The 72,089-nt window shown below is 44.4% G+C and overlaps 2 protein-coding genes across 2 annotated transcripts; both read right to left on the reverse strand.

The window, feature by feature from the left end:
- Positions 1–31,413: 31,413 nt before the first annotated feature.
- On the reverse strand, positions 31,414–42,084 carry TMED3 (transmembrane p24 trafficking protein 3). The gene is made up of 3 exons (XM_065871775.1): positions 41,431–42,084; positions 39,494–39,742; positions 31,414–31,650 (listed from the first exon to the last, which is right to left on the reverse strand). The coding sequence occupies exons 1-3, from the start codon at positions 42,082–42,084 to the stop codon at positions 31,414–31,416; spliced, it is 1,140 nt and encodes a 379-aa protein (XP_065727847.1).
- A 12,663-nt stretch (positions 42,085–54,747) lies between these two features.
- ANKRD34C (ankyrin repeat domain 34C) lies at positions 54,748–56,355 on the reverse strand. The gene has a single exon (XM_065872704.1). It carries the CDS (start codon positions 56,353–56,355, stop codon positions 54,748–54,750), a length of 1,608 nt encoding a protein of 535 aa, XP_065728776.1.
- Between the last annotated feature and the right edge of the window lie 15,734 nt (positions 56,356–72,089).

The raw sequence follows: 72,089 nt of genomic DNA on the forward strand, positions 1-72,089 counted from the left end.
TTAAGAGCATGTTTAAATCATGTATCAATCATGTTTAAAAAGGAAATTATAAGAATATACTCTGCTTGAAATAGAGACACAGACATAGAGAAAAAACATATGGATACCAAGGGGGGGGGGGTGGGATGAATTGGGAGATTAGGATTGACATATATACACTACTATGTATAAAATAGATAACTAATGAGAACCTGCTGTATAGCACAAGGAACTCTACTCAGTGCTCTGTGGTGACCTAAATGGGAAGGAAATCCAAAAAAAGGGGATATATGTATACGTAGAGCTGATTCACTTTGCTGTACAGCAGAAACTGACACAACATTGTAAAGCAATTATACTCCATTAAAAATTAATTTAAAAGAGTGAAAACTATGAAACCATAAAGATTCTAGAAGAAAGAAAAAGAATATACTCTGCTTTAAGATCTGAAAATTCATGTATCCTCGACTGAGTGAAATATATACACATATTTTTTTATTAATGCATTGTCTGTCTTATGCAGGAATTAAGAGGTTGTAATTTATTGGCAATTACCTTCAATAGTTTTAGTTGTGTGTTAAGGTGAGGAGGCTTAATGAGTTCAAATTTATATGTAAAAGGAACATTCAAGTCTCTCAGAACTGATTTCTAAGACTGAAGTCTCCTTAAGGATGCCTTAGTCACCCTTGGCCTATATAATTGATCTCTAAGTTATAAAATGAGATTTTCTCTTATTTTAGAAAAAGTGGGGGAGGAGGAGGAGGAGGGATATTTGGAGGAAAGGGGGAGGGGGAGGGGAGGGGGAGGAGAGACTCGGCAAGGATCCCCCTTGCTTAGAGAGTTAAAAGGGGATCAATTTCTAGATGCCTCAACTCCCATTCCTAAAATCTGCCTGAGAACAGGTCGGAATGACCATGGAGATTTTTCCTTCCCCAGCTTCCCTTTCACAGTGGCTTTTTTGACAAAAAGAAAGGAACGCCTTCGCCCATCCTTAATCTTACTACTGTACATTGCACCGGGCTGTAAAAAACTGCGGATGTAAAAGAGACAATTTAAAATACTGCCTTGGGAACAGCTCCTTTAATCAAAGCACAGTGGGCTTGTCTATGGCCCAGTCTCTGTCTGCAGGTCTCGGAGGCGTTTTTATGAGGGTGAAGTAAAGCATTAGAACCCAGATGCGTCAGCCTGTGTTAGGATGCTCTGAAGTGGGATATATTGCAGAGTGAGGCAGTGAGAGGGGTTTCACCTCTTCCATCTCCCAAATACTGTCCAATAAAGGATCACTCTTGAGGGAGAATCCCCTGAGAACAGAGCAAAGAGCCCCAGAAAATGTGTTTCCTCCCGGTATTTAATGGTAAATGATTATTTTCGGATATATTTATGTCTGAAGGACAGGGGCAGCTTAGTGATGCTGATTCTTTTAGGCATGACTAGAATGCTTTCTGAGCTACCAGAATTTTTCAATATCCATTAACGCCACCCTGCAGATAAAAACGTTCTGTGATTTTTCAGATTTGGTACGCTTCATTCTATAAGGTAGTGAAAGCCTATTCTAACACATCATATCACAAAATGTGTTATTTCATTTCATAAAGTGTTTAATATTTTTCTATCTCCTTTTAACAAAAAACAAAATTATGTGCCAGTTGTCAGGTTGATTTATGCTCACATTTTCCTTTTTTTTTTTTTTGTATGCTCACATTTTCATTACATACATAAAAAAGTTTGCTTGTGACACCTAACATAATTAATCATTTCTGATTTTTATACATGATTCTTATTTAATTATTTCAAAAAGCTCGACACCAGTGTTCAATATACAAGCACATACTTTGCAAATACCATGCTTCATATACCTTGCTTCAAAAATAACAATATTTTAACTATACTTTACATTGCATATTAGTAAATAAAGAGTAATAATTATATTATATATATGTATCACTTTGTTATTGATTGCTTTTGGTAATATATCCCACTAGATGTGCTGTTTAAGTTCTTTCTCAATTGTTCTTTTAAAAATAATGTTCTTTAAAACACATCGAAAAATGAAGTTGGTGTTCTCTAACTTTATTAAATGAAGAAAGTAAGCTTGAGTTGACTAACTGGTTTGCCAACAAGGACTGACTTTGCTATTTTGGTTATATGGCAAATATTCTCCATCCACTTAATGCACTAAATCTGAAGTCCCAAGATTTCCACCGAAATTAGAATATTTATAAAGCAGGTAACAATCCAAAAATGGGCAGAAGACCTAAACAGACATTTCTCCAAAGAAGATATACAGATTGCCAACAAACACATGACACAATGCTCAACATCACTAATCATTAGAGAAATGGAAATCAAAACTACAATGAGGTGTCACCTCACACCGGTCAGAATGGCCATCATCAAAAAATCTACAAACAATAAATGCTGGAGAGGGTGTGGAGAAAAGGGAACCCTCTTGCACTGTTGGTGGGAACGTAAATTGATACAGCCACTATGGAGAACAGTATGGAGGTTCCTTAAAAAACTAAAAATAGAGCTACCAATACGACCCAGCAATCCGACTACTGGGCATATACCCTGAGAAAACCATAATTCAAAAAGAGTCATGTACCACAATGTTCACTGCAGCTCTATTTACAATAGCCAGGACGTGGAAACAACCTAAGTGTCCATCAACAGATGAATGGATAAAGAAGATGTGGCACATATATACAATGGAATATTACTCAGCCATAAAAAGAAATGAAATTGAGTTATTTGTAGTGAGGTGGATGGACCTAGAGTCTATCATACAGAGTGAAGTAAGTCAGAAAGAGAAAAACAAATACCATATGCTAATACATATATATGGAATCTAAAAAAAAAAAAAGGTTCTGATGAACCTAGGGGCAGGACAGGAATAAAGACACAGATGCAGAGAATGGACTTGAGGACACAGGGAGGGGGAAGGGTAAGCTGGGACAAAGTGACAGAGTAGCATTGACATATATACACTACCAAATGTAAAATAGCTAGCTAGTGGGAAGCAGCTGCACAGCACAGGGAGACCAGCTTGGTGCTTTGTGACCACCTAGAGGGGTGGGATAGGGAGGGTGGGAGGGAGATGCAAGAGGGAGGGGATATATGTATGCATATAGCTGATTCAGTTTGTTATACAGCAGAAACTAACACAACATTGTAAAGCAATTATACTCCAATAAAGATGTTAAACAAATAAAGTAAAATAAAGCAGGTAAAATAGTAAGGACATTTTATAAACTAATATTGTGTTGACAAAATTATATTGAAATTAAAATTTCAATTTTCCCAGTCCTTTCAGACTAAATAAGGTGCCTGTAAGTGAAGGGGTGACATCATCGCTTAATACAAATTGAGAAAGCTTTTTAGTTATTCCTCCCAGAAATTTAAATAAGGAATAACTTTGATGAAAGGGTAACATGCATTTACAAAAAGGTAGTTCTATTTTTAATTTTTTGAGGAACTTCCATACTGTTTTCCATACTGGCTGCACCAACTTACATTCCCAACAGTGAACAAGGTTCCTTTTCTTCCACATCGTCACCAACGCTTGTCATTTCTTGTCTTTTTAATAATAACCATTCTAGGTTAATATTTACAAATATTTTCTCCCATTCTGTAGATTGACTTTGCACTTTGTGGATTGTTCCCTTTGCTGTACAGAGCTTTTTAATGTGATGTAGTCCCACTTGTTTATTTTTGCTTTTTTTTTTTTTAACCTGTGCTTTTAGTGTCATGCCAAAAAAATCATTGCCAAACCAAAGTCAAGGAACATTTTCCCTATGGAAAAAGGAGTTTTATGATTTCAGGTCTTATATTTAAGTCTTTATTTATTATTATTAATTTTTAAAATTTATTTTTGGCTGCGTTGCGTCTTCGTTGCTGCGTGAGGGCTTCCTCTAGTTGCGGTGAACGAGAGCTACACTTTGTTGCGGTGTGCGGGCTTGTCACTGCAGTGGCTTCTCTTGTTGCGGAGCACCGGCTCTAGGCATGCAGGCTTCAGTAGTTGTGGCTCGTGGGCTCTAGAGCACAGGCTCAGTAGTTGCTCCGCGGCTGCGATCTTCCTGGACCAGGGCTCGAACCCATGTCCCCTGCATTGGCAGGCGGATTCTTAACCACTGCACCACCAGAGAAGCCCATATTTAAGTCTTTAATCCATTTGGAGTTGCTATTTGAATACCTCAGATGGCACATCCACTCCACCTCACAAAATGGGCCTGTGTAAACAAGAAAATGGCCCAACTCAAAATCGTAAAGAAAAGAGTTATCATGTTTATCGAGACATTCTGTACTTTTTAATGGCAGCTGTGATCTTTACTCTGTAATATCTCTCTAAGTCTCCCCAAAGTGGCTCTGCCAATGGCCACTCCCAGGCTTTCTCAGCCTCATGAAGACCCACCAGTAGCTGGATGTACAGCTCCCATCTCAACTTCCATTGATCAAAGGAGCCACTGAATACAATTCATACTTGGACTGGCCACGGGACCTGAGGCTTTTCTGAATGGCAATTCTGAAGTTCTGCAAAAACTATAACAGTGATCCCATCTAGGCCAGTTGGCTGAAGCCAGGAAGGGGGAACAACGTCTGCACATACCCTAAAAACTAATGAAAATAAATAAATAACAACAACCATAAAAATGGTAAACAAAAGATATTCTGAGGTTATGGTTACATGTCAACACTTCAGTGAGACCACAAAAAGGTTAATGCTATTTTAGAGACATCCATGGAAACCTTGGTTCCAGAACAAAGGAGGGATTGTTTGGGATCTCTCTGTGCTGGTCAGATCACCACTGCACCACTGCTTTAATCTGGGTGCCTCAGTCTGTAAGCAGCCCTGACAAACTGAAGTTTCCTGATAAATTCCCTCCACCACTGCCATTCAAACACATGGGTCATTGCAGGGTCAAACTGGGGTGAGAAAGAAGTGGGTTGGACTGGGGCGTTATTGCAATTCTGGAATTTACAAAATCTTTGACACTGTATAACTTCCTTGAGCTGTAATAAGCAAAATGACCAATAAAATCTATCTCCAAATGGCCTCTGTCTCTGCTATTGTTAAAATTACCCAAGAGCTCCAGAAGTGATCAAATAGAGGTCCTGATGGACAGAAATTACAGGGTGCTCTACTTTAATTTAATGGAAGAAACATTTTCTGTTAAGTAAATAGACTAAGTGTTAAGACTGTGAGTCCCTGAACTTGGAAGTGACCGTCAGAAGAGGTCTGGTAGAAGGGCAACTAATTGAATGAGATAACCCTAACTCTAACCTGGTTTGCCCTGGCTGCCATATTTCTACTTTTTACCTTGGGTGTGGGGGTGAGAACAGAATGGGTCTGGCAATCAGCCACCGACCTTCCTTCTCTGCATGGCTTCTGACGCCACCTAAAAGCATGTCCCCTCCGTTCTCCTGTGGTGGTGGCTTTGGCCCAACACACTACCCTCTTTTCCCAAGCAGCGCACACAGAGGGATCACCCAAGAAGAGAGCAGTGGAGACACAGGGAATGTCTGCTCTTATCTAAGCAGGGAGAGACTGAGCAGAGGTGGGACATTGTGCTACTTGGTGGCCTGGAGAATGAGGGACAAACAGCCTCTCTCCCTCTCCCTCCTCAGGGCCCAGCACCAAAGGACTAGGGAATTGCATCTGACTTGACAAGGATGAAAAGGCCAGAGTGATGTCAGCCTACCTGGTGTTTACTAGGCTCCTAATATGGGCCCTTTACGTGAGGCCCTTGATACTCTGAGGATTAGATACTTTTATAGGGCTATATGGAATTCTGAAGGCCATGAAAAGCCATGGGTGAATCCAGCATGGGGGTGACATCGGACTAGCAATTTAGGGCCGGCTCTGGTGTGAAGGTTTAAGGAAGGAGAAAAAGAGACCTTCATATGTCTGCCTGGTCGCCCTGCCCAGCAACCGGGGCAGGGAGAAGGGCAGGGCTTTGGAGATGATGCTCTCTCCAGGAACAAAGAGCTTTGGTCAGTTTGAAACATCCCCTAGACCCTGTTTCTCGGGGCTCAGTATCTGGGAGGCAACTTGATAAAGGAGGTATGGCCCAAAGCGGGGTTGGTCTGATCCACCTGTTGACCTTGGTTCATTTGCAAATCAGCCTAAATTAGAAGACCCTCAAAATTAGCCATGCTTCATCCAGAAATATCCCTAAACCCCCAACTCCTTGTTAATCAGGCGGGTACTTGGACAGGCATATGGCCGAGAGAGAGGTTGGGGATAGGAGAGAAAGTATTTGCATTTCATCAGTTTCCATCTTGGTTCTACTCAATTTTCTGTGTGGGAATTTTTAACTGAATCCACCTAAGCTTCGAGCGATTTCTAGCTGCCTAACAGATCCTAAAAGGTCATCTTACGTCAGGCAGGAAAGACCTCAAACCAACTATAGAGCCCATGAACCCCAGAGGCAGAGCAGCTCAAAGAGGCTGCCTAACCTTGCTTTGTATGCTGAGTTTGTCCTCACACCAGTACTTCATCTTCTGTTGTTTTGCCACAGTAAAAGGGACAGATGATTAAGTACTCTTGGGAGGCATGGGGAATTCATGGGAAGGTGGGCTTGCTCGCATTAAACTGTATTTATAACCTTTTGCAGTTGAAGACAACTGAGCAGCCAAAGAAAATAGCCCAAGAGGGAAACCAAAGAGATTTAAGATGTCTTGATGGACAATTCTTGTCAAAGCTCCCAGACTAGTATAATCTGGTATAATCTCGTTGAAAATGCAGCCCTTTCCATCCTTTACTGGAAGGTAAAAGAGAAAACAGTCCATGACTGGTCTTATCTGCATGATTAGTGGTGTTTACAAAACACAGATTCATTGTGTAGCAAGAGATAACTAGTAGGAGCTTGTTTGCAGGTGTAAGATTTAAAAAGAATCTGCAGAGACTTCTCTGGTGGTCCAGTGTTTAAGACTTTGCCTTTTAATGCAGGGGCTGCGGGTTCAATCCCTGGCCAAGGAGCTAAGATCCCACATACCTCGGGACCAAAAAACCAAAACACAAAATAGAAGAAATATTGTAACAAATTCAATAAAGACTTTGAAATTGGTCCACATCAAAAAAAAAAGAAAAAAGAAAAATCTTAAAAACAATCTGCAAACATCAGAAACACAAGGGCTCCATTCCCTCCCACCACCACTCATTAGATTGGTCTAAGGCAGGCTGTGAGCTGGGTCTGAAGAATCCCATATAGATAAATCAAGAAACAGTGGATACGCCCTTTCAAGCTGATCAGACAAACAAGGGAAAAGCTCATTTTTTGGACATAACCTGAAAGTCCACTTGAAAAGGCTTGAGCACATTATGGGTACAGTAGGGGCACGGAAAAGAAAGGAGAATTCTGGGCTTCCCTGGTGACGCAGTGGTTGAGAGTCCGCCTGCCGATGCAGGGGACACGGGTTCGTGCCCCAGTCCGGGGGGATCCCACATGCCGCGGAACGGCTGGGCCCGTGAGCCATGGCCGCTGAGCCTGCGTGTCCAGAGCCTGTGCTCCGCAACGGGAGAGGCCACAACGGTGAGAGGCCTGCATACCACAAAAAAAAAAAAAAAAAAAAGAAAGGAGAATTCTAAAGGATTCTTACTCAACTCTAATTAACCAGCTCAGGATTGAAGAGCAGTTGGAGTGAGGGAGGGAAGGGACAGAAAACCCAGAGGTGTGGAGGATTACAGAAAGCTCTGCAGAGAAGGTGAGAACCTCCAGAACAAAGAGTCTATTTCATTCAATTCCACACACCTGTCCTTCACCCTCTCTCAGTGACTCACTCCCATGTCACAAATTCTCCACCCCAACAGGGGTTTCCACCCCAGGCTGCCTCCATGCTTTCCTCCTGGTCAATATGCCTCCTATTGCCCTCATAATTTCCCTAATCACCTGAGGCTGCATCTTCACCACTTCTGTCACCCAAAGTCACCAGCCCCTAACCGACATCATCAGAAAGCATGTTATATAGATTTCTTCAACATAACCGTGTCTCTAAAGGTTTAGACTTAAAATGCATCTGTATACATCACATCATCTTCTAAACCTACTTAGAAAGCTCATTTTTAAAATCTGCAGCCTAATGAATCTCTTTAAGAATACACATTTCTGGGCTTCCCTAGTGGCGCAGTGGTGAGAGTCCGCCTGCCGATGCAGGGACACGGGTTCGTGCCCCGGTCCGCGAAGATCCCACATGCCGCAGAGCGGCTGGGCCCGTGAGCCGTGGCCGCTGAGCCTGCGCGTCTGGAGCCTGTGCTTCGCAACAGGAGAGGCCACAACAGTGAGAGACCCACGTACCCCCCCCCCAAAAAAAGAATACACATTTCTCTGTGTATTTGGTTTTCCTGAAGTGGGACCTATCTGGCACATCTTTTAAAGATACAGTCTCAAATGTTTTAGAGTTTAAAACGTAAGGCAGTTTCAAGAGAACCCAACGCATATAGTTTCGGCTCGATTACCAGCAGACTATTAATAGCTTGTCTGCCTGTCTGCAGAAACTGGCTGGGAAGACTCTGCAATCAGATGCCTTTCACACCCCCTGTGACTGAGTTCTGACCAGTGCAGGGCTGCTTGTACTTTCAGGTGATAGAAAACATCCCAAAGAGAAAAGCCAGACCTGTGTCCACACCAAAGCAAGCCACACAGGCAGAAGGCGTTCACGAAGCTGACGGTTTTCTTCAGAGAGCCACCCTGAGCCAAAGGGCTCCCCCAACCTTCCTCCCATTTCAGAACTCCCAGTCTCAAGATGCTTGTGGATTCCTCAGGATCCACGGCCTCTGTTTGAAAAATACTTCGTTAATCATTAAATCCTGTCACTTAGGAGGTGAGAAAAGCAGAGGTAGACATCTGACACTGAAGAGCAGCCCTGCTTATAAAGGGACATTTATCAACCAGTGTTCAGGTAGGAAAACTGGAACCACTCTAGCAATTTCAGAGGGTCGGAAGGGAAGGAGTAGCAGAGAGAGAAAGCTGAGTCCGCTCGCCCGTGGAAGCTACAGGCAACTCGGAGCCTACAGTTACCAGATGTCACTCATGCTGGAGCGGAGCCCAGGCTCTGTGCCGCTGCTTGAGCAGAACCCAGGAGCCCGCGCTGCCTGGGGGCTGCTGGTGCCACTCGCTGGTGGTGACTTCAGATGCAGGGGGGGAAAAAGGCATCTCCCTTCCTCCTGAGACAGAGACCAGTAGCCCCTGGCAGCCAGGAGCGGGCCTCGGAGTTCTCCTGTGAACATGAACCCTTTCACAGAACATCCACGTCAGACAAGGCCATCACTCTGGCCAAGCTGAGGCGAGACACAAACACGACCGCTCCACCATCATGGGTGAACTTGGCCAACACGGGACTACTGTTCAAACGACAAAATGAGCAAACATCCCCATTCTGGCTGACGTGAGCATCTGCTGCTTCTTTACCAAGGACAATTTGGGCCTCACACTGCTCGTCCATCCTTCTAGATCAGATTTGTTAAGACACCCAGTCACGGAATTACCCCACTTCCTGACAGCATCTAACTCAGAGCAAGCTCCTCTCCCTAAACTCTCCCCCAGATCACCTGCCACAAGCCCAAACCCTATAATCGACTCTTTCTTACACTCTCAACTGAGACACCCCCAGTTCCCTTGTAGTCACCAGGTAGTCTAGGCAATTAAACAAGCATTGGCTAAGAACCAAGGTTGATAGCTTATTGATGTGTTACCACCACACTACAAAAAAGAGGTAGGTGTATGGGATGAATTACACAACGCTAGTTTCGAATCACCTGGAACTGTCCTCTTATCTCTCCTCTTATTTCTCAACAGTTTTCCTTGTTTTTAATATCCTTTATCCATTCCATCTTAGTGCTGAAATCATGTCCACCTCACTAACTCAATTCTCTATCGTATCTAGTCAACTGCTGACTAGCTCTATTCTCGTACCATACTTGCATAATATTGGACTATGTCGGGTACCAGATGAGGTGCATCCAGTTAAAGATGGCTCTAGGTCTCCACCCAAATCCTCCACCCAGAAGGAAGAATGGAACTTGTAATTTTGCATGACTAATCCAGGACCTAGCAGCCTGGGTCAGTTAAAAATGGAGCTTGGGCTGCAATCAGCTCTAGCTGAACCACACAGAGTGGGAAACGGAAAAGGGTGATTCCCAAGAAAAGCTAGAGAAGCTCTGACCAGAATTAGGGAAAATGGAGCCGAGCAGGGAAAAACCATGCATGTCCACTACAGCACCCTTAACTATTATTGCTGTTCACCTACCTATTCTGAGTGAAAACCTGTGCATTTTGGGTCTTCTTTCCTAATACCAGAGAAAAACACTCCAATGCCACTTTTTTTCCTTGTCATTGTCACCAACAGCAGCACTGAGCCAGGTCTGTCATGGTCACCTCATGGTTTTTGGAGCTAACAGATTCTCAAAACTGCTGGTTTTGGTGCAACACCAGCCCCTCCAGTGTAACACGGGGTCTGGCTCTACATATTTATATATTTTATTTTTGAATGTTTAGTATTTGGGCTTATAATTCAGAATAAGGTAAAGAACTCCAGAACACCAGGATAACCCTGGAAAGTTGAGGACCAATGAGGAATTTGTTTTTCCTAGACATATTGCGATATTGAAATACCCTCTCAGCTCTCCAGACCAGGTAGTTGGAGCCAAGAGGCTCTACCAAACGACTCGTTTAGGAACTTGACAGCCTGGAAGGTTTTATTTTTATCCACTTACCCAACAAACACAGCAATGAAAGCAATAACAGGTCAATCGATCATTACCAAAAATCATTAATATGCATGAAGACACTCCCTATTTCTTTCTCTAGGACCGAGGGCTAATCGTGGCTTTTAACAACCACTATCTCTGTGAACTAAAAGATGCGAATCACCCAAGTATTAAGTCCATTCTGAATGCCCAGGGTGCTGAGGCCTACTTTGGAATGAATTAAACCGACTTAAAGAAGGTCCATTCATGTGGAGACAGGTGAGGCCGAAGGCCACCTTATACATGAATGGGTGTAAGGAACGGGTTTTATTGGGGAAACATACAAGCTAGTACAATGAGACATACAGTCCCCTGCTCTGTCCTCATCCATGGAGAAATATAAAGGGGCAGAGCACATCGGGCAAACCATGGTATGCTCCAAGGGTAGGCCCTGCCTTGGCTACGTCATCTGCACATTGCCAGCATGAAAGCAGCCTGGCATGCAGAGAGAGGAAACGTCAGTGCACGGGTGCCATGCTGTCCGAGTTTACACACCAGATGCTAGAACTTGGTGACTTTGTAAGAAGTGGCGTTCTAGCTTCAGGGACACAGGAGCCTGGGAAACACATGGGAAACTAAGTGTGTGCCCAGCCTCTCTCAGCTGACAGCAGGTGACCTTCAGTCCCAGGTAGCCCACTTCCAGACAACCTGAGGAGGGCTCTGGGGGTGATCAGTGAACAATTCTACCTGTCTCTACACAATTTACAAGGCACAGATTCATCTCCAACTTCTTCTTAGTGGAGGTATTGAAGAATCCGTTCATCTTGAGGGAGCATAGAAAACGGAATTGAAACTATTCTGGGCCTTTTGAAAACGATAATGCAGCCATCGTTAATCTCTGCCACTGACTTGGAAGTTAGCATCCTCTGAGTTCAAACCCCGTCACTTGGCAATCAGTGAAAGAAAAAAATTCATCTTAAAGTACATCCTGTTAAATACACAGAGGGATGCTGGATTGCTCAGTGCCAGGGGTCCTGTGACTCCTTCCTCAAAGTCACACAGCCAATGGGACATTGACCATCCCCCTGGAGAATTAGATTTGCAAGTCAGCCCCAGGCTATGTGCCTAACATTCAAGTAGCTTTGGGATCTCAGTGACTAGGCTTCCCAAAGACATGCATGATGGAAAGGTGCTCACAGGACAAAAAGAGTCAAATGTGCTTTTGCTTTACATTACAACTGAAGAAAATTGAGAATTTGCTTTTTAAATTATTGTTTTTGCTGCCCAGTTGTAAACTATCCTATTCTTTTAGTATGAATATATATTGTTAGAGAGGGTGAAATCGTTTTCATATATTTATTGACCATTTGTAGTTTGTGAATGATTTTTTTTCCTGCCTTTGGCTGTCATTTTCCACTTGGAGTTCTAAAAAGGAAATCGTAAGCATTCCTTACATATTAAAGTTATTGGCCATTTCTTTGTGATACAGTTTGCAAGGATTTTTCCTAGCTTGTTATTTGTCATATTTGGTATCTGACACACAAAAGTTGAACGAGTTATTAGCTGGGTCTATCAACCTTTTCTTTTATAATTTCTACCTTTGTTTTATGAGTAAAAAGTCCTTTTAAAATAAAAGGACTTTTAAAATAAAAGTTATGTAAGTAATTATATTATAGTGATTTTGAGGGTTTGTTTGAGGGGCTTTTTACATTTAAATCCACCTGAAATTTATGTTAATGTATGGGAGGAGATCACAAAATCTATTTTTTCAAATAGTTATCTGGTTATTCCTAATCTGTTTATTGACAAGTTCTTCCTCTTCAACATAAAATGCTACTTTTGTCATCTAATGAATTTTTATATATACCTGATCTGGATCTGGAATATTCTATTTCATTGATTAATCTGAACCTGATCACATAATTTTCATACTATAACTTTGAAATACTATATTGTCTGGTGATACGCATTATCTTCCCCCCCCCTTTTTTTAAAGAATGCTGTGTTTTTATTTAATTTTAATGTGTTTTTTTTTGGCTGCGAGGAGTGGCATGTGGGATCTTAGTTCCCCCACCAGGGATCGAACCCGTGCCCCCTGCACTGGAAGCTTGGTGTCTTAACCACTGGACTGCCAGGGAAGTCCCACATCCTTCCCCCTTTTTAATTTTTACAACCATTTATATGCATAAATAAATATTTTATATCAGCTTTAAATACTTTGGTAAATTTCCCTCCCCAAAAATCCCCCTGAAATGGGAATTGGAATTACAGTAAATGTATTAGCTAATTCTGATAAATGGACTGGTTTTGCAATCCAGGACCTATAAAATAACGTCGTTCTACTTCTGTTAAGTCATTGTTCATGACCTTGTTTTCCTTCTCATAGACCCTAGAATGCTTTATTATTCTCACAGACCCTAGAATGTTTAATTCCTATGGTATCTATTTTTCAATAATTAATGAGATCTTTTATTCTTTATATTATCCAAGTTATTAATGCTCTTATAAAGGAAAATAATTAGGTTTGGTATATTTATTTTATCACAGGACACATTTTGAAATCTCCTTTTAGTTCTAAGTGCTTCACTTGATGCTCTTGAGATAACTTGGGGTCATCAGTTTAATAGCTATTAAGGCCAAATATGTAAAAATTAAAACTATAATTGAAAGTTTAAATAGTTTTATGATTTAAAATTAAATACTTTCACCTGGATTACCTCACTTAATTCTCACAAAACTTAATATGAGATAAAATTTAGTGTCCTTATTTCACAGATGAAGGAACGCAGGCTGAATCTACACCACTGGCAAATGACAGAATTGGAACCTGAACGCAGAGAAGTGGTTAAAAATCTCAATTACGTATATTTATACGGAGTATTATACATTTATTGTACGTGATTCTGTAGAATACTGTCTAAATTAGTGTTTCTGTACTGTTTTTCACTTCCCAGCACACATAGAAAATGAAAATATTGTATAATATTGTATGGGGCTAAGTGGACAACCAGCTTGCAGCTCTGGCCCTCTAGACACCTATGTCTCAGGACATCTATAGCCCATTTAAAGCACTGCATTTGGGATGCTCTGAATTACTGATGTGCAAAGACACCCATGTTGCAGTGTTACACCACAGTATGTCCCTGTGAGGAATAAATGAATAAAAACATGTAAAGCCCTTACTATGATGCCTGGGATATCAAATGCCCTCAGTAGTAGCTGTCATTGTCCCTTTTCTTCTGCCCTTAAGTCTGTACAGAGCAGGCCTCTTTCTTATGTTTCAGGAACGGCCTTTATCAAAAAAAATGTAAAAGTAACTGTGTGCACCAGAAGATTCTGTTTACCCACCTAAACAGTCCTGGTTCTTCAGACAGCATGATCAAGTACATGCCACGCAAACCTGGACCCTCTACTTTATTTATTTATTTTTTGTAATGCTCATAGAATATTTATTTGTAATATCCCCAAACTGGAAACAAACCAAATGTCAATCAACACTTAAAGGAATAGATAATGGTATATTTATAAAACAGAAAAGTTACTGCAATGAAAAGGAGTAAACTAGTGACACATACAGCCACGTGGATATATCATAAAATAAGTAGGCTGTGTGAAGGAAACCAGATAAAAAAGAATAAATACTGTATTATTAATTTTTTAATAAAATTCCTAAAAATACAACCTAATCTCTAGTGGTAAAATTCAGAACAGTGGTTGTCTGGGATAAGAGGGCAAAAGAGGTGGGAAATACTCAAAAGGAACACGAAGAAGTTTTGAGGTGATTTTATGTGCATTTGCTTGATTATGGTGATAGTTTTATGGATGTATACATATGTCACAACTCATTAAGATGTACACTTTAAATATTGGACCCTCTACTTTAGCATCCATGTTGGACCCTCTACTGTATCATCCATATTGGACCCTCTACTTTGGCATCCATATTGGACCCCCTACTGCAGCATCCATATTGGACCCTCTACTGTAGCATCCATATTGGACCCTCTACTTTGGCATCCATATTGGACCCTCTACTGTAGCATCCATATTGGACCCTCTACTGTAGCATCCATATTGGACCCTCTACTGTAGCATCCATATTGGACCCTCTACTGTAGCATCCATATAAGATGCCTCAAATCCCAACCCGTGTTCTGTGTGGATCCCGCCCAGCGTGGCCCCACCCCAAAGGTCCCAGGCATTTCCAAGTGAATTCAGTACTCCGGTTGGTCCTACTTGCAGCCTGTTGTTTTCTCTGGACACTTGTTCTCAGATTCTGGGGCTACCTTCCTCTCTCCCCACTCGCCGCCCCCTACCCTGGCCCCAGCTCCTAACTCCATTTTCATGCAGTCTCACTAACCATCACTGGTTGGCTTTACCAGATTTTGCTAAAGGTTTGGAGTAATGGAGGGAGATTACAGCAAAGTACAGGCAACAGATTAAATCTAACACTAGACTTTAATGTCCTAAAAATGTATCGACTATTCCTCTGATGGGCCTTCCTGAATCATAAGGAAGAGACCTTCTGTATGCACCTAAGGGGAAATAACAGCCACTCCTGAGGGCTCCTGGCCTTCCAGGTATTATAATAAGGTCTTTACATGTATGTACTCATGTATTTCTCTTGCTGGGTATGATCAGCTGACTGTCACCTTTTTGACACACGCGTCTTCTCATTTCCCCTTCTCTCTCTTTTCTGTGCTTGAGATCCCCTCAGTCATTCCAGCTGCCAGAAAACAGCTCCCAAACCCTGCATCCTTTATTTAGGGAGCCGTTTATTCCTCTTTTCTTTCCCCTCACGCCCAGTGGAAGGGAAGCCTCCTCTTCAACTCAGAGGTCCATTAGGTGATTTTTCTGTATAAGGATCCATCGCCTTTAAATAAAGTATGTCACTTCTAAGTGTACAGATGCAGATACAGTGCTTTGCTTCTGAATTGCTTTCTTTTCCTTGTGGCTACATAAGCCTCCTGCCCCACATTGTATCTCCCTCCTGGGCAAAATCTTATTTGTCCGAGAACCTCTCTCTGGGGCATCCATGGCTTATCTCCTGCCACAGGTGGGACTGCTGCTTTCACTCTCGGGCTCCAGCCCCTGTACCCCTAGTAGTGCAGAGATGGTGTGCATTCAGACAAGGTGGAAAGAAAAGCCCCCCATCCCCCCTTCTCTCTGCTCCCCCGATGCATCCAGACTGACCTTCAGGGACCTGTTCAGGTCACAGCCCTCCTGCCCCGCTATCTGTTACTTACCTGAAAAGTTTTCTGCAAACTGCTCCTTCAAGATGCAAATAGCTTACACCAGGGAAAGCTGCATAGAGCTGGCCTACTTCCTGAGAAGCTTCCTTCTTAGCTTTGGCAGATAAGGAAATGTTGGGATCTTTGAAAGTAATTCTTCTTAGCTGAATATAACTCCCGCTGATGGAGTGGGGAGGCAGTGGTCAGAGGGCCTGGTGTGGACCCATGACCTTTTCTGGGCCAGGCCAGGGGATGCCTTTGTCCTTGACTTCCTGACCTTGAAGCTGGCTCCTTCAGGTGGCTGTCATAAAAGACACATTCCATCCCTGCCACCTTCCACCCCAGCCGGGTACTGGTCACTCTCAGCCTGCTCAGTCTAAACTGCAATTCGTGGCCAACAAAATGGAACTTTCTTCAGTCAGGCCCATTGGTGGACCATTTGCCTAGACATACCCTGTAGGTCTGATACCTGAAACCCCAGAAAGAAAAAGTGGGTCACCTAAAGTTTTATGCTTTGAAGCAGCAAGATGGGTGTCACACGCAAGTGTGCTAGCTTCAAGTCCTGACCTCTGCCTGTCACGCCTCAATGCCTCCACCTCTCCTAGCTGATGACAGGGTTTCCTAGACAGGCCACCTTCTTCCAGCACAGCCTTTCCCAGCATGGCACCCCTCAGCCCACTCTCCAGTGCCCTGGGCCCCCGATGGAAGACAATGGGCAGTCCTGTTCCCCCAGGTCTGTCCCCATGTTCTGGTTTTCCTCACGTAAACAGGCACCCTTCACATGCCCATTCCCTTAGGGGTCTGTAGTCTGCTTTATCTGGTAAACCAACCTGTGCTCATGTAGAAACTGGGACTGACCAGTAGCTTGACAAAGCGTTTCATCTCCCAAGAAGGATGTTGATACAGAATTTTCATGACATTTGGACTTACAATCACAGGATCAAAGAATCCTAGGGTATGACAGCATGGAGGGACTTCAGCGATGCCATAGACCAGTACATCCGTTTTCCAGATGGGGAAACAGACTCAGGAGGGGAAGTGACTTTTGCAATGGTTTTCCATCACAATGAAGAAGTAGAGCCCATGGTTCCTGATTTCCAGGCCAGTGCTTTTCTTACTGGCTCAGATATCAACTGAAATCAGAGGGGGCTCTGAATGCCCCAGGAGCTGGGTGGGGGAGGGGTATGAAGACACATCCACAGACAGAAGGACCCTAAGGAGAAGGAGGTATAACATTAGTTCAAGAAGAGTGTGTTTTGTTTAAAAAAAAAAAAAAAAAAACTTTTTAAATTCTGAAAGTAATGCATGCTTTTTTTTAAAATATAGAAGAGTATAACACGGCAAATAGATCTCCCTTCCCCAGAGGCATTCGCTACTAAGCTGGTGTATCCTTTCAAACATTTTTATCCATAAATAAACATACACATATTTGTATATGTTTGTGTATTTATTTACAAATGCGCATATAGATACATACATTTTTTCACAAAAGAGAGCTCATATTATACACTCTATTCTGAGATTTGCTTTTCTGCTTTACTTAATGTATTCAGTACATTTTGTCTACATCAACACATATAAATGCCCCTCTTTTTGAATGTCTGCTTAGTAATCCATAGTGTTGATATATCCTAACTTATTTAACGTATTGATGGGTATTTGCGCTGTTCCTAGTTTAAGGAAATTGTAAAGAATGCTGCACTGAGAATCTCCATATAGATCTCTGTGCATTGCTGAGATTCTGTAGGATAAATTTCTAAAAGTGGAAATGCAAGGTAAGGGAGATGAGCACTTTAAATTGTAATTTTTAGAGTGGGCTTTCCTGATCTCCTTTTCTAGCCCGCCACCACCTGCTGACCTTCTCCATCCCTTTACCCTGCTTTTTTTGGTTCTCCATCTGAGATGATATACATTTATTTATCATTCATTTACCCTTCTGGAAACTCCTGACATGAGGGGCTTTCACTGTCAGTTCACAACTGCAGATGTTCACTGGTGTGATCCAGGTCTTAAACAGTGTCTAGCACATAATAGGTGTTAAATAAACATGTTTTCATTCATTTATTCCTTCCTTCATTCACTAAGTGTATATTGAGCACCTATTACATGCCAACACTGTTCTAAAGCACTGGAAATACATCACTAATGAAAGCAGACAAAAATCCCACCCTGTTATTCAGTGAATGAAGGGCTCGTTCTAGTAGGGGAATATTTGGGGCTGGAGAACACTTTGATCTCTTCAGAGCAGACTGTTTTTCCTCCCCAGTCTAACAAGACTCTGTTGGATTGCCGCATCCCTGCGGGAAAGCATCACACAGACCCACACTGATTCTAGGTCTAGAGGTGGTCTCTTCCTGTGTACTTGCCACACCAGACACGTGCCGGGGGTTCAGCAAACAGATCATCAGAATGTTCCATTAAGGCCAGCTCTCCCAGTAATGACAAAGAGCTGGATGAGAAAACTGTTATGTTGCTGACATCTCTGACATTTAATTTACAATAATGATGTTTGCTCGGGCCAAAACATCTACAGTTAAACCTCTCACTTTAAAATTTAATATCAAATTGCACTTTCTTGAACTTTTGATCAGTCAATCCATTAAAAACTAGCTGTAAAGTGGGCAGCAGCTGACTCCCAGAAAATCACAGACGGAAAAGGTAAAGGACGGGCTCAGAGAAAGGGAGGACAAGCCAGGCAGGTGAGGGTCAAGGCTGACTCCTTGAAGCTGGATTTTTTTTTTTTTTTTTCTTTGCGGTACGCGGGCCTCTCACTGTTGTGGCCTCTCCCGTTGCGGAGCACAGGCTCCGGACGCGCAGGCTCAGCGGCCATGGCTCACGGGCCCAGTCGCTCCGCGGCATGTGGGATCTTCCCGGACCGGGACACGAGCCCATGTCCCCTGCATCGGCAGGCGGACTCTCAACCACTGCGCCACCAGGGAAGCCCCGAAGCTGGATTTCTTGAAGGCTCACATCTGCCAGCACGTCCACCCCAGATGCTGAGCCAGACCTGAACCAAGGGGCAAAGACTGGCACTTGGTCTTCTCCCACTCTCTAACCTGCTGTCCCTTTGGGGAGGGTCACAGTGTGCACCAAGCCAGGCAAGGGTGCATGGAGTGGTCGAGCCATGTCAGGTAACTGGTTATGACAGAGGTCTGGTTTGAAACTCCAGCCACTCCCGGGAATGGAGCCCTGCTTGTGATGGGAAAGCTGGGGTCACTCAGTCCTCCTGAAGAGGTCAACCGTTGCACAATGGAAAGAATCAATAAAAATGAAGGAGTGGCACCATTTTGCTCAAGGTAGTGAGACTTCTTTCTTTTTTAGATTTTGTTTTATTATAGAACATGTGTTCAGTTTTTATTTTTTTCAGTAGAAAACATAGATAAGCAAAACCCAAAACAAAATCTGCAAATCACACTGCAGCACTATTTACAATAGCCAAGACATGGAAGCAACTAAATGTCCATCGACAGATGAGTGGATAAAGAAGATGTGGTACATATATTCAGTGGAATATTACTGAGCCATAAAAAGATTGAAATAATTTGAATCTTGAAATCCATTTGCAGCAACATGGATGCAACTAGAGATTATCATACTAAGTGAAGTAAGTCAGACAGAGAAAGACACATATCATATGATATCACTTATATGTAGACTCTAATTTTAAAAAGATACAAATGAACTTATTTACAGAACAAAAGCAGACTTATAGATATTGAAAACAAACTTATGGTTACCAAAGGGGAAACCTGGGGGGAGGGATAAATCCGGAGCTTGGGATTAACATACATACCCCACTATATAAAAAATAGATAACCAACAAGGACCTACTGTATAGCACAGGGAACTCTACCCGATATTCTGCGATAACCTATATGAGAAAAGAATCTAAAAAAGAATGAATATATGTATATGTATAACTGAATCACTTTGCTGTACACCTGAAACTAACACAACATTGTAAATCAACTATACTCCAATAAAATTAAAATATATTTTTAAAAAAAAACCTACATATCACACTTGATCTGCCATCAAGAAAAAAAAATACATGGTGAAATTTTCATGATATTCTTTCTGGGATTTTTATCTATGCAAGAACGTGTGTGTATGTTGTGTGTGTGTTTGCATATTTTAACCCCAAATGGGACCGTACTGTGGATAATGCTTTATAACTCAAGGAAGTTATTTTCTTCATAATATTCCTGCACATTTAAGAAAGCTCTTTCCTCTAGGGGTATAGTATATATAATTGTGTTGTTATAGTAAATGGGATCTTTTTTTCCATTAAGTTTTCTAACCAGCTCTTGGTTTGCAAGAAAATATTGACTTTGTATATATTTTTAACCAGCCTCCTACTGTACTCTTGTTAGTTCTAATAGATTTTTAATTAATTACCCTGGGGTTTCCACATACAGAATCGTCTTGGCTACAAATAAAGATTATTTTTAAATGATGACTTTTATTTTATTTTACTTTGAAAGCTTAAGTGCATAAAGAAAAATCAATTTTCAAAGGAACATGGCACATAAGTAAACCTTGTAAGCATCCCCCTGTTTTGCTGTATCTGAAATCGTATTGACAGCCCTGTTTGGGGTTGACCACAGGACACCCTACATGCTGGGGCTGGACAGAGTTTGTCTCCAAAAAAGTAACCATAGACTTGTGACAGGTGAGTAGAGAGCCCTGAATGTTCACCAAGTACCAGAGCTAATTTGAATGCTGACCTGTGCTCTCTGGAGAGCCAGCAATGGGGGTGATTGTCCAAAAATGGAACCAATGGTCTGTGCCACATAAATGTGTGTCAAAGAGGATTTTTTAAACCCGATTTCCCCATTTAATTTTATGAAGTATTTTATTCGGAAAGAGAGGAGAAGGAATCTATTTTGAAGCACTAGTAATTAAAGATTTTTTTCTGGACACTTGATCCATTTTTTTCCATTGAGTTGGTAGTCTTTTTCATCTCAATTTGTAGCTTTCCCTCTCTCTCTTTAATATTCCCCCTTTTCTCTCTCTACTTGAGCATTTCCATGAGATTCCCCACATGCACTACCCACCCTCTTAAAAATAGTCTACCCCACATCTCCTTCTGGCTACAGCTCAAACACAGCAAAGCTTTAGAGCAAAACTCCTTTAAAACTTTATCCTCCAGCCTACAGCTCCTCATCTCCTTGGATGAGTCTCATAGAGTTGCAGTCAAGATGTTGGCTGGGGCTGAGGAAGTTGAACTAGGTAGTTCTCAACAGCTCTTAAATTCCATGGCATTCTGTGACGCGTTGAATAGCCCTGAATAATTCCCACAAACCGAGTTCCTCGGCAGCACACCTGTCTCTGCTCCGAAGCAGTGACTAACCAGCCCAACCCTCCAAGCAAAAGTAAGCTTTATTGATGTTTCTCTATTGCCCTCTCGTGGTCATTCCTCATATTGCCGCAGTTCTAAGAAAAAGATGGAATTCATTTGGTATTTACAGAAAAAAAAAATACAGTGCTAAATACAGTACATCGAGCAGTGTTTGCTAGGAGTAGTGGGAGATACACATTCATGCAGTTTGCCTCTGTAGACTTTACTCTTTCCGTAGAAGTAAGACACTCTGCCCAGAAGTGTATTATATTTTCTGGCAGTGCGTGGTGAGTGAGGCACAGAACTGGATCACAGATCTGACTTTACTCCTTACACACGCCACCCTCATCACCACCAGCATCATCACCACCACCACTGTCACCTCCATCATGACCACTACCATAATCACTGCCAACACCACCCAAAGGTTGAAGCTATCAGACCATGTAGACTTTTGAAATGGAAGTTAACAGAATCAACAGCAAACGGAACAGATTAGCTATAAAACCTAATATTTGTAGAGAACTTTTCATTTCGCAAAGAATTTTCACAAATACTCTTATGGAAACCTTGCGATAGCCTTAAGAGGTGAAGTAAGTACTATTACCATCCTTGTATTTACTTTGCTTTTGAAATTTTTAAGACAGAAAAGTACAAAAGGTAATACAACAGACACCCACATATGTGCCACCCAGAATTAACAAACGCTAATATTTTGTCATATATACTTGAGATTTTTTAATTTAAAAAAAGGAAAAAGGAATACCCCAAGATGAAATAGAAATCCCCCTCCATCCCTCCCCATCTCCATTTCCCATCCTCCATTCCCAAAGGTAACCATTTGTTTTACAACTTTGTATTCAGTGGATGTCTTTATCATCTTAGTATGTACATTTATAGTATATTTAATACACATAGACATAAATTCATATGTTTCCATAAGCCATACAGAATACTATTTTCTGTGTGTTTTTAGTGATACATAAGTAGTATCACACTGAACAATTTTCCAACTTTTTTTTTTTTCACTCAACAGTATGTTTTCAATACCATTTCATGTCGCTGTATAGGGAGCTATTCTATTTATTTCTAACCGTTGTAAAGTATTCTCACATACTACATTTTGCTTCTCTCTTTTCCTGCTGATGGACATTTAGTTTATACCCAATGTTTTATCACCACACACAATGCTGCAATGAACATCATTATCCATGTCCCTTAATATCACATCGTATCACAAATGAGAACGCAGAGGCTCTGAGCGGGGAGACCATGTGATTTGCTAACCCTTGCACAGCTCCCAGACGGCAGAGTCAGGACGCGATTGCTACCAAACTGTTCTGCACTCCAGGCATCTCTGTGCATGTTCCCAATGAGACTGGGGTACGACCAATATCTCATAAAAGAAGCTGGGAAAAAAGTGCCTGATTCAAGCTATGAAATGTATCTAATCTTGACAAAATAGAGGTTCTGAAAAGAACGTAATTTAATTTTTTTAAAGTAGCAAAAATTAAAAGAGTTGGATTTATCCAATTCCATCTGTTATGAGCCGAATTGCATCTCCCCCAAATTCATATTTCTGTCCTAACATCCAATATCTCAGAATGAAACTCTATTTGGAGACAAGGCCTTTAAAGATGTAACTAAGTTAAAATGAGATCACTGAGGTGGACCCTAATCCAATATGATTGGCGTCCTTATAAGAGGAAACTTAGACACAGACATGCACAGAAGGACTGTGGGAAGACACAAGGAAAAGACGGCCATTTACAAGACAGAGAGAGAGGCCTCAGAAGGAACCAACCCTGCTGACACCTTGATCTCAGACCTCCAGCCTCCAAAACCATGAGAAAATAAATCTGCTGTTTACACCCCCCAGTCTGTGGTGTTTGTTACAGCAGCTCCAGCAAACTAATACAGCTTGCAAGAGAGAGCAGCTAACGGGGGTGGGGGGGTGTAGATACTTTGGATTCCAGTCAGTCAAGATGCAGCCTTGGTAATAGTGAGGCGTGGTCCTCCAGGGTCCACCACAGCCCGGATGGAATACCTAACAGAGGTTGCCAGCCCTCTGCTTTGATGACAGACTCCCAAAGCAACTTGTGGTGATTACTAATCGTGCCTTGATACTCAGAAGTTGGTGGAAATGTCCATGTCCCTCGATTCTGTAAACCAATCAATCCACTCTGGTAGGTAGAGTTTTCATGATCTGATCCACCCAGAGTAACAGTGTGGTTTGCCAACGGCTCAAAGTGTAGGAAGCGCCTAAAGTCTAGCTGACAAGCCAGCCTAGGGCGGGGCTCTATTTTTTTTTTTTTTTTTTTGGCGTTTTCACATCTGCCTGCTAGAGCTGAAGTTCAGGGAAGGGGATATTTCCAACCCAGGTGTGATGGTTAATTTAATACGTCAGCTTGACTGGGCTAAGAGATACACGGAGAGCAGGTAACATATTATTTGTGGGTGTTTCTGCAAGCCTATCTCAGGAAGAGATTAGCATTTGGTTAGGTAGACTGAGTAAAGAAGATTGTATACCAGTGTGGTGGGTATCATCCAATCCATTGAGGGACTGAATAGAAAAAGGCAGAGGAATTTGCTTTCTCTGCTGGAGCTGGGACATCCCACTTCTGACCTAGGGCGTCAGCACTTGTACTTATTTTATTTTTTTTTTAGCATCTTTATTGGAGTATAATTGCTTTCCAATGGTGTGTTAGTTTCTGCTTTATAACAAAGTGAATCAGTTATACATATACATATGTTCCCATATTTCTTCCCTCTTGCATCTCCCTCCCTCCCACCCTCCCTACCCCACCCCTCTAGGTGGTCACAAAGGACCAAGCTGATCTCCCTGTGCTATGCGGCTGCTTCCCACTGGCTATCTATTTTACGTTTGGTAGTGTATATATGTCCATGCCACTCTCTCACTTTGTCACAGTTTACCCTTCCCCTTCCCCGTATCCTCAAGTCCATTCTCTAGTAGGTCTGTGTCTTTATTCCTGTCTTGCCCCTAGGTTGTTCATGACCATTTTTTTTTTTTTTAGATTCCATATATATGTGTTAGCATACGGTATTTGTTTTTCTCTTTCTCACTTACTTCACTTTGTATGACAGACTCTAGGTCCATCCACCTCACTACAAATTTCGTTTCTTTTTATGGCTGAGTAATATTCCATTGTATATATGTGCCACATCTTCTTTACCCATTCATCTGTCGATGGACACTTTGGTTGTTTCCATGTCCTGGCTATTGTAAATAGAGCTGCAATGAACATTTTGGTACATGACTCTTTTTGAATTATGGTTTTCTCAGGGTATATGCCCAGTAGTAGGATTGCTGGGTCATATGGTAGCTCTATTTTTAGTTTTTTAAGGAACCTCCATACTGTTCTCCATAGTGGCTGTATCAGTTTACATTCCCACCAACTGTGGAAGAGGGTTCCCTTTTCTCCACACCGTCTCCAGCATTTATTGTTTGTAGATATTTTGATGATGACCATTCCGACTGGTATGAGGTGACACCTCATTGTAGTTTTGATTTGCATTTGTCTAATGATTAATGATGTTGAGCATTCTTTCATGTGTTTGTTGGCAGTCTGTATATCTTCTTTGGAGAAATGTCTATTTAGGTCTTCTGCCCATTTTTGGATTGGATTGTTTGGTTTTTTGATATTGAGCTACATGAGTTGCCTGTAAATTTTGGAGATTAATCCTTTGTCAGTTGCTTCATTTGCAAATATTTTCTCCCATTCTGAGGGTTGTCTTTTCGTCTTATTTATGGTTTCCTTTGCTGTGCAAAAGCTTTGAAGTTTCATTAGGTCCCATTTGTTCATTTTTGTTTTTATTTCCATTTCTCTAGGAGGTGGGTCAAAAAGGATCTTGCTGTGATTTATGTCATAGAGTGTTCTGCCTGTGTTTTCCTCTAAGAGTTTGATAGTTTCTGGCCTTACATTTAGGTGTTTAGTCCATTTTGAGTTTATTTTTGTGTATCGTGTTTGGGAGTATTCTAATTTCATTCTTTTACATGTAGCTGTCCAGTTTTCCCAGCACCACTTATTGAAGAGGCTGTCTTTTCTCCACTGTATACTCTTGCCTCCTTTATCAAAGATAAGGTGACCCTATGTGCGTGGATTTATCTCTGGGCTTTCTATCCTGTTCCATTGATCTATATTTCTGTTTTTGTGCCAGTACCATACTGTCCTGATTACTGTAGCTTTGTACTATAGTCTGAAGTCAGGGAACCTGATTCCTCCAGCTCCGTTTTTCTTTCTCAAGATTGCTTCGGCTATTCGGGGTCTTTTGTGTTTCCATACAAATTGTGAAATTTTTTGTTCTAGTTCTGTGAAAAATGCCAGTGGTAGTTTGATAGGGAATGCACTGAATCTGTAGATTGCTTTTGGTAGTATAGTCATTTTCACAATGTTGATTCTTCCAATCCAAGAACATGGTATATCTCTCCATCTATTTGTATCGTCTTTAATTTCTTTCATCAGTGTCTTATAATTTTCTGCATACAGGTCTTTTGTCTCCTTAGGTAGGTTTCTTCCTAGATATTTTATTCTTTTTGTTGCAGTGGTAAATGGGAGTGTTTTCTTAATTTCACTTTCAGATTTTTCATCATTAGTGTATAGAAATGCAAGAGATTTCTGTCAGCACTTGTTCTTAGGCTTTCAGACCCAGACCAGGACTTTCACCATTGATCCCCTGGTTCTCAGGCCATTGGACTCAGACTGAGTTATGCCACTAACTTTCCCAGGTCTCCAACTTGCAGACGGCAGATGGTGAACTTCTCAGCCTCCATAACCACGTGAGCCAATTCCTAAAATAAAATTATTTGGTTTTATTGGTTCTTTTTCCTTGGAGAACTGTGACTAATACTCCAGTCTAGAAGAAATGTCCCACCTCAGGGGCACCAGAATCACAAAGGACAGAATCAGCTCCAGCCTGCAGCCACACTCCAGCTGCCACCCTTACACACCCCTGACCAATTATTCCTTGATCAGAAGTTTCCATCAGGAATGGATTTTACTAATCTTATTAACTTATTTTTCAAGGCCTCTTGAGATGACCAAATAGCTTTTCTCACTTGACACTTCCTAGCTGTATGGCCTTGGGACAAGTTGAATAAATTCTCTGCGCCTCAGTTTCTTCATCTATAAAATGGGAATATTAATAATCCTTATGTCATAGAGCTGTTGTGAGAATCAACTGAAATGATACACAGAGAGCACTTAGAAATATGGACACAGCAAGAGCTCAATAGAATTTCTTTTGTAGTTGTCATAATTTGTATTCTTAAACCTTAAAAATAAGAACATTAGCATTTACACTTTCTCCTATCTTCCCCATTGCCTGTATTGTTCTTCTTAAATCATTAGAGTTTATAAAATTTATTCTAACTAGATTTTCCATAGTTGTCTCATCTCAGGGGTCTATTTTAATGGATGAAACACTTCCTGACCATCTGCCCTTTCTATGATGGCTTCTTTCCTTCCTGGTTCTCTAGAGCTTTTCAGGAGGTTAGCTTATTCAATAATGGTTCACGAGTGCTCTGTCCCCTGAGTTCCTTCCAGCTTTAGAATGGTCACCTGCTGCCTTTGTACATGAATGACAAGCTAGCAGTTTATAATCTTCTTTAGTCTACGCTCTCTTTACCTAAATTCCTTGTAGACGCTACTTTGCCATCTGTCTCACAGTAAATGTCACAGAAAAGTTGGAGAGCACATGATTTCCTCTTGTCGATTGCTTGCGCTTTTTGTCTTTGCTGTTAATGTAACATAGATGTTGATAGTTTCCTTATCTTTTTTTGAAGCTCAGTAACTTCACTAGGATATGTCTGTGTTGATCATTCTTCTTCAATTTTTCCTAAAATGCAAGGTACCCTTTTAAACCAAGGATTGGGGTCTTCCTTTATTTCTATTAAAGCTTTCTTTTTTTATGTCTTTAGATTTGTTGTGGTGGTTCTACTTTCTTCTTCAAGGATCCCAATTATCTGCATGCCAGATATCCTTTGTTATACAGATCTCTCGGTTTTTCCCTGATAACTTCCAGCTCTTTGTTTTTTCCCATTTTATCTTTTTTAATTTCTTTATTTTTTATGTATTTTATTTTTGGCTGTGTTGGGTCTTCATCACCGCACGCGGGCTTTCTCTAGTTGTGGCGAGCGGGGGCTACTCTTCATTGTGGTGTGCGGGCTTCTCATTGTGGTGGCTTCTCTTGCTGCGGAGAACAGGCTCTAGGCACGCAGGCTTCAGTCGTTGCAGCAGGTGGGCTCGGTAGTTGTGGCTCACGGGCTCTAGAGAGCAGGCTCAGTAGTTGTGGTACACGAGCTTAGTTGCTCTGCAGCATGTGGGATCTTCCCGGACCAGGGCTCGAACCCGTGCCTGCTGCATTGGCAGGCAGATTCTTAACCACTGCACCACCAGGGAAGCCCTCTATTGATTTCTTAAAATCATCAATACCAGTATCTTCTCCCAAACGAGACAAGAACCTTTAGTATACCCTCATTCTCTTTAGTCTCTCTGCCTGTCTCTTAAACTCTCTGGATCTTGTTCAGAATGGCAGCATTTGGTTGGCATGTATTTTCTTTCCTCCTTTACTCTGGCCCAAGACCTTTAGACAATAAATCTCAGTTCTCATATGTTTTACCGCTGCCTCTGAGGTTTAGTTCTCTTCTCCTCTGCTGTGGTCCTACGTGCCTGAGATTTCTCAGTGGGTTTTCATGTTTACAATTTGGCTAAAGTCCAGGGTTATTTTATTCTTGCCTTTTCTATTTAAAAAATGTGCCCTCATTTTCTTCTTGCATGCAATGTTGCTGTTGAGAAATCTAATTTAAGTCTGATTGACAGAGGATTTGTTTTTCTCTCTGGAGGCATTTGGAATTCTCTCTTTGCCTTTGGTATTCTTAAATGTCATTATGTGTCCATATGGGGATTCACCTGGTCAAACCTCAACCCTGTTTGTCACTCTGTGAGGCTTTTGCTCTGAGATCTTTCCTTTCTTTCATTCCAATATATGTACTTTTATTATTTCTTCAAATATATTTTTTCTACTTCAGGTTCACCTATTGTCCATCTCTTATCTCTTCTATTTTCACCTTTCCTATCTATTAGCTTTTTTTTTTCTCTTTTTCTTTTAATATTTTCTCCTTTCTTCCTGCTGCCATCTAGGACGGTTTTTTGTACAGATCAGCTCTATGTCATGCTTTTATTTCCTCTGGAGTAGTCTTCATTTCTACTTTTATATTCCTCATCCGTAACATTTCCACTTGGTTCTTTATTACAACTTCTTGCTATAGCTAAATATTATTAACATTTTCTCATTTAGAGTATACTTATTTTGTTACTTAAAAATTGGGGTCCACATGTTCCAACAACTTTGCTTCAAATGACATGGTTGAATGGTGGTCAAGGTGTTGTACCTTTTTGGTATCCTTCGGGGTCTGGTTGTTTCTGCCTGGGTATTCATGTTCCCTTGGGGTCTGGGAATGCGTATTGACAAGGGCTAAAGTCTAGGACCTAGCTGGTGTCTCTGCAGAGGATTTAATGAGGTGGCGGGGGAGGGAGCCCCAGGATGGAGAATCACAATGGGTAACCCTCATTTGCTAATACTTGCCAGCCTTGTTGTTCAATGTTCACTTTATATTTTTTATAATTCTTAATTTTTATTTTATTTTTGGCTGCATTGGGTCTTAGTTGTGGCTTGCAGGCTCTTTGTTGCAGTGCGTGGGCTTCTCTCAAGTTATGGCGTGTGGGATTTTTCTCTCTCTAGCTGTGGTGCACGGGCTGCAGAGCACGGGGGTTCTGTAGTTTGCACATGCGGGCTCTCTCATCGAGACGCGCGAGCTCAGCAGTTGCGGCGCGCGGGCTCAGCTGCTCCACGGCATGTGGCATCTTAGTTCCCAGACCAGGGATTGAACCAACATCCCTTGCATTGGAAGGCAGATTCTTTACCACTGGACCACCAGGGAAGTCCCTTAATGTTCACTTTAAACACTCGGAAAGAAGAGCCTTGGGATGAGAGAGTGGCCTTAGTTTTTAATCCACCAGCCATGGATCTTAGGGAGGGGAGGACAGGGAAGAGTAGACGCCCTGGGGCAGCTGGTCAACCACCGCTCCCCACCCAGGGACAGGGCCTTTGCTCTGTCCTGGTCGTGCCCTACACAGGCACCTGCGGCCTGGCTGCTGCCACTCAAATCATGGCAAAGGAGGGGGGCCATGGTAGCCCCAAGGCAAAATGCAGGAGAGGCAGGCACAGCATGTCAGCTTCTAAGAGGAAACAGTCACAGTACATTGCGTAATCCAGGGAGTGGCACATAAGGATGTGCTGTATTGTTTTTCACTACACTGCAAACGTATTTCATAAAAAAATCTTTTATATATACTTGGTACTTAGAGAAGAAATACCATCAAAACTTTATGAACAAGCATAAGTAGGATTTATCTTTCAATCAAGCTAAGTAAGGCTTATGGAGTTTCTATCTCATGGGATTGTTTATTTTGTTCCCTACAATGCACTGTTAACGCTTGCTAGACAGCTCAGGATTTCAGATTTCTTGGTAGGTTTTTTTTAGGACAGACATCGTATCATCTTCCCTCAAGACCTACTATACAGACACTTGATCAGTATGCATTCATCTCTTACTAAGGGGCAAGGCTGTTCATCTAATAACTAATATCTATTAAGAGCTTAGTATATATCAGGCATTATTCTATACACTAAGAAATACAGCAGTGAACAAAGTCCCTACCTTCATGGAGCTTACATCTAGACAATAAACAAACAAGTAAACATATCTGTCAATGGTGATAAATGACGTACAGAGAAGTAAAGCAGAGACAGAGACACAGAGGGACAGGGACAGGTGAGATGATGCCATCTTAAACAGAGTGGTTAGGAGAGACCTCACTGACAAAGTGACACTGGTTAGGAGGAAATGATGGAGCAGGTCATGCAGATATCAGGGAGAGGGTGTTCTAACAGAAGAAACAACCTGTGCAAAGGCCCTGGGGCAGAAGCATGGCCTGGTGTGATAGGAACAGCAGGACCTGGAAGACATGGGAGAAGTGAGTGGAGGGAGTAGGGTAGGGGATTTCCAGGGCCAGAGGCAGGGGTGCCAGAGGCAGGATTTCAGAGACCACGGTGAGGACTTTCATGAGCTGTGAATGACATGCAGAGCCCTGGGAAGGTTCTGAGCAGGAGTGACAGGGTCTGACTTAGGTTTTAAAGAGACCACTGTAGCTGCTGTGGAAATGGCCTTGGGACAGCCACTCATCATTGCTCAGTCTTTTCTTTTTCTGTTCTTAGCCCCTCTATTTGGATTAAATGATGACTCAGTTGTTGACAGTAAGCACTAGGGTCTGAGAACACAAAATAACCAACTCCCTATTTCACTGTTTTCATTCAACTGAGAGTTATTTACTACTCCCTCCACAAACGTCTACACGTAAAGATCTCTGAGGCATCACTTGCTCTATTATGCTGTAATTAATTATATGCACACCAATGCTCCCCATTAAGCCGTGAGCTCCTTTAGAGCAAAGAAATAATGGCACAAGTCTCCATGGTGCTCACAGACAGTTTTTATTAGCCAGAGTCCTGCCTTCTAGGAGATACACAGCCAACCAAGGCACCCAGCTACCATTTTGTTCTTGCTTGCGTGGCTGATTCCATGGCTCACCCGGGATGGGGATTTCTGCAAAGCCGCTTCAACGCCTGGTTTCCACAGGTACAGAGAGCTCCACGTGAGGAAAGGCCAGACAGGACCCTGTCTCCTCCACACGGGATAGGACACACAAGCCAAATGGGCCATGCGTCGTGGAGCAAAAAGAGAGCCCTGAGCTGCCCCCTGGAGGCCTGGGCCCTTGGGGTTCCTCCTACGAGCCAGGCCATTGGATGGCTGCCTGCCTGCCCTCCCACACTGGCCAATCCCTAGCCTGATTGTACCCTTTCTGCATTCAGCGTTTCACACATAATGCAGCTGGATGCCTTCCGCTTTCTGGGCTCTATGGGCTTTGGCTGCTGGAGTACAAGGACCAAGCATCTGAACAGAAGGCAAGGTGAGAACATGTAACCCTGTGCTCTTCTCCAGGCAGCTCCTGGGTCGCACCCACCAGCCCCAGGAGCCTGTGACCAAAGGGAGCTGCCCCGTCCTGGGGTGGGAGGGGCCTGGGAGCAGAGCGCCCCAACTAGGAGTGGACCATCCTGCTGACGGGTCGCTTTTCTGTGAAGAAGCTTTTCAGCAGCAGCACCTGGCTGAAGCTGACCACGAACAGCGCGATCGTCTCACCAACAGACCAGTAAGAGACTCGGCTATTCAGGTCTTCGGCCCGGGCCCTGTCCTGGGCCTCCCGGAGCCGGTAATGCGTCTGAGAGTCAATCACCGTCTTCAGAGCCTCGTGGATGGTCACACAGGCGGACTCCATCTAGGCAGGAAGAGAAGAGCAGTCATTGTGAACCTTCAGAAAAGAAGAACAGGATCCAGCACACACACAGCAAATGTGATCTTCAACATCCTCGGTAATTTCTACTGGATGCTAACTATGTGTCTGTGCTAAGGATGGGACACGGTCATATTCATAATAAGCCTAACTGAGGCTCAGAGAGGTTAAGTAACTTGTTCAGAGTCACACAGTTAGTAGATGGCAGAGTCAGGATTTAAACCCAACTGAGTCCTGAGCCTATGCTTTCAAATACTGCCCTGTGTTCTTATTTACTACTCACCATACCCCTGACAGGCAGGGATCATTACTCCCAGTGTTAAGGAGGACTGACTGATTGCTTACTGCATATACTGTGCCCAAGGTCACACAGCTAATGAACGTCAGGGCGTGAAGTAAACCACAGTTGTGTTGGACTCGGAATCTACTGTTCATTCTATTAAATTTGCTGCCTACACTTCTATGTATACCCAGAAACACATGAAGACATACACTTCTCATGTACATAGACCCACACACACAAACATGTGCAAAGACATAGACATGTGTGTACATAAATGTGCGCACACACATGCATATACTCACACATAATGCATACTACTTCACAACTTCCTTTACCTGCTAAAATATTACGTGTAGCATGCCGAACTCTGAATACATCCCACCCCCACTACCAAGGTCCCCTGCTCCAATCCCAGGAAGCTGTGAATGTGATGAGCTGCCACTCCTGTGATTATGTTACATGTCACAGCTGACCTTAAGAGAGGGGGACCATCCAGTGGGCCTGACTGAATCACAGGAGCCCTTCAGAGCAGGGAGCTTTCTCCAGCTGGTGGCTGAAGGAGAAGTCAGAGAGGCTGGATTCAAAAGAATTCAGTGCACCGTTGTTGGCTCTCAAGATAGAGGTCACATGCAAGGACCAGAAAAAGGCCTCTAGGAGCGGACAGCACGACAGCCAACAAGGAAACAGGAACCTCAGTCCTACAGCTGCAGGGAACTAAATTCTGCCAACTACCTGAATGAGTGTGAGAGCAGATTCCTCCCCAGAGCCTCCAGAGAAGAGGCCAACCCAACCTGATTTCAGCCTTGAGACCCTGAGCAGAGAACCCAACCGAGCTGGCCCACGCTTAGAGCCTACAGAACTGTGAGATAATGAATGGCTGTTGTTTTCAGCCATTAGTAGTAATTATTGATTCAGCAATAGAAAACTAAGATATTATGCATGTGAAAGAACATGTGTTCTTACTCACAGGCAACCTCTAAAGCAATCATTTTATTCAAACCCAGCAAATTCTATCCCAACAATAAGTTCTTGTGCTACAGAAGTTCATAAGCATCCAACAGACGTTTGTTTCCCAAATTCCAAAGGTGAACTACTTATAAAGCTCAACGTAAGAAGCTAGAAGGGACCAAACCATTGTGTCACCACCTTGACGGACCCCCGTGAAACCCTCATTTCTCTCACAAATTGAACGGTTTCTGGACGCCAAAGGGGAGACTATGACCAAAAAAAGAAGTGGCCCTTACTTGCTTCATAGATATTCTTGATTCTGGGCCATTCAAGGAGCTAAACTAGACTACGTGAGGAGAGAAAAGCTCCCCTTTAGCCTCTAGGTTGACAAGGCAGCATCTTCTGTCTGACAACTGGTCTACCTCCTAGGGGCGTGGGTTTCCTCTGCACATGTTGGCTGACCCCCTCATTCTGATCTATAGGGAAGAGGCGGTGAAATGTCACATGGAGGGAAAACTGACAAGGTCACTGTGTACGAGATGGAATTAGTGGACCTCGACTAGGCATCAGGTCAAGGGGCAGAATCCACTGTAAAGAACAAGAACAAGGTCGTTTGTGCTTCACTTTTTCCCCCAAGGGGAAACTTGATCCTGCTTTCTCAGTGACACCTGCGTGTCCTATTTTTGGGCTATATTACGGTCTTCTCTTGCGACTGGAGTTAGCATGGGGCTTTTCACCTTCCCCACATTTGGTAGGCAGGGTGTAGAGGGATACCTCGGAGATACTGCGGGTGTGGTTCCAGACCACCACAATAAAGCAAATGTCACAATAAAGTGAGTCACAGGGATTTTTTGGTTTCCCAGCGCATATAAAAGTTACGTTTACACTATACTGTAGTGTATTAAGACTGTAATAGCATTATGTCTAAAAAAAAAAATCAATGTACATACCTTAATTAGAAAATACTTTATTGCTGAAAAAAATGCTAACCATCATCTGACAACACAGGGTTGCCCAAAACCTTCAACTGTAAAAAATACAGCACCTGTGAAGTGCAGTAGAACAAGGTATGTCTGTACCTACAGATGTGTGATGTTGAGAAATGGACAAATGATCCTGAGAAGGGTTCCTGACATCAAGAAGTTGATTCCAAAGGGGACTCCTAAGTGACAACTGACTTCAGATGCCAATCACCAGAGGAGACCTCTCAGGGTACAGACCTCTGCACTGGAGACGGTGGTGGCATTGCCCCTCCTCGCTCTCCTGGTAATGCTTCCAGAGTTGATGAAGGCATGTCAACTGTCACAGAGGAAGGAAGGGGACTAAACTGTGAAGGAACCAGGAAAGAGGTCACAGAGTGGAGTCAGGCTTAACCTACACAAACCTGTGTCCAAGTGGAACCAAGGTATAGCATTTGTAGACGCTTCCCTACTGTGCCCTTCCAGTCACTCCCTGTGACCATGACACAGGAAGGTTTGGTAAGGCCATTAGTTCTATATTTATAGCACCCTGGTGATCTTCAGAAGACCACGGTTATTGAAGGTAGGGCTGGGGAACTCAGGAGAGACACCTCTCAAAAGGACACTACAGGAATTCCAAATCATACTCAGTTTTCTCTGATAGCCCAAACTACACTAATTCATTCTTTCAAATGTGCCTATTTAATTTATTAAGTGCCTACTCGCCTTCCAGACATTGTGCTGGGCCCTAGGAACTGAGAGATGAAATAAGTCAGACACAGTCCTGGGTCTCAAGAAGGTCATAATTTAGAGAATGTTATCAGCTTCCTGCAATGCCAAAAGAGCTAACAACAGAGGGGTGAGCGGAGCTATAGGAACACCTCAGAGAAAGCTGCTAATCCTGCCAGAGATGGAGGTGTACCTGACACAGGGAAGAGATAAACTGAACCTTGACAGATGGGCAGCATGTCACCAGGCAGAGGATGAGGGGAAGGCATTGCACGCAGGAAAAGCATGGCAGGGCTTCCCTGGCAGCGCAAGGGTTAAGTATCTGCCTGCCAAGACAGCGGACACGGGTTCGAGCCCTGGTTGGGGAAGATCCCACATGCTGGGAGTAACTAGGCCCGTGCACCACAACTACTGAGCCTGCGCTCTACAGCCCGTGAGCCACAACTACTGAAGCCTGTGTGCCTAGAGCCTGTGCTCCGCAGCAAGAGAAGCCACCGCAATGAGAAGCCCGTGCACCACAAGGAAGAGTAGCCCCCGCTCGCCGCAACTAGAGAAAGCCCGCGCACAGCAACGAAGACCCAACGCGGCCAAAAATAAATAAATGAAATAAATTTATTTTTTAAAAAAAGGAAAGAAAAGCATGGCAAAGAGCACATGCAGAGCCCAGTACGTGCAGCCCATCGGGGATATGTGAGAAGGATGTCATGGGTAGGTGGAAGCTCACGGTAAAGGCCTTGAGAGTCAAGACTTTAGCACGAAGCTCTGTGAGCAGAAGATTGGCAAGGCAAGGATCCCACTTTAAGAGAACTTCCCTGCCAGCCATGATGCAGAGGTGGACTGGTGGTGGGGAAACCACTTTGGTGGCTGCAATTCTGCTGGGAAGAAAAGACGAGGCCCTCAATTAAGAAGGTCACCAAGTGGGCTAAGAAGAGTGGATCTGGGAGCGATTTAGGGGACTCGGTAACAAAGTAGAGAAGATCATTCTTGAAATTAGTGGGATGAACAGAGATACACATATACATGTGTATACATGCACACGTGTGCCCGTGTGTATATGCATGCATGTGTACACGTAGACATGCATACACACGTTTAGAATGTATAAATACACAGAGGCTTTGTTTTTAAACACTAGGGAAGGGCTCACTGGTTTTCCAGGCTAGAATTCCACCCTCCGTGTTTATTTCCATCACAAGCTCATTCAGAAACTCAAGATGTACATTACACTCACTTGAACTGGGAGCTCCTGGGACCCCTGAGCCCTAGCCCAGGCGTTCAGCGGTACAGGCTGGTACCTCCAGCCTCCTCCCAGGGTCCAGAATCACTGGAGAAGGAGTCGGGGTGGGGGTGCGGGGGTGGTGGAGGAAGAGAAACGGAGGAGGACACAGAAACCACGGGTGCCGACATCCCGGGCAGAGGACACATCAGATATGCCATGTAAGGCATCACTTCAAAGATGGATCAGATGTCATCAGCCAGAGACCAGCACTGCACTTCTATGAAGAGGGCCTGAGGTCTTTACAGGAACCACCTCAGATCCGATCAGTGACAGGGAAGGAAGCGAGTTCTCAGGAGGTAACAGAACAGGAGGTGGTACTCTACGGCTTTCCTGGCGTCTAAAACCAGCAGACACCTTTAGAACCTGGCACGGGCCTCACAGGAGACCCCAGGGCCACACATCACCAAGATTCACAGACACCTGGAAGCATCCCCTTACCGTAAAAACATGCTACTTCCCCATCCACTGGGATCTGCCGTTGGCGTTAGTCTAAGATACCACTTCAGCTTGTTCCCACAAAATTTCAGTTAGGCAACCCAGCCAGCCTGCTTCCTACCCAGCAGGAAGCCAGCAGAGGCCCTTCTGTTGCAAAGAGCCCTGTTTTCCCAGGGCCATGGGTCCCCAGCTCTCCCGCAGTGAGACCTTCACCCTGCTGAGACCTCCAGCCCTGGTTGGTTCAAAGTGTCCAGGCACCTCACGGGGATTGTGGGCACCGCTCCATCATGACAGTTAGTCTCTGGAGACACCCTGACCTGTCTCTCTCCCAGGAGCATCCCTTTCCTCCATCCCATGCCCACATCCCATCCCGTCTGTACCACCTGCTGATGCCCAGGTCTTCACTCTGTAACCGGCAGCAAATTCCTGCAGCCTCACCTCATCAGGACCTCCACGGATAGATGCACTCGGCTCTTTATTTTATTTTATTTTTTGGCCGCGCAGCACATGGGATCTTAGTTCCCCCAAGCAGGGATCGAACTCGCACCCCCTGCAATGGAAGCGCAGAGTCTTAACCACTGGACTGCCAGGGAAGTCCGCGCTTGGTTCTTTAAATTCTTCAAGAGCTCAAAGGCAGCATCGCAGGAGCTGGCCTCAGAGTAGAGTTAGGAAAACCTTTCATCTTCCCTCGGCCACCACTGAGGCAGCCCCGGACCTTGGACCTCTGTCAGGAAACTTCAGCCTCCGCTAGGATCTGCCCAGACTCTCAGGACGCCCAGGGGACCTCAAGGGTGGCCTCCTTCAGCAGCATCCCTAGCCCACGTCCTCTGCCAGGAGCCTGGTCGCGCTGCCACTCGGGCCGAAGACAAGTCCCTCTGGCCTGGAGCCCTGGCCCGGGACGCGGTCACTCTGGATCCTATTCTTTCACCCTGGGGCTGCTACTGGTGCCAGAACACACAGCCTCTGGCCAGGCACTGAGCCGGATGAAGCCTCAGGGGAAGAGAGAAGACAGCTGCAGGTAGAAAGGGGATCCATGCCAAGCAAAATAAGATCAGGGCCGGTGAGGAAAGTCAGGTGATGCCCTGAACACCTGCACCTGCTGTTCTCCCCACCCAGAAGGCCTTTCCTCCTCCCGTGCCAGACACGCTCCTAGGCAAGCACCCAGAGTGTTGCTTTAAGCTAAAACTCTCCCTGTGAAGACTTCCCTGACCCTCCTGGAAGAGTCAATTGGTCCATCCCCTGACAACCCTCACCCTTAAATCTCAGCTCTGATCAGAGCATCCTGGAGCTCCGTGGTTCACAGGGTCGCATTCCACACAGGGCTCCTGACAGCTGGGACAGCGCCCTCTGACCTCATACTCCCACCACCCGGTACAGTGTGCAGACTGAGCACGGGCCCACCACAGGCGAGCGGGAGCTGTCTGAGACAGGCACAGACCAGGCAGGGGGGTCAGAGGTACAGAAGGAGAAGGAAACAGCTCTTTTGCGGCTGGGCGGAAGGAAGGATGAGTTCCCAGATGTAGAAGAGGGGAGGTGCAATCACTCCTTCCTGCAACAAAACCAAACTCTAATTCTAAGGCTCCAGGAAAGAACGTCTCTAGTGCGCTAACCCGTAAAGCCTTTTCTCTACTGGTTTCTTTTCCACTGCTTAGAGAGAGAAATCCTTCAGCTCAGCTTCTGGAGACTCATAAAATCTTCAAAACAGAAGCTATTTCAATCAACGACCAACAGACCTCCTGAGAGGATAGGTTATGAAAGATCCCACACATAAGACACACCCTGGGCTGGAACTTCTAGCAGCAGTCATGCCGCTAAGTTCAAACGCACTGCTGTCCAGTGGAACTCTCCATGCGTGGGCACCAGCCACTTGTGATTACTGAACACTAGAAATGTTGGTACAGAGCAAACAAGGAAGGGAATTTTTAACTTAATTTTAATTAAATGTCAACAGCCATGTGTAGATAGCTGTTACTGACCGGACAGTGCAGTGCTAACCTCCAACTGCTCAGAGAATGAGCCCATGGTCAAAGCCACAGAGGAATGGGGCCTGTGGTCACCTTGGAGGGCAGCCCAGAAGGTAATCTGGCATTGCTGGAGACTCAGATGCTCTGGCTTTGGGTGTGGAACAGGTGCAGCCACAGAGGATCATTCCTGTCTCGCAGGTTTCCCTGGGTCCTGCCACTCAGTCATTTGAAAACTATTTGGTGAGCTCTTATTCTGTGCCACACCCCAGGCACTGGGGCGCTGGGGTGCTGGGGATTCAGGGGTAATACAGAGTCCTAGCCTCAGAGCCTGCATATGGAAGGGAGGGAAAAGCTTAAATAGCAGGAGGGAAGACTGAGGGAGGAGGCTGGGGTCGGATTATAGTTAACCGTGACAGCCATGGGTGACAGAGATGACTATCCGTCCTCCAAAAGTGTCACCGTTTCTCTTCCAGATTGTGAAGTTTGTTGCTAGGAATTGACTGCCCAACTGAACTGTATTTGCCGCCTTCGTTTCATCCAGTCTATCCACAGGACTAACTATTCCTCAACAATGAGATATGAGTGGGTGTGATGGCGTCACTTCTGGGCCAGGGCTTTTAAGAAGCAGATGGGACTTTATCATTCTCTCCTTCTTTTGGTGGCTAGAAACAGAAGACTCTGAAGCCCTAAGGGACATCAGAAAGATGACAAGAAAGAAGGAGCCTGGCTTCCTGAGTCACTCCATGGAGGAAAGTCCTCCACCCCTATTCCCACTCTCTGGATTATTATTTGAGTGAGAAAAAAAAAAAAAAACTTTCATTATGCTAAGCCATGGATATTTGGGGTTTATTTGTTATAGCAGCCAGCCGTTGTTACCCTAACTAATATATACCACACAAAGGAGGACCGGTCTTTCTCATGTAGATACATCGTATCAGCAGAGAGGCATATGCTATGTGTACTTTGCAAGCGGTGCTGTGTCAAAGACTAAATGGGAATGCAGGAATACCAGAGGAAAGCATGGCAGGGATCCAGTTAAAGAATGGAGAGGAAGACCAAAAGGAGGACATAGTGTCTTGTAGGACTGGATGTGAACAGAGGGGCAGAGTCAATACTGAGACTTCAGACTGGAGCTGGATAGCTGGTGACCGCTCATCAGCCAACACGGGCACAGACGAGGAGGAGCAGGCTGGGGGTGGGGGTTCATCTCAGCCTGTTAGCGTCCACTCACCTGGGTGAGAGCCGTGACTCTGTTGCCCATGTCTGGGAGAATGGGGGGCTCATCGCCCACTTGAAAGTCAAAGTAGACGGTCTTGTGAGAGAAGGTGGAAAACTCATTACTGAAGCAAAACTGATAAACTCCCTTGACCTCAGCCTGGTGTGTGAAGCTGTCATACTGCTTCTTGGTTTCCCTGTAGATGGTGTTCCCCAGGGGGTCCTCCACATAGCAGTCAACGTCGTAGTGGCCTCCAGTGATGACCTGACAACCACAAAAGACACCCACAGTCTGCTGTTACCAGAGAGGCAAACGCCACTTACCAAAGGCCGACCAGGCAGTGATTACATGTCCCAAACATTTTTTTCATTTAATCTTCACAGTCTTCTAAAGGCTGACACTCCCCGATTTACAGAGGATGACACTGAGGCTGAGAGAGCTGAAGTTAACTGGCCATGGTCATGCCGCTTGAAAGTGACAGAGCTAAGACTCGAATCCATGTCTGCCTGATTCCCAAAGTTTTGCTCCGCAAGAGTGCCAAGAGACTAATCCTCCCCGTTTTACAGAAGAGGTAACTGAGGCTCCGAGGTTAAGTAAACTACTGAACGTGTCTGGTAAACGTTAATATTATTGCTGATGGAATGCAAGGGGAAAGCAAACATAGACTGAAGCCTTCACAGAATCAGTGATTACCGGAGGTGGGAGAGCCCTCGGGAATCATTAGTTCAAACTCTAAACACAGGAAAGATAAGACCTGCAAAGGGCAAAAATCACAAAGGTGGTCAATGACTATAACTAAGGTCCATCAAAGAACACAGTCAATGGCCTCCATCTGCTTCCAAATGTTAAAATTTCCTTTTGTTCAGATGGAAGAATTTGCTTTGTGATTAGTGAGCTTCCTAATGCTGGAGGTGTGTAAACCTACGCTGAACCTGCTCTAACAGGGGTTCCTGACCTGGCAGGGACCAGATGACCTCTCAGCCCCCTCCATCCTCACAAAGATCATGTTTTGGTGACTGTATCTAGGTTACCCCTGTTAACCCAGCTGCAATTTCCACACTGTCCACGGACATGTGAAAGTGGCCACATTAGTGACTCAGAGGTCATCACACATAGTGCTGTCCCCAAGCACACGCCTCTTTTAGTGGCTTTGGTCAGAGAGGGCCCACCATATGGCCTGCCCCTACTCCTGCTTCCCGTGCCAATTCATCTCTGGAATGCCTGTCAGTATGTGTCCACAAGCAGACGCGGGTCTGGGTATAATTCCCACTCAGCTCCCTACTCTTAGATCTGCTCACTAAACCTTAGGGGCAGATCTCTCACTCAAGACCTGCTCCCCTGAACTGTGAGCCATGAAATCTCTCAAAGGAGCCAGGACTGCAGGAGCTAGGAGCTTTTCTGAGCCATATGGCAGCAGCCATAACACCACTCCTTAGAAACACTGCCAGGGCTCAAAGCCTGCGCTGACACCTCCTTTCCAAAGCGCCATTTCTCATCACTTGCCGCGCTCACCCCAACTTGACTTCAAACACTGGAGAGAGGGAAAAATAATGCCAAGGACCCATTTCCTCTCACTGCCATTTTTCAGTACAGGCGGGGACAAACTGGTCCAAAAAACTTGGGACAGAGAGCCTGTGTCCAGCTAATCAGACATGGCATTCCTTGGAGTCAAGGGGCCTGCAGGTCATTGAGGACAACTCCCCAGGATGCAGGACCCGCCCCCGGGCATCCGCATCCAGGTAGCGCACCTGCGGCGCTACCTCCCGCCCTGGTTAGTCGGGCCTGTCTCGAGTGGGCTCTGACTTCCTCGCGGGTAAGTCAGCTGGTCTGTGGTCATTCCCGCCCCATTCAGCCTCTTCGGCTAATTCCAACCACTCCAGCCTGGGGCGCACCAGTGACCAATGGAGACCTGGAAGGGGGAGAGGAGGCGCTGCCGGGCGCCAGGGCCTCACCTGGTAATCCAGGGAGAACTTCACGCCCTGCTCCACGTCCTCGTGGAAGCACTGCTTGGCGTTGTCAGGTAGCTCGAAGGTGAGCTCCGCGCCCCGCGGCCGCTCCGCCTGCAGCAGTAGCAGCAGCAGCAGCAGCAGAAGGGGCAGCGCGCAGGCGGAGCGCGAGGCCACGCTGCCCATGATGCTCCCGGTCCAGTCCCGTGGGCCGCGGCTCGGGCGTGCGCTCCTCGCGGATGGGACGGTGGCTGGGGTACCAGGGATAAGGTACAGGGACAGACGTGGCGCTTGCGGGGCGCTGCGCTTCCGGGAGGGCGGGCGGCTTAGCGCGCAGCCGCGCGCTCGGGGGTGGTCCCGGGACCGAGGCCAGAGAGCGCCGCGGCCTCCCCCCGCCCCTTCTGCACGCTGCGCCTGCGCGCTGGCTGGGCTGGCGAAGGGGACACGCCCCTTCCCCCGCCCCGCGCTGTTCTGCTGGGGCGTCTCGGCGAAGGTGAGGCGGGACGCCCATCCCCAGCGCGCACCTCCCCGGAAGGGCCCTCTGCCAACATCCCTGACAGACGTTTTCTGCATCTTCTGGGACCCGCAGGCTTGAGGATTACCCGGAATTGGCCCAGGTCCACGCAGTCCATCCTCTGGCTGCAGCAGCACGAAGCCCATGGGGTTTTACAAGGTACAGGCTCTGCTTCTGACTGGCTCTGTAACTTGTCTCACGCTTCTCTGGAGAATCAGTCTCCTGGTCTAGAACTGGGTGTGCCCAAACCTACTATCCACAATAGCAAGGAAGGCTAGAGGAAAGATATGCAAACTCTGGGGACCCAACTAACACCCCCTTTCTCATTCCCATCCCCTTCCCAAGGTGAAAAAGTATGCCACGGGGCAGGGGGGTTGATTGGTGAGAGTAAGTAAAACCCCACAATTACATCTGTTCTGGGGAAAACCGGCAGGCGTGCTCACACACAAAGCTTCCTGAAGCTTCCTGAATATACAAATACAGGTCTCTCACTCAGGGATTTCAGGTATCTCTTGGTTGTCTGTATAAGTTGAAGGTTCTTCTGGGACAAAACAATCTTTTTTTTTTCCCTTTGACTTCTCAAAAACGCTGAAAGCAGATAAATTAATTTACTGTCTTATCTATTACCATTGACCTAAGAAGGTATTTTGTATAATCATTACTATAGCGTTTTATATTCACTATGATCAGGTAAAGACAAACAAAAGAACGATTGTAGTCTCGCTACTCAGTAAAGAATTTTTTTCAGAACATCATTAGGTGAGGTGTATCTTGATTTTAGCAAAGAATTTTACTGCCTATATAGGTCACCACGTGGATAAGACCGAAGTGTCCTGTCACTTAAAAAGCTTTTGCACAGCAAAGGAAATCATAAACATGATGAAAAGACAACCCTCAGAATGGGAGAAAATATTTGCAAATGAAGCATCTGACAAAGGATTAATCTCCAAAATATACAAGAAAAAACCCAATCCAAAAATGGGCAGAAGACCTAAATAGACATTTCTCCAAAGAAGATGTACAGATTGCCAACAAACACATGAAAGAATGCTCAACATCACTAATCATTAGAGAAATGCAAATCAAAGCTACAATGAGGTGTCACCTCACACCAGTCAGAATGGCCATCATCAAAAAATCTACAAACAGTAAATGCTGGAGAGGGTGTGGAGAAAAGGGAACCCTCTTGCACTGTTGATGGGAATGTAAACTGATACAGCCACTATGGAAAACAGTATGAAGTTTCCTTAAAAAACTAAAAATAGAACTACCATATGACCCAGCAATCCCACTACTGGGCATATACCCAGAGAAAACCATAATTCAAAAAGAGTCATGTACCAAATTGTTCATTGCAGCTCTATTTACAATAGCCACGACATGGAAGCAACCTAAGTGTCCATCGACAGATGAATGGATAAAGAAGATGTGGCACATATATACAATGAGATATTACTCAGCCATAAAAAGAAACGAAACTGAGTTATTTGTAGTGAGGTGGATGGACCTAGAGTCTGTCATACAGAGTGAAGTAAGTCAGAAAGAGAAAAACAAATACCGTATGCTAACACATATATATGGAATCTAAAAAAAAAAAAAAAAAACTGGTTCTGAAGTACCTAGGGGCAGCACAGGAATAAAGACACAGATGTAGAGAATGGACTTGAGGACACGGGGAGGGGGAAGGGTAAGCTGGGACAAAATGAGAGAGTGGCATGGACATATATATACTACCAAATGTAAAATAGATGGCTAGTGGGAAGCAGCCTCATGGCTCAGGGAGATCAGCTCGGTGCTTGTGTCCACCTAGAGGTGTGGGATAGGGAGGTTGGGAGGGAGATGCAAGAGGGGAGAGATATTGGGATATATGTATATGTATAGCTGATTCACTTTGCTATAAAGCAGAATCTAACACACCATTGTAAAGCAATTATACTCCAATAAAAATGTTAAAAAAAAGTTCTGATCTCTATGTCTGTGAGTCTATTTCTGTTTTATAGACAGGTTCATTTGTGCCATATTATAGATTCCACATCTAAGTGATATCATATGATATTTGTCTTTCTCTTTCTGACTTTCTTCACTTAGTATGCTAATCTCTAATTACATCCATGTTGCTGCAAATGGCATTATTTCATTCTTTTTTATGGCTGAGTAGTATTCCGTTGTATATACGTACCACATATTCTTTATCCCTTCATCTGTTGAGGGACATTTAGGTTGTTTCCATATTTTGGCTGTTATGAATAGTGCTGCTGTGAATGTAGGGGTGCATGTATCGTTTTGAATTATAGTTTTGTCTGGGTATATACCCAGGAGTGGCATTGCTGGATCATATGGTAATTCTATTTTTAGTTTTCTGAGGAACCTCCATACTGTTTTCCATAGTGGCTGTACCAACTTGCATTCCCACCAGCAGTGTAGGAGGGTTACCTTTTATCCACACCTTCTCCAGAATTTGTTATTTGTAGACTTTTTAATGGTGGCCATTCTGACCGGTGTGAGGTGGCACCTCATTGTAGGAATACTAAACACTTTTAAGTTTTATAAATGAAGGATAAAAAAAGATGAAGATTTGAATTTTTAGAGTAACAATTCATGTTTCTGCATTGGGAGACTTAATCTTTTAAAATGTTAATTTGCACTGAAATAACTAAATGTCACAGAATCCCAGCCATAATCTCAGAACATTTTTAACGTTTAATAAAATGAGTTTACGAAATAATTTGTCCAATGAGAATTGAGAATGAATGTGACTCACCATTTGTGAAAGTGAGTTAAAACCCTACAGTAATTAAAATAGATGCTCTGATATGGAACAGAAAGACAGATACACCAATGGAATGTACAGAATGGGGTGGAATGAAGTGGGATGGGATGAAATGAGGGAGTTTAGAAACAGACTCAAGAATTCTAAAAGCAAGAATTTAGCATGTTACAAGGATATTTTAAATCAGTGAATGATATCAAGATACTTTTAGCTTCAAGTAAATTTTGTAAACTCCAACTAGATTAAATGATATATAACCTATATTAAATAGACTCTAGAGTTCTAAAATATACTACTCATATCATATATATCAAAAAATATACCGTTGAATATAGCAGAAAGTTCAGAGGTGAATTCAGCTTCAGGCACTGTGGTAAGGGCTCCAGTCCATGTCCCTGCTTTTCTCTTGGCTACTCCCTCCTCTGCATGTTGGCTTTATTCTTAGGCTCTATTATTTTATTGTCACAAAAAGGTTGTCAAACCAAACAAACAAGCTTGAGCAACATGTTTATTTAGTCGTGTCTATCAGAAGGAAGAGAAATATTTCCTTCACTCATGACCTGTATGTCCTTTCCTTCAGTACAATTGGGCCAACTTAGGTCATGTGCCCATATCTGGATCTAAGCCACTGACAAGGGGAAGGTCATGTACTGATTGGCTTAGGCTGGATCCTTTAGCCAATCACTGATAAGGAGAATGGGGATTGTCATAATTAACTCAGACCAATCAGGGCTTTCCTTGGAGCTCGGGATGAAGTCAAAAGGGCTGCAAGGATATAGGGTGACTGACTACATACGCAAAATCAGGATCTAATGGGAAGGAGAAGGGAGGATCAAACTGGGTAGGCAATAATATCCAACTGAAGCAAAGAAAGGATTAAGTACTGATTAAATTGTAATGGGATAATTTAAAAATGTATTTAGACCCTTACCTCTCACCCCATGAGAAATCATTTTTGCCCTAGGTCAGGAGTGTCTGTGATTCTGGGTCCATCATCCCAGAGGAGGCAGAGGACTCCAGAAGGGTCAGCCAGGTGGGCTTCTTTCATCAGGCTGCTATTTGGTTCACACTGGCAAGACCTTGTCCATGAAAAATCCAATCAATAGTCAATCTAAGAAAAAATGGGAAATTTTATTCGAGCCAATCTGAGTATTATAACCCAGGAGACAGTCTCTCCAAGAGTTCTGAGAACTGTTCCAAAGAGGTAAAGGAGGAAGCTAGCCAAAATGTGATTTTGGCAAAGGGGGTACCTGCAGTCAGGCACACATCTTTCTCAGTGGAAGGTTGCTGCGAGTCACAGTAGCAGACATCTTGGTTAATGGTTTTAGTGCTTTTCTAATGATGGGAAGATCCAAGAATCCAGGTTCATAAAAAATTCCTGCTAAAGATACTATCTGAGGGCCGGTTCTGTCCATTTTCCCAGAGCACAGAGTGCCTCGTCCTGATCTTCGCCGTGAATTCCTTTCAGGGTGTGTCGTAGGTCAGCAACTGCAGTGGTGAATGACTTGATTCTTGCAGAACTAGAGATGGTGGGCAACAGTCTTTATGTGACAGTCCCTTCCCTTTTACTCTTTTTTTTTTTTTTTGTGGTACGCGGGCCTCTCACTGTTGTGGCCTCTCCCGTTGCGGAGCACAGGCTCCGGACGCGCAGGCTCAGCGGCCATGGCTCACGGGCCCAGCCGCTCCGCGGCACGTGGGATCTTCCCGGACCGGGGCACGAACCCGTGTCCCCTGCATCGGCAGGCGGACTCTCAACCACTGCGCCACCAGGGAAGCCCCCTTTTACTCTTAATTTCAACCAACGTTTGGGGAGCATTTTGTGACCAATTTGTCCCATGGCACTGGGAATGCTCATTCCCAGGTCAAGTGAGGATTTTGTTGATAGGTCACTTTACATGCTATTACTGGACTAGGCTCTGTTAACAGTAGCCAAAAGCCTCTGGATCACCTGTCTTACTAGTCTGTTATGGTCCAGGAAATGGTTCCCTCTTACTGCTTCTTCCCATATCTACTTACACTATTACAGTCGTTGATCTTATAGAACTATATATTTTGATCAATCATTGCAAACTGCCTAATCATCATTAATTTTGTTTGTTTTTTTTTTTTTGTTTTTTTTTTTGCGGTACGCGGGCCTCTCACTGTTGTGGCCTCTCCCGTTGTGGAGCACAGGCTCCGGATGCACAGGCTCATCGGCCATGGCTCACGGGCCCAGCCTCTCCACGGCATGTGGGATCTTCCCGGACCGGGGCACGAACCCACGTCCCCTGCATCGGCAGGCTGACTCTCAACCACTGCGCCACCAGGGAAGCCCCATCATTAATTTTATCTGTGGCTCCGTCACACATTTGGTAATGCAATGAACAATAATCTTGTGAAACAGGCAGAATACAAGTAATATAACTAGCGACATTCGTGGGTCATAAGGCTTTAAGCTCAGAACTTCCATTAGGTGAGGCCCAGTATCTCCCAGGGTTCCTGCCATTCGGGAGGTCTGGTTAACATGCAATGCAGTTGCACAGGGCACACCGGAGTGGGGGGTGGAGAAGGAGGTCAAAGGACAGAGAAAAAGTTTTGATGTTTCAATTTTTCTTGTCTTGCCTTAAAATGTGAATTTTTATTTCATCAACCTTGACCTCTTCTAGCCTTTCACTTTTTTCTCTTCTCTTCCTCTCCCCCGGCCCCAATCCTCATGCGTAATGATTACCCTTTTCTCCGATGAAAATTGCTAGATTTTTAACTCCGTGCTTTCACAGTCAGTCTACTGGAATTGGATCACAACTTCACCTTCAGCTAAGGTGTCCTGGTGAGAATTACCAGACACTTATTTCTGTGTTGACTTATTAGATAATGCTACAGTTCTAAAATACTTACCTCCTTTCTTTTTCTGAGATCTGCTTCTTATTCTTGATGTCTTGCCACAGATAAATTCCAAGTGTGAGCAAGTTTTCTTCCTTCCTACTGCATGCGTGCCGTTTTGTAACTTGGACCGTAGTGTTGCAGGAAGGGGAACCCCTTCAACGGCCCAAGAATGGACTCTTGTCTAACACTCGGAAATGAATTGTCTGAGGAGACACACATGCCGACAAAGCAGGACACTATTGGGAAGGGAAGCCCGGGCGGAGGGCAGCAGGGTAAGTGAACCCAGGGGGACTGCTCTGCCATGTGGTTTGCAGTCTCGGGTTTTATGGTGATGGGATTAGTTTCCAGGTTGTCTCTGGCCAATCATTCTGACTCAGGGTCCTTCCTGGTGGCACATGCATCGCTCAGCCAGGATGGATTTCAGTGAGGAGGATCCTGGGAAGTTTGTAGGATATATGGACTGGTGTCTCTTTTGACCTTTCCTGAATTCTTCCAGTTGGTGGTAGCTTGTTAGTTCCACATTCCTTACCAGGACCTCCTGTGGTAAGATAACTCATGCAAGTAGTTACTAACCCGTTTGGCCAGGGCCTGGCGTTTTCCATCAGTGGCTCCCCTAACAATAGGACACTGCTGTGAATTTCACCTCATTAACCTTTGGATGTGAGAAATGTCACATTTCTTTACTTTGCTAAATCAAGTTAAAATTGACTGTACTTCCCAACCCCTCCTTCCCAACACTGATAAGAAAATCCATCTCAGCCATGGTGGAGCTCTCTCCACTGTGTTCTGTAGATGCCTTAAGCAGTGCACAGCCTTCAGGTTCAGGGAGCCCTGGGATCCTTGTGCCGATGTGTTCACTGTCCAAGCTCCAGTGTTTCTTCCAGGCAAGTGCCTCAGCTGCCTTCCTGCCCAGCTTGACCCAGGCCTATTCTCCCAAGATGCACATGTCAACTACAAATTGGCACTTGTCGTGGGCACTTGCCATCTACATCTACAAGGATTAAAGCAGGTGCCGCTGCAGCTGCTGACCTTCAACACCCCCTGAAAGGAGTTCAGGTGGAGATCAGGAATGAGGCCCTCTGTGCTCTGGGAAAAACTGGGAGAACAGGTCTTCAGATAGATATTTTCAGGAGCCAATTTTATGAGCCCAATTCTTGCATCTCCTCACATCTAGAAAAACACCGAGATCCTTCCTGGTGACGTCTGCTGCTCCTGATTAGCTGTAACCCTCAGGAGACTTGCAGAACCTCCTGCCAAAAATATGTGCTTGGGCTTCCCTGGTGGTGCAATGGTTAAGAATCTGCCTGCCAATGCAGGGGACACGGGTTCGAGCCCTGGTCCGGGAAGATCCCTCATGCCGCGAAGCAACTAAGCCCGTGCACCACAGCTATTGAGCCTGGGCTGTAGAGCCCACGAGCCACAACTACTGAGCCTGTGTGCCACAACTACTGAAGCCCACATGCCTAGAGCCCGTGCTCTGCAACAAGAGAAGCCACCGCAATGAGAAGCCCGTGCACCGCAACGAAGAGTAGCCCCCGCTCACCGCAACTAGAGAAGGCCTGTGCACAACAAAGACCCAACTCAGCCGAAAACAAACAAATAAATTTATTTAAAAAAAAACAGTGCAAACTGCCAAGTATATTAAAAAATATATATATGTGCTTCATTGTATGTACACCCCCTTCACCAAAATCACATATATGCTGACCTTCCCCCCTGCCTCTTTGGAGCAGTTTCTCAGAGCTATGTGAAATGCTGTCTCCCAGGCTGCAGTCCTCATTTTGCCCCAAATAAAACTTAACTCGCAACTCTCACGTTGTACATTTTTTTAAGTCAACACACATCTAGCCACTCCCCTCTAAGGTTTTGCTCTGGAAAGGAGCAAGTTCCACACAAGGGACCCCAACTTCTGAGCCTCCTATAATCTTGGGAATGTACTCCCTCACTCGGGGGGGCCTTGTCCCTCATCACACCTCCACCTCCCCCAGCACTTTCTTCTCCTCCCAGGGGGTCCCTCCTAATCTATCCTCAGAGGAGCTGGAAACAACATTGACCTCCCTTTCCTGCAGAAAGAAGTGAGGAAAAGACATGCTCAAACTAGTCCTTTCCCCTCCCCCGCTTTTTAAAAATTTTTTAATGGAGTATAGTTGTTTACAATGTTGTGTTAGTTTCTGCTGTACAGCAAAGTGAATCAGCTATACATATACATATATCCCCTGTTTTTTGGATTTCCTTCCCATTTAGGTCACCACAGAGTATTGAGTAGAGTTCCCTGTGCTATACAGTAGGTTCTCATTAGTTATCTATTTTATACAGAGTAGTGTATATATGTCGATCCCAATCTCCCAGTTCATCGCACCCCCGCTTCCCCCCTTGGTATGCATAAGTTTGTTCTCTACATCTGTGTCTCTATTTCACTTTTGCAAATAAGTTCATCTGTACCATTTTTCTAGATTCCAAATATAAGCGATATTATACGATATTTGTTTTTCTCTTTCTGACTTACTTCACTCTGTATGACAGTCTCTAGGTCCATCCAGGTCTCTGCAAATGGCACTATTTCATTTCTTTTTATGGCTGAGTGATATTCCATTGTATATATGTAAATACCACATTTTCTTTATCCATTTGTCTGTTGATGGACACTTAGGTTGCTTCCCTTTTCTCCCCCTCGTTAACTGTAGTGTAAGCCCCTCCACCCCCCCCCCCCCCCCCACCGACAGCTGGCCTTTCTTTTTGCCATGCAAGTGCCTGACTTAATTTTGATGGCTGAGGCATCCACTTCAAAGGTGGCCTCCACCTCAGACATGGCTATCTCGATAAATACACATTGCCAGCCACAAAGGACTAAATAAAGAGCCAGGTCATGCCCCCACCCACTCCCCAGCTTTGTTTTAGAGATCTTGGTTGATTTCAGTGACTGACCATTTGGGCCCCTTGTTTTTTCTCTTCTCACGCTTTAAATTCCTTCTCTTATGTTTTAAGTTCACTCATGAAGAGTGAGCCCATGAAACCCTAGGTCCTCAGCTTGGACCCCAATAAAAGCAGAACCCCAGGCCTGGGCCCTCTGTCTACCCACAGCCTCACTGTGTGACCCCAGGTGTGCCACGTAATTTTCAGGACCTGTAAGCAACAAACCTTTTTTTTTCAAAGTTTCCTGATGATTATTGCTGAGGGCTTCTTGCAACCAATAAGAACCACAAGGGCTGGTCCAGCCATAACATTGGTTATCAACAGGCTGAGATGGGCACAAAACAATATAATTTATTTCAACCGTCTAGGAAGGAACCTAGGGGTAAGGTTTGGAACTTTCCAGGGAATCAGGAAGTCTGGATGAAGTCTGAATCACAGAATTCTAGAGTTTAAGAGAGAAGAGAGACCATCCACCTGGTTTATTTGATACTTACCAGCCTGCCCTGGAGTAAGAGCTAAGAGAAATCAGCTTATATTAACATTCATCGACATTAGAAATAGGGCCCAAGGAGGGATATCCAGGGACCTTACCAGTAGCAGATGGCAGGTGCAACCCTGGGGGGAACTGAGCAGAAGGGCCAGAGGAAAAGAATTCACCCCCATTGCGGCAATGCACCTTCTCATTCTTAGCGCTTTTTTTTTAACCAAAAAAGAAACTATACTACCTGTGTAGTTAAAAATTCATTTTCTAAATCACGTGTACATAAAATAGTAGGTGTTTGCTCAGGTCGATGTTACCAGGCAGTCATGCCAAACCCATCTTAAGGAAAAGGTAATATTTATAATTGAGATTTCACTAAGAAAAATGGGAAATACTTACTATTGAAGGATTGTAATATATCTTTTATTGACATATTAGAAATATCTAAACAGTTCCATTACATGGATTTTGATACATCCTTGAGCACATCGTCAGCTCGAGACTAGGATAGAACACTGTAGAGAGCCAGTTCAAGCAACGCACGATACATCTGAAGTACCAACACACACGAAGGAGGAAGTTCAGACAAAACCTGCATTTACTTGATGAAATTCTAAGAGGCTCGATGATGGACTTAAGCAAACAAACAAAGGCTTTAGAATGTCTAGAAATTGAACCCAAATTCCAGATTTGAAACTTTAGACTCACATTCTATAATATATTTTGATAAACATTGCAGAGAGTCTTAAGTAGATGAGTTATTGAAACTAGTTTGTGGCTATCTTCTGTAGTGACCCTAGGCTCCCCCAAATCTCTGATCTAGGAAGTGTGATTCAATCTAAATAGGCTTTTAAAAAGCATCTCTCTGAGGTTTGTTAACACGAAGAAAATTGCCCATGTATGCGTTAACTGTAATTAAGTATTGCAGTGGTTGTCCTAGTTTGGAACAGTCTAATTCAACTAATGCATCGTCAGATAGTGATGAAACAAGGTACTATCCTGATGACCGTCTACAGAAAGGCCAATGGAAAGGTCACAACTGATGGATGCAGGCAGTAAGTGGCATGAGCGTACCTGCTGTGACGCATCTGTGTGATGGATGGACAGGCTATTCCAAACGGGCAACTCATCATGTTTAGTGTTTCACCTAAGCTAATTGCTATGAATGAACCACATTCACTACTTAGGATAAATTAGGCTTTCAAATCTTAGCTAAAGGTTTAGAAAAATTCTCTTATGCAGTGTCTTGCTATCGCCCCAGTTAGATACTATCAATACTGGCAGACGTTGGTTTTAACTGACACTGACGACCATTGGAAAAGTACTTAAAATGTGTAGCGTGTGTGTGTTCCTTTAACGAGCTGCTGAGAACAATGGTTGTCTGTCTGGTTCTCTCTTTAATACATCAGAGTCGTTGCTTTGCCTGTAAACATGTCCAGTTGGTGAGAACTATTACCATCTAAATGGTCCTGAAAAGCGTATGGGTTGGGACACCCAACCCAGGTCATGAGCCCTAGATTTTCACTAGCTTATGTGCTATTCTTCTCATTTTCTTCCCTTCTTGCCAAGTACAAGAGGCCATTAGCACTGAGGTCAAGAATTCTGAAGGCCCACGTTGTATATAAGTCATCTTACTAAGTTACAGTTTGAATCGCCCTTAAGTTAGTGGGACAGCCTAGCCAGCCAGCCAGACCTACACCTTCATGCAGTTTGGTTGCTCTTGGCATATTTCTACCATGTACACAATCGTTCTCCTAGAGCAGTGGTGATCAGCTAAGGTGATATCACCTCCAGGAGATGTCTGGCCACGTCTGAAAGCGTTTTTGGTTGTCACAATTTAGGATGAGGATGCTACTGATATCTAATGGGTAGAGACCAGGAATGCTGCTAAACAGCTTACAACGTACAGGACAGTCTCCCACAGGGAAGAATTATCCAGCCTGAAAGACCCATAGTGCCTTCCCTAAAGGAATTACTAAAGAACAAACACTCGGTGTATTTATAACCATCATTAGCACTTTTGATTGGGATATACAGATACATTTCTAGCAAATGTCATTATAGAAATGGTCTGATATGCAGAGCTTCTGTGGCAGAATTTCTTTACTCTACAAGTGAGTTTAAGGCTCAGTATTGACAGAACCCCTGAGAATCTCAAGGGGCCCTTTGAATATTTCAGCTAGACTTTGCTTCACTTTGTGTAGGGTATTAGGTATTATTTGAGATTTTGAGGCTTCGGAGGTCTAAAGGAGTATGAAAATCAGCTGCCTCTTTTCCAATTACTTCTACCTGTGCCAGGTACAGTTACAGGCACTTTCATACATTATCTCATTTAATTCTCAAACTTGTAAGGTGAAGCATTACTAACCCCATTTTACAGATGAGGGAGTGGAGGCTTGGAGAAGTTAAGCCACTTCCTCAAGGTCACGCAGCTGGTAAATGATGAAATAGAGATACAAACCCAAGTCTCAAAGTCTCTTCTCTTTCCTCTATGTGATGCTATCCCCAAGGACTACTGAATTTTTTTAACCATAGAGCAAACATATCTAAGCAGCATGAAAGAAAACAATAAATGGGAAAATAACCAGAAATATCTTCATCTAGATTGTGACTACATTACACCAAACGTGCTAAATGTCTGCTTCCATTCTTGGGTTCGTACAAAGTGGCTTAAAAAGGCTGTACAGGTTATTTCTACAAATCTCCCATCACATAGTTAATTCAGGCCAAGAAACCAGATGTTCTTGAATTTCCCAGAAAAGTGAAGGGGAAGTGAGAGTTTGCATCCCTTAAAATTTTCAGGCTACAAGTGGTCCCCACTGCCTCTGGCCTGAGAACCATCTACTCTACCTTGTAATATGAGCATCTCCCGTCACCATGTATCATTCTAGTTTGGGGAGATCTTACCAAGTTTTTTTTTTTTTAAAGAATAATCAGGAAACGCTTCTTATGGGTCTATTCTATGAGTTGTATGTACAAAACTCCAAATTAGCTAATAGCCCCTGACTGTTTTTCACAAGATTTCAACACAGAACCTGTGTCAGGGCAGGAGGCCAAGGCCAGTTTCATTTCTGGGCAAGATTCGTCTCTGAGGCACCAGGTACTGTGACACAACAGAATTTGGGGGACACGTAGATCTAATATTTGGGGACTCAAAGCACACCCGAATTAGTGCGTGGATAAAGCCTGTTACCGGAGTTCTGAAAGATCTCAACTATGCTACACTAGCCAGTGCCCTGTGACATGGTAAGAGGCAGGACCCGAATACCAGAACCTCTCTGATGGGAGAATTCTACTTCTGTTCCTCCAGATGTAACACGGATATCCATATTTAACAGCCCAAAGATTGGTTTTGAACTTTTGCACATTCGAAAAAGCCTCGTTTTCTTTGTAGGCACTTTATAGATTTATTACACATGACATCCTCCAGATACCATCTTGTGATTTAAATTGTTTGTCTGATAGAAAATAATGGGTGTCAGCCGCTTAGATCATTGTACCTGCGGTGTGACTTTCAAACTCCAAAGGTTTTCTTCCTCTGGAGATTTTTTCATCTCCAAAACCCAATTATACTGGGCTGTTTTCAAGTAGGCCTATAAAAACCCAGATGTTCTTTCAGAAGGGAAGCAGCACCGTTTCCATCTCTTCTGAAGCAGCCACACGCCAACAGTAAGGAGTGATCAAGACGCAGGGACTCTGCATGACCGTGTTGGTCTAGATTATGGTACTTTTCATAAACTACATAGATGTAAAAAAAAAAAAAAAACCTCACTGAAAAAGCTTCTAGGTCATGATTTCTTCAAAGTCAGACAGCTGCTTCATCTGTTCAACTTGCATAGAATGCCTTCTGAGGAGCTTCTTTTTACTTCTCAAGTCAACTCTCTTTGGTGAACTTGGAGCAACAGGTACCATGGATTTTAAGCCACTAGCGAGTGGAGAGGAAGGTTTGCTGCTCGATCTAATATCCGGGATAGGTGGGTTCAGATTTACATTTAAAGGCGGAAGGAAGCCAGGCCTGGTCTGGGAAATTCGGTCTAGTAGCAGAGTTCCGGAACCCCGTCTTTCTAGAAGATGGGGTGGCCTGTGGTGCGCTGAGCTGGGAGATGTACAGGGCACAGCATCCAGGGCCTCCCTGGAACCCTGGAAAAGAGACAAGTGGGAGTTGTTGAGCTTCTTCCGATCTAAGGGTCCTTTGCCTGATTCAAGGGAAATGGAGTTGGGCGGATCGGCCCCTGGCTGTAAATCTAAATCATAGAGGTCATTTTCCAGCCGTTTGAGGGACACTGCATCTTTGAGAGCAGAGGGGCCTGATGGGCCAATACCACTCTTTTCTTGGTCAATAGGGAGAGTTCCTCTTCTGGCCAGACGTGAGTGGGGAGGCTGACTTTTCTCGTAGGCTGCCTTCCACGAGGCTGGTGCCGAAGAGGCTGGAATCTTCAGAACCTGCTCCGTGACCGTGAGGAAGAGGCTGGGGTCTTTGCCATCAGTACTGTTGGTTCTGGAAAGGGGGCCCCTTTTGGGGAAGGACATGTCACTGATGCTTTTGATGACCTCACTGTCTGCACCTGCGCCATGGCTCTCATCCTGGCGCACAGAGGCGGCCAACACAGAGGGTGCGATCAGGCCCCAGGGCTCAGATTGGAGTCTCTTCAGTTGAGGCAAACGGGCCCTTTTGAGGTTCCCGACCTTCCTAGTGAGTGACCCAGGTTCATTAGGAGGCTTGGAGGTGTTGCAGCCACCTGGATGCCCTGACTGGAGGCTAAAGAAGTCATCTTCCTTCTCACTGGGTGGAGAGCCTAGGCCTGGAGCCTTCAGTTCAATACCCGAGGGAGATGCACACAGTGGAGGTGACTGTCTGTCTTCCTCTTTGGGTGAAGGAGGGACATTAAGATACTGTTTGGTGGTTTTGGTGCCTGAAGATGATTTATCCGTTGTTATAATAATCACCTCCTTGCCTTTGGCTTTGCAGGCATCCAGGAGATGTTTCAATGCATCCTGGTCATCTGCATTTATTGCGTAAACCAGAGCTGAAGCCCCTGTGCGATCCTCAAGGCTGGGGTCTGCTCCATTCTCCAGTAGCAAGGAGACCACTTCTCCCCCAGCTCTTCTGATGCAAGCATGGATGAGGGCGGTCTTGCCAGACTTATCCTGAATATTGGGGTCTGCCCTGTTGTCCAGCAGGTACTTCACCATCTTGGACTTACTGATGCTCTGCTGGTCCACATGTTTGGTGATACATGCCACCATGAGAGCCGTTTCTCCTTTGTCGTTGCTTTCGTTGATATAAGCACCCCCTTCCAGGAGGAGTCTGGTCAGCCTGAGCCTCCCCAGCCACACGGCCTTTAAAAGGGAGTTTCCATCAGTCCTTAATTCGGTGTTGTCATCCATCATACTGGCTACAGCTTAGAGTCTCTGAGCCACAGTGGCGATCAGACCTAGCAAGGGAAGAAGAGAGAAAAGGGTCATGTATTCTACAGAGCTGATCTGAGCAGCAAGGCTGTTATAGACTCTAGATACAGCCATGTCCCAGTTTGATCCCAAGTTATGCCACCTTGCTTGGTTATTTAACTTCTCTGGGTTTATTTCTTCATCCGTAACATGGCAGGGGTGACTGTGGTGATAGCGGCAAACTACCTGACTTTGTGAAGATTAAATGAGACAGTGTATATAAAACACGTAACCACACGTTAAGCGGTTGGCATGACGCCTAGGAGAGAGCAAGCAGTAAAACGTGCAAAGCTCTTACTGGGTTGACTGCATGACACTTATCACAAATGCAGTTTTGTGATAACAGAAACTTTGTTTTCTGTCTGTCGGCCTCACTAAAGTCTAAGTTTCCATAAGGAAAGGTCTGAGTCTATCTTGTTCACTGTTGTAGCCTCAGCATTTAGCAATGAGTCACACTTAATAGGTTACCTCATAAATAATGGTTTAATGCAGTGTAGTTCTAGGTGTGCATCAAAAAGACCAGTAGGAAATACACCAAAATGGTGACAGGATTATGAAGAGTTTTCCTTTTTGCTGTACTTCCTAAACTAAACATTTATCACCATTGTCGTAGGGGGGAAATATTGTAAAACAAAAGCAATCCAGCTGTCCATTTCCATGTTGTAGTCCCCAGTATTCGAGCAGATGTCTGAGTTCTCACCCACCTCATTCAGGCTCTCAGAATAGCTCAAATAACGCAATGATACATCCTCCTCTCTGGTTGAACAGATCTGAGGCAGAGGATGGACAAGGGGATTGCCTTTTTGCTCACGAATGTTAGGAAATAAAGCTCGTTCCAGAGCTCCCCCTGCTGAGGTCTGTCAAACCTGGGTTTTCTGCTTTGCTTCTCCTCATGTCAATTACCTAATTCCTGGACTCAGAGCTTCCAAAATGGGTGTTGGTCACGAGGTCTCCCACGAATAAGGAGAAATGGTCTCCCAGAATTGATGCCCTGCCAGCCCCGGGTCCCTCACTGGCCATGCTCTGCCAGCACGGCCCCTCCATGTGGACTTTTTGTCCCTCAGGCTCCGCTGGGCAGGTGTCACAATGCCTGAGTTTTCCTTCTCTGATGCATGTCATCCTTCCTCTTACCCCACTACGGTGAGCAGTTATTGATCAATTTCTATTCCTCTATTAAACAGGAAGTCAGCAGCTTTTCTTGGCTAAAGTTGAGAGATGGGTGTATTGCCTTTTAAAACTTTTAATCCATGAATAGATACTTTGTTTAAAAAAAAAAAAAAAAGCCCAAATCACACTTAACTATACAAAGAAGAAGAGTACCCTTTACACGCCCCCAGCCCACCTTGAAGCCACTCATCTCTTCAGAATTAACTGTGGTTAACAGTCTAGGTTGTATCTTTCTGCTTCAGATCATTTTCTGCTTCTTCCAAATGCATTATTCTGATAATGCCATCTCAGTCTGATCTTGTTGCACTTGTGTTTGTGTGCTCCTGTAAGATTTTCTGTAAAATCCCTACCATCCAAAGACACCGTATATTATTAAGTATATTCACAAGAAGTTTGTTTCTGTCTCTTCAACTCTATGCTTCTTTCTTCAATCTCCTACTGAGTCCTTCTTCCTCTCTCCCTCTCTCTCTCTACCCACGTGCGGCCCCCAAATGTGGCCATTCTCTCTCTTCTGTTTCTGTCTGTGGTCATATGATCATTTTATTACAGTTCTATGTGTCTATAAGCTTATTAGTCCCCAAACTCTGGACATCTAAAGCGGAATTTTCGAGGGCTAAATAAAGAAAAGGCAAAGTGCAGTGAAAACATGCTGTTTTCCATTCCATCCAAGGGGCCCTTCACCTCCTGGCCGCACCTCTTCAGCATCTGCCCTGCTACTCCTGTTCTCTTTATACTCCATCTATCTTGAAATCTGGTCATTTCTCAAATGCCCCACTGTTTATTTGTCTTCCTTCTAACCCTGTTCATGTTTCTAACTCTAAGACCTCCCTGCTCTTCTTTAATTATTCATCATCCCTCAAATCTCAGCTCAAATGTTACTTCCTTTTGAATCAAGAGAAAAATCACTCAGGCTGGAAGGGAGAAAGAGGAATAAAATGACAACTGACTCATATCCAGACTATATAAAGAACTCCTACAAATCACTTCCTCCAAAAGAGGATACACAAATGGCCAATAAGCACAGAAAAAGGTGCTCAGCCTTGTTAGTAATCAAGGAAAATCAAATTACAGCACAATGAGATACCACTACACCCTCCAGCGCAGCTAAAATTAGACCGACAGTACCAAGGATGGAGAAAGATGGGAAGATTCAGGAACACATTGGTGGGAGCACAAATGGCTCCGCTAAATTAATGCCTACGCTCTGACCCAGTAATTCCATGCCTGGGTTTAGCTGTGTGCTAGACTGAAAGGCATGGCCACAAAGTCCTGCCATCCCAGGTGCACACCACTTGCAATGAGGTCTTGCCTCTCCTCCCATGGAGAGGAGGCATCAGTATGTGATTTGCTTTGACCAATAAAATGCAGCAGAGCTAACTTTGTGTGACATTCAAGGCATGGCCCCAGTGAACCCTGCAGCTTCAAGATTGGCTCTCTTGGAATCCAACTGCCATGTGCAGAAGTCTGGGGTATCCCTAACCAGAAAGGATGCAGGGCGCTTCAGCTGACAGCCCCAGCGAACATCAGAGTGTGGCCGAGGCCATCTCAGGCCAGCCAAAGCCCCAGATGATTGCAACTGCGTGAGGGAACCCGGGTGAGGCCCGCAGAAGTTCCCAGAGGCTGGTCCAGATCGCAGAAGTACGAGCAAATAAATGATTATTGTTTTAAGCCACTCATTTTTGCTCTGCTTTGTTCTCAGGAATAGATTACTGGTAAATATGCGTAGCAGAACGTGTGCAGACACGATGCTGGCAGTGAAAACTAGAAACGACCCGTCAAGAAGAAAACAAAGAAACTGTAGTATATTCGTATTCATACACTGGAATATTATACATCATCTTTACGTTCTCTCTCGCTCTCTCTTGTGCGTGTGCTCTCTCTCTCTTTCTCTCTCTCACACACACACAAACACACATGCACGCACACGCACTCACACACACAACATACCAAAAGAAAAAAGTGGATACTGCATCCCCTGGGTTCAGCTTTCTCAGTTGAAGTACTGATCTGGTTCATCATCTGGGTCCACCTCCTCCCCATATCTCTGAGCCCCTCGAGGCAGGAAAACTGTCTTTTCTCCCCCATCAGCTGTGTGATAATTCGAAAGTAAGATAAAGGAAAAGATGGAGGAAGGGAGGAAGGGAAAAAGGAAAGGAAGATGGGAAGGAGAAGTGGGTGGATCATTGGGTTATCTCTCTATGTTGTGTGTGGTGCAAATCACATAGCTCTGGACTACCTCGAAGTCTGGGTAGGGGGTGCAGGGAGTAGGGGAGGTAGGTAGGGGACAAAAGAGAAGAGGAAAGCAGGGAAGAAGATGGAATATCTGGGAGATGTTTCTCTCCTTTCACTTGGAATCAGTGGCCACCTCCTCCCCTGAGCCCAGGCTTGTCCCCAGTCAACACTGCCCTGGCCCTTAAGGAGAGAGCAGGATGGAGGCGCAGCATCTGAGTTGTTCTCTGAGGTCTGGAATGTCTAGCCCATCTATAGAGATAACATTCTCTGTCCACAGTGAGCTACTTTTTGGGTTGTCTCTAACCATTTTTTCACTGTGGGCCTCCCCACTGAAATTCCTTAAATGACGAAAATGCAGGAGCTCCGTGTGAGGACAGAATCAGACCCTTCCCTCATTATTATTATTACTTTTTTGAAGATGTTGGGGGTAGGAGTTTATTAATTAATTTATTTTATTTTTGCTGTGTTGAGTCTTCGTTTCTGTACGAGGGCTTTCTCTAGTTGTGGCAAGCGGGGGCCCCTCTTCATCACGGTGCGCGGGCCTCTCACTATCGCAGCCTCTCTTGCTGCGGAGCACAGGCTCCAGACACGCAGGCTCAGTAGTTGTGGCTCACGGGCCTAGTTGCTCCGCGGCATGTGGGATCCTCCCAGACCAGGGCTCGAACCCGTGTCCCCTGCATTAGCAGGCAGATTCTCAACCACTGCACCACCAGGGAAGCCCCCTCCCCTCATTCTTATAGCCCAGATAAAATGAGCTGCCTGAACATTAACTGTTGGTGTGCTGCATTTGCCTTACACTTTTCATGTCAAGAAAATTGGGTTGAAAAGATTGCAGTTCACACAGATGTAGAGAATGGACATATGGGTACTGGGTACGGGGGGAAGGAGGCGTGGGATGAGTTGGGAGGTTGGGATTGACATATATACACTACTGTGTATAAAATAGATAACTAATGAGGACCTACTGGATAGCACAGGGGACTCTACTCAGTGCCCTGTGGTGACCTAAATGGGAAGGAAATCCAAAAAAGAGGGGAAATATGTACACTTATAACTGATTCACTTTGCTGTATAGCAGAAACTAACACAACATTGTAAAGCAACTATACTCCAATAAAAGTTAATTAAAAAAAATAAAAGTAAAAGATTGCAGTTCACATAGCTAGTTGACAAGAGTCTTGCAAATTACGCCAGACTCGCTTTATGTATCATCACAGTTTCACATAGCCCTGTCTGCTTACCCTCTCTGGGGGTTGGCCGCTCACCTTGCTCTCTTGCCTGAGTGGCCTTTGCAAGTTCTATACCTCAGTCTTAGAGTCAGGACACTGCTGCTGCTGTCACTGCTACAGATGTCTGAGCCCCACACCTGGTTTCAACTGATCAGGAGAAACTGACTATTGTAGAAAGTGTTTCTCCAACAGCTGCCTGGAGAGACAGAATTACTCAGCTCAGAAGTGTGGGGGGATTAGTCCTTTGTAGAGCAAAATATTGACCAATGGGAGATGGGAAGTAGATGTCAGGAAAACGCTTTTCCCTTTCGTCTCCTAATAGCCTGGTTTTGGTGAGTTTAAAAGATTTGGGTGGGATGCAATGGATTATACAACTTCCGCAAGACTGAGCAATCAGTGCACTTGTCTTTAACATGTGAGTAGCTCAATAATGTAGCCCTTGTATTTGCTCTTCCTCTTGCCTGGCCTCGTATTCCATTTCCCCTTATTCCTACTTCCCAAGGGTTTTGTTTGTTTGTTTTTTATTTTTTAATTTTTATTGCAGTATAGTTGATTTACAATGTTGTGTTAGTTTCAGGTGTACAGCAAAGTGAATCAGTTATACATATACATATATCCACTATTCTTTTTGATTCTTTTCCCATATATGTCATTACAGAGTATTGAGTAGAGTTCCCTGTGCTATACAGTAGATTCTTTTTTTTTTAATTGGAATATAGTTGCTTTACAATGTTGTGTTAGTTTCTGCCATGCAGCAAAGTGAATCAGCTATATGTATACATATATCTCCTCTTTTTTGGATTTCCTTCCCATTGAACAGAGTCCCCCGTGCTATGCAGCAGGTTCTCATTAGACTTCCCAAGGTTTTATAACCCAATGAAGTGTTAATACGTATGTTTTTGCCCCAGGCTGATACCAGCTGCCTTCTTTGAAGCATCAAATGGCCCTATCAGATGTCCTCTCTCCCTCATTTAACAAATGAAGAAACTGAAGCCAAGAGTGAAGGATTGGCTTGCCCTGGGTCATTCAGAGATCAGTGAGTGGGTGACTCTTCTGAGATGTCCTGCCAGCCCACACTGACCCTTCTCTCTGTCTCCCCGCCCAGTGTTCAGCTTTTGGTAGGTGACTTTGTACTCTCTGACCTGCCCCATGTGCTTGACTGACTTGACCTTGGGTAGAATTTGACATTGAGACTGAGAAACACCAGTTATCTTGGGCTGTTTGTAGGAACTCAAGTGTTAGGGACTCTGGAGATAAGGCTGGTCAGGTAGCCACATGCACAGAGAAGCAGAAAGGCTGAAGTGCACAGTGAGAAGAATGAAGTTAACACACTGAGAAGCTGATATGAGAGGTGGAGAGAATCGCCTCTCTCTTCAGCAGTTCAGCTCCCTCTGGGGTCTGTGAACACTCGAGAAGCCATGTTTCTGTTTAGCAGAGCTTGAGTTAATTTTTATGATTTATAAAATGGTAAACCTTCACTAAAACACTGGCATTACTTGCTGGCTCATTCATTCATATATTCACCATCAAACACTCAATGTGTCTACTCCACATTAGGTGTTGAAGAAATCTGTAGAATTCTAAAGAAATCTATAGAATTCAGGATTGGAAGGGTGAGATGGGAGGCTGGAGGAGGCTCTGAGAGATGACGAGGCTCAGAAGCACCAAAATGAGGAAGTTATGGAAGAATCAAGCTGCAGAGATGTTCGAAAGCTAGAATTGAATAGTGACCCATCGAATGTGGGAGTCAACCAAGACCAAATTTACTTTTTTTGGCTGCATTAGGTCTTCGTTGTTGCGCACAGGCTTTCTCTTTTTGCGGCGAGCAGGGGCTACTCTTCATTGCAGTGTGCAGGCTTCTCATTGTGGTGGCTTCGCTTGTTGCAGAGCACGGGCTCTAGGCGCGTAGGCTTCAGTAGTTGTGGCACGCGGGCTCAGTAGTTGTGGCACACAGGCTTAGTTGCTCCATGGCATGTGGGATCTTCCCAGACCAGGGCTCGAACCCGTGTCCCCTTCATTGGCAGGCAGATTCTTAACCACTGTGCCACCAGGGAAGTCCCCGAATTTACTTTAATTTGGGAATTTATCTCCTACTGTGCATCACACAGAATGAATGTTAAAAACACCTAATACTGGAAACAGCAGATGCCTTTCAGGCTTTCTAAGCTTCTTGGAAGAAAAGGAAGCAGTCCTGAGTGAAAAGAGCTGGTACATGCCCAGAATTTTGAAATCCCATCCCCTTTGGCTGCTCTAGGCACCACGTTTTTATCTTTAAAAATTAGCAACCCCGGGCTTCCCTGGTGGCGCAGTGGTTGGGAGTCCGCCTGCTGATGCAGGGGACGTGGGTTCGTGCCCCGGTCCGGGAAGATCCCGCATGCCGCGGAGCGGCTGGACCCGTGAGCCATGGTGGCTGGGCCTGCGCGTCCGGAGCCTGTGCTCCGCAACGGGAGAGGCCACAACAGTGAGAGGCCCGCGTACCGCAAAAAAAAAAAAAAAAAATTAGCAACCCCAAAGTGGTGAGGGGTTTCTTCAAGTGTTTCAGAAAAGGAGTAAACTGAGAAGTGAGCAAAGTTTGGCTGGTTCCTCCCTGTCGTGCTCTCTTCCCACCCCCACCTCCCACCCCCGCCATCCTTTTCACTTTTCAGGGCTGTTTTCTGTTTAATTCATCTCCACTATAATGGTGACTAACATAATTTCTGAAGGCACAGGGACTGGAAAAGAAATGCTGAAAACTAAAACATCACTAACACCCCGCCAAAAAAATTATTTTGATGGAGGAGATGAATGGGTGGAATTATTTGCCTTTTTTGTCCGGAAATCTTTGAATTATTTCATTATCCACAAAATTATGGAAGTCTTAGACTTTTGAAGCTGAGAGGAGCCATCTTGTTCAATCTTTCCCAGTTTATAAGTGGGAAGTTTAAAGACAGAGATTGAGTCTTTAATCTCACTGAATCTAGGCTCCTTCACTCCCATGTCTTCCCAGACCTGTAGCCTGATTAGTGTAGAACAAGGCTGCATAATACTGGGCTGAGGGCTAAATGTGGTGCACAGTTATGTATTGCTCCACTGGAACAGTGCTTTAACTTTTTTTTTTTTTTTTTTTTGCGGTACGCGGGCCTCTCACTGTTGTGGCCTCTCCCGTCGCGGAGCACGGGCTCCGGACGCGCAGGCTCAGCGGCCGTGGCTCACGGGCCCAGCCGCTCCGCGGCACGTGGGATCTTCCCGGACCGGGGCACGAACCCGTGTCCCCCCTGCATCGGCAGGCGGACTCTCAACCACTGCGCCACCAGGGAAGCCCCGCTTTAACTTTTTTTTTTAATTTGAATGTTTTAAGATGGATTATTCATTGTCCAGTTTGACAAAGGCCCTGCCGTTCTCTGTCGTCTTACAGTTGGCCCAGTTCACACATTCAAGTTACTTACCTAGCCTCTGTAGGTATGTGGGTTTATGACATGAAGCATAAAGAGTAAAATACGTGGGCTACAAGTCATGATGTTGTGTTTTTGTTCTTCCCCTCACTTCCTAGTTTCTTACCTCTGCAGGTTTGTTAGGAGGCTCCAACGAGCTGATGGATGCGGAAGCCCTTTTTATAAACTTATAAACATAAAGTATGATGTGCTTACGTGAACCATTATAAATAGCTAACACTTCATTACTTCAGTGCAGATAAAATACCATTTGCTTTATCTCCCCTTTCTTGAGTCTCATTGACATCAGATTTCCGGTTAAACTTCCCTTGTTTGGCACAGTGGTAAATCTTTCAGAGGGTTGAGGCATTGCATTGGTTTCAAGACTACTTATATTAGTGCTAGCAGAAGAATTATGCAAAAGTGGAGGAGCAACAGACTCCTACAAACGTCCGCAAAGTTTCTCATATCCTTATGCAAGGGACTGGATATACACTTTATTGTACTTTGTGACCCAAAGCAAGTTTCTAGGACTTTATAATATGCATATTTTATATTCATCTTATTTCTGGCTACAGCCTTCATCTTGTTTCTCCTCTATTTTCTTGACTGCTTCTAATATATATAAACCTGGCATCTTGTGGATCTCTATAAGTTGTTTTAAATTCTTTGTGGAACAAAATAGAATATAATCAATGAACATTTATTAGATTGATCCATATGACGTTACTGTTTCTGTAGGTAAAAAATGGTCAAACCATCATCAGTTTCACATGGTCCAACCCGATATTTACAGTGCTTATCTAAATATATTTTGGTGCTGTAATTGCTCCGTAATCCAAGCTCTGGAGGATGCACCAGTCATGGTGGAAGGATTACAGGATAGAGAAGCAGGAGATCTGGATTCTAACCTCAGCTCTGCTACTAGGTAGCTGAGTAATTAAGGGCAAGCGTCGTCTTTCCAAATGAATAGAACTCCGATTCTGCCTTACAAGATTGTTATAAGGATCAAAGGGCAGGCTATATGTTAACACTATCTACAAAGTCCTCTAAAGAACCACGGGGTTATAATGTTGAATTAAGCTCATCCAGAATCCTACCTCTAAGCCCTCCCAGCACCCTGTAGAGTGCCACTAATGCCATTACCAGTCCTCTTTGTCTTCCAATCACCTGCTGCCTCCTTTCTTGCCTCCACCACCCAACCACAATTCAAAGTTTGCTGAGTCTTTCCACATTCATGATCTCTTTGACCACCCTCCCCTCACACTTCTGCAAGGGAAGCTTTATTATCCTAATTTTACAGATACAGAGTCTGAAGTTCAGACGTGTTAAGTAATTTTGCCCAAGAGCACACGTTTGTAAGTGGTATAGCTTGGATTCAAACTCTGTTCCTCTGAGCCCAAGTTCAGAGCTCTTTCACAGTGAGAATTCTGCTCGGACACATCTCCTGACTACTGCAGCCGGGAGTGGAGTTTAAGAACACAGCTCTACCATTCGGTGGTTGTATAAACTGGGCCAAGTTACTCAGCCTCTCTTGCCTCAGTTTTCTCATCTGTAAAATGGGGATAATCACAGACACATTTGTGGTGTGCTATAACAATAAAATAACTCAGGTAGAGCTCCTAGCACAGGGCCTTGGCACATGGAAAACACTCAATAAATGTTAAAATTTGAAGAAGTTTGGGTACACCTTTCCAAATCCAGGAGGCCACCCCGTTCAGCTGTAGTATTTGCAGAAGCTTGGGGGCTATCTTTATACTCCGCCTCTTCCTTCTGCAGTCACGGGAAGCAGTTAGAAGCGGATCAGAAACTGAGTTCCACGTTTGCTCTTGCGATTCGAAAATCCTTTCTCCCAGCTCTAGGGGCGGGGTTAGGTAGTCGCCCTCAGAGGCGAGCCGCGGTGGCCTGGGGCGAAGGAGACAGGACGACCCGTGCTCACCGGGCGCCGCGCGCAGCCCTTTTGGGCTCTGTCCGAGGTGCTGAACGCCGCGGGCTCCGGGCGCGCGGGCAGTGCGTGAGGGCGTCCACTGTTGTCAGTGTCTGTGAGCATCTTCGTGGAGAAGGCAGAGCACGGGGGTCAGGTGAAACCAGGACGGTAAGTGCTTCTCCCATCATTTCTCTAAAATGCTTAGATTCATACTCTTTACCATTTCTTGCACATTTTCAGGCTCATAACCTCTCACCTCCCGTTCATCATAGGTTTCTGCAATAGTGTGGACTTTGCTCCCCCTTCAGTCCCTGCAGAAATTCAGACGCCTGTCTCCAGCCCCGATCCACAACCATTTCCTACAAAAATTCATGCCCCTATGCATCTCATCCCCGCGCGTCAATGCAAAAATTTTTTAAAAAGGAATTTTTTTTTAAACCATCTTTCACTCCTATCTCCCACAATTTCCTGTCATAAAAGCAGACTCTCTCCTACCAACCTCCCACTCATGCATGTGGCTAAACTGTGCAGACTTACTTCTTAGGAGCTGAAGGTCCCACCCAGGTGACCAGTGGAGACCCCGGGAGTGCGCTTACCTGGTGGGGACGCTCACCAAGCGAGGCCACCTGGGTCCACGTCACGGGTCGTGTCATTACTCCAAAAGCAAAGTCAGAGGGCGCCCCGCACCCCTGCCTGAGGCTGTGGGTTGGCTTGCCAGGCTGAGCCAGCGCCGGGAGCTGGGGTTACCTGGGGCCTCTCGGGTCCTGTTGAGTGACTTGCCCAGAACTTCTTTAAGGTTTATAAATAAAACTTCTGCGTCAGTTCCTTCAAACCACTCCTTGTTCCTCCAAGTTACAGTGGGAACAAGGGAGGTTTTTTTTTAAGAGAAAGAAAGAAGCATGAAAGAAAGATAAGAATTGTCCCCCGTTATGGTTTGCAGATCTCCTGCGCAACCCCAGCCCTCCAGCTCTTTATTCGGCTCTACTGGCTGCCGAGGCTCTGCTGCCCGCTGGCGCCTGAGAGCATCTCTCCAGCCGCGACGCGAGCGATTTGTGTGGGTGTGTGTGCTGGGGAGGAAGGAGGAAGGAGGGGGCAGCGGGGGTGGGGATGTGCCTACCTGCAGCTGCGGGCAGAGGCGCCGGCCACCCCGCCCCCTCATCTCCAGCTCTTGAGGGATTAGACTCGCTTAACAATTTAACTTGAGCCTCCAGGAGCCCCAGAGGGTGGATGCAGATGGGACACGGCGACCCTTGGATCAGGCGAAGTGAGGGGACGCTCCCAAAGTCTGACACTGCAGATCCCAGACTAGGGTAGGGATTTGAACTCCTGTCTCCTTTGCTCTTTCCGCGGCTCTGCCTTCCTTCATAAAACGCCCTCGGATCTCAGGATGTCTGTCCACAGTGTGGGAAGGAGAGGGAGAGAAGAGGGGGCGAGTGAGACTGTAAGACCTGGGAGGAATCTGATTATCACAGACAAACCATTGGATTCCATTCCAACTCCATCCTTTAGCCCACCTCCTGCTTGTTCCTAGGACTTCCCGGGGAGCCATTCACCAACAGTATTTGCTCCCTTTCTAACAGAAGTAATTCGTGGCTTGTATAGAATTCAAAGCACGCGGCATTATATTTAGAAAGCAGCTGCCCCCCCTCAGCCTAGCTGGTCACCTTCCATTATTAGTCCCATTCCCCTGAGGTAACCTGCATTTTCAAACCACAAACCCACTGATATATATTATCTATCTATATCTGTCTATCTATACACACACACAACGTTCTATTTTTCCTTTACAAAAAAGGTCCTACTTCTTGAGGCAATTTTAGTCATTTACATTTTCCTAGAAAATTGTCCATCTCACAATTTCAAGTTCACAGGCACCAAGTTACAACTAGTATTACCTTATAGTGTTTGCTTTTCTCTGAAATTATACCCCCTTTTCATTCTTAATATTGTTGATTTGTATTTTCTCCCTCCCCATGCCAATTTTTTTTAACCAAACTTGCCAGAGCGTTATCGATTTTATCGATCTTATAAATATTGTTCTGTAGTTTGCCTTTGTCACTTAATGTTTCCATAGTGTTACCTGTGGAAATGTTTCCATGTGGGACCCATTATTTGTTAAGTACTGAATAATATTGAGGGGGGTCTTTCTCTGTAAAGCAGTTACAAGGTTTTGGGTACTCAAATCTGTAAGTCTTATCTTTCATGGCTTCTAGATTTCCTACCTTGCTTAAGGAGACCCAGAATCGCAAGAATAATTGCTTAAATGTTCTAGTAACTTAGAACTTTTTTGTTATTGTTGTTGATGATGATATTGTTGGTTAGATTATCAATTCATCTGGAAATTAGATTTATGCATAAGGTAGGGCAAGGATTTGATGAAGGCGAGAAGCCAGCTGTCCCAGCACCAAATCTGAATAGTCCTTCCTCCTTACTGATTCAAGATGCCACCCTTAATTATACCACATATATATTCCCCCAACAAACTTTATGTGGTCAATGTATGTTCTTTTATTAAAATACACTGTTGGATTGGAATTATTTATTTACCTTAGGGCTTTTAGGGGGCATCTATATTAATAAATAAATTTTTTTTTCCTTTTTAGGGGATGGTGAGGTTCTCATTCAAATTTGATACAAGGTTATGCTAACTTTCTAGGATGATTTTGAAAGCATCCTGGTTTTTTCCTACACACTGGTATTTTTTTTTTGCAGTACATGGGCCTCTCACTGTTGTGGCCTCTCCCGTTGCGGAGCACAGGCTCTGGACGCGCAAGCTCAGCGGCCATGGCTCACGGGCCCAGCCGCTCCGCGGCATGTGGGATCTTCCCGGACCGGGACACAAACCCGTGTCCCCTGCATCGGCAGGCGGACTCTCAACCACTGCGCCACCAGGGAAGCCCCACACTGGTATTTTTAAATTATCAAGATATCTATCTGCTTATTGATGATTTAAAGAATGCATCTACAAAACAATCTGGACTTGATGGATTTTAGAAGGCTAGATCTTTAAGTATTCTTTCCAAAGTTATTGGTAAGTAATGAAGTATTCATTTTCTGATTCTTCTTGAGTCAATTTTGGGTCATTTTTCTTTGCTTAGAAAATAAGTCTGTCTCATTTACGTTTTCAAATTTATTGGCATAAAGTTACAAATAGAACTCCTTTATAATTTTTCATCTCCTCTGAATCTGTTCTTATATCCCCTTTTTCATTCCTGATATTTCATTCCTGCTTTCCCCCTGTTATTTTTGGTGTTTATAGGTAATGTTATTTTGCTGTGGTCAAATTATATGATCTACGTAATTTCCACTCTGTGGCCTATGAAATGACCAATTAAAAATACGCAAGAGCATTTTTCCCTCATACTCAAGGAAGAAAGAAATGCACTTTCTGTGTTTTTGGATACAAACAACACAAATCCACCTGTGAAGTTAAGTGCACGTTACTACTCTCTATATCTTTATTTTGTACTGCAAGGCAGTAAAGCATGTTGGTTACGAGCGCAGGCTCTGAAGTCAGACTACCTGGATTTAAATCCTCACTCAGCCACCTACCTGCCATGGGATCCCTGGTGAACCACTAAACCGCCCTGTGCCTTAGTTTTCACCTCCGTAAAACTGAGTTCATAATAGTATCTACTTCATAGGATGGGGACCAGAGACAGCTGAGTTAATACATGTTCAATGTTTAGTGCAGTTCCTGGTAGGAAGTAAGCACTATATATGTCTTAGCTATGTTTGTCTACCTGATCTATTAATATTTAAATTAAACTGTTAAAGTCTCCCAGGATGCTTGAATTCATTCACTCAGGAGAAATTTACTGCGTTGAGGCTATATGATGTGACCTGCTTTCCTTTGCATGCTGGAGACTCAGCTGTGAACAGGAAAGACAAGTTTTCTGCCTTTGTGGAGGAACCTTCTAAGGATTGAGATTTGTCAGTATCTGTATGTGTGTGTGTGTGTGTGTGTGTGTGGTGTGTATCAGGGCTCTGCCATCCATTTCATACAAGACAATGTGAAACAAAGGCCTTTTGCAACCTATTCCAAGTCTGCCTTCTGGTGGTATCTCAGCCACATCCCCAGAGATGCACCTTATATGCTAGACTCACATGATTAATAGCAATACAACAAGTCCCCTACATACAAACGAGCTCCATTCCGAGAGCGCATTCGAAAGTCCAGTTTTTACATAAGTACAACAAAGTTAGCCTAGGTACCCAACTAACACAATCAGCTATATACCTCTGCTTTTATTTTTGCTTCTGGACATCCACTGTACCCTATACAGCGCTGTACAGTAAAGTACACAAAAGCACAACCACTTGTAGAGGATGCACGCACATGACAATGTACTCCAGGCTCGTGAATTAACTTACGTGATTGGACACGAGAACACACGTTCACATCTTTTAAAGTTCGCAACTTGAAGGCTCGTATGTAGGGGACGTACTGTAATAATTATTTTTTAAAATAATAATTGCTGGGACTTCCCTGGTGGCGCAGTGGTTAAGAATCTGCCTGCCAATGCAGGGGACACGGGTTCGAGCCCTGGTCCGGGAAGATTCCACATGCCGCGGAGCAACTAAGCCTGTGCACCACAACTACTGAGGCTGCACTCTAGAGCCCGTGAGCCACAACTACTGAGCCTGCAAGCCTAGAGCCCATGCTCCGCAACAAGAGAAGCCCTGCTCACCGCAACTAGAGAAAGCCCGTGTGCAACAACGAAGACCCGATGCAGCCAAATAAATAAATTTATAAAATAGCAATTGCTAATAATAGCAATAAATGTTTTTGAATGCTTAATATTGTCAGTGCCTTCTAATCAAAGACCTCCAGGAGCACACCTGTAGTTGAACAAGTTGGATTTATTACCTGTTGCAGCAAGGGGGAAAGCACACCATGGAAAAGCATGGAGCATCTCAGTAAGAAGGTGTTAGAAAGAACGTGTTATAGAATTTGGGCTTTGGTTGGGAGATTTGGGGAGAGTTCCCTCCACTCTTAACAGAGGAGAATCACATTAGATGGTATTCTGACACCACAAAGAAAATGATAAAGTGATCTTTGGTGCCTTAGTTCCCTGTGCACTCTGGGTTTGTTGTTGTTTGTTTTTTATTGATATAATTATATCATTACGTTATAGCATTATGTTAGTTTCAAGTGTATAACATAATGATTCGATACTTGTATATATTGTGAAATAAATGTCTGGTTAACATCGTCACCATACATAGTTACAAGATTTTCTGTGTATGTGGTGAAAACTAATGAGATTGACTGTCTCAGCAACTTTCAAACATACAGTACAGTGTTATTAACTATAGTCCCCATGCTGTACATTACATCTCCATGACTTATTTTATAGCTGGGAGTTTGTATTGTTTAACCCCCTTCTCCCATTTCACCCACACCCCCCATGCCCTCCCCACTTCTGGTAACCACCAATCTGGTCTCTGTATCCATGAGTATGCCCTCTCTTTTTGTTTTTGTTTTTTTTAACTTATTTATATTTTATTTATTTATGTTTGGCTGTGTTGGTGAGTGTGGGCTTTCTCTAGTTGCAGCGAGCAGGAGCTACTCTTTGTTGCAGTTCTTAAGCTTCTCATTGCGGTGTCTTCTCTTGTTGCAGAGCACGGGCTCTAGGCGCGCAGGCTTCAGTAGTTGTGGCTCATGGACTCTAGAGCACAGGCTCAGTAGTTGTGGCGCGTGGGCTTAGT

This window comes from Phocoena phocoena, chromosome 2 (assembly GCF_963924675.1).
Source record: "Phocoena phocoena chromosome 2, mPhoPho1.1, whole genome shotgun sequence".
NCBI lineage: Eukaryota > Metazoa > Chordata > Mammalia > Artiodactyla > Phocoenidae > Phocoena > Phocoena phocoena.

What these genes read in the sequence shown, in the direction of transcription:
- TMED3 (XM_065871775.1), bottom strand. Translation starts at nt 42,084, where the DNA reads ATGGGCTTCGTGCTGCTGCAGCCAGAGGATGGACTGCGTGGACCTGGG. An exon ending in AGTTCTCCCTGGATTACCAG is followed by an intron (nt 39,743 to 41,430) that starts GTGAGGCCCTGG and finishes TGTGGTTGTCAG; the next exon opens with GTCATCACTGGAGGCCACTA. An exon ending in GAGTCACGGCTCTCACCCAG is followed by an intron (nt 31,651 to 39,493) that starts GTGAGTGGACGC and finishes CTTCCTGCCTAG; the next exon opens with ATGGAGTCCGCCTGTGTGAC.
- ANKRD34C (XM_065872704.1), bottom strand. Translation starts at nt 56,355, where the DNA reads ATGATGGATGACAACACCGAATTAAGGACTGATGGAAACTCCCTTTTA.